This window comes from Silene latifolia, chromosome Y (assembly GCF_048544455.1).
Source record: "Silene latifolia isolate original U9 population chromosome Y, ASM4854445v1, whole genome shotgun sequence".
Taxonomy (NCBI): domain Eukaryota; kingdom Viridiplantae; phylum Streptophyta; class Magnoliopsida; order Caryophyllales; family Caryophyllaceae; genus Silene; species Silene latifolia.
The window spans coordinates 262,748,245-262,820,333 of record NC_133538.1 but is presented as its reverse complement, the minus strand read 5'-3'; the positions used below and the strand labels follow the sequence as shown (position 1 = coordinate 262,820,333).

Here is a 72,089-nt window from a genome sequence, read left to right as displayed (position 1 = left end):
AATTAGACACGTTAGGGTACATCGACATAGCTTTAAAAATCAACTAACAATTCTATAACCTAATTGAACGCATCTCTCTTTTCACTCGATTTCTCGCTAGCATAAGAGTGCGTGATTAGCACCGTCTTATTAACACTCGATGAGTTAAATTAATTAGAGAACTTGACCCAATTTGACCCCTTTAGGCCGTGTAGAATACGCGTTTGCAAGACATCTTTTCGATCGATCAACGTCGTTTCTAACTTGTTTTCTAGCCCGCTTTCGAACTTGTTTCGCAATCAATTGATCTAACTAATGAACCGGACCTAGGACCTAGGGTTGGACGTGGCTTTAGGCCGTGAGGCTTGGCCGTGTCCTTTGGTCTTTCTTGTTTCGTTTGTTTTACATCGTTTGTTCTTTATTGTTTTGTCGCTTGTAATTTATCGTTTGTTCATCGAGTTGTAATTTTCAAGTTAGCTTTCTTTTATCGAGTCAAAACCTCTTTCAAAAACCTTAGTCTTGTTTGGTTAGATGGTTGTGCCCCAATGCAAGTAAGAGCGTAGTAAATCGCATGTTGTTTAAAGCAACATGACCCGATTTATGCTAATGCATGCTTTGGTGTGTGACCCAATGTCTAATCCGATAAGATTAAGTGAAAGCACGCATTACGAGGAGTGACCCAAGGCCGTGAGTCATGTAAGCCGTGGGCCACCCCATTGTGCACGTTCTCCTAGGCCGAATGGCCGTGTCATGTGTCGTGTACGGTTTTGTGTATAGCGTTGTATTTTTGATCGAGTTGTATCTTTAATTTATCGTTGTGTCGGCATGAAATGCCTGGGTTATAATAGGATAGATCCCAACGGCTCCCCCATTCCCCTTAAGCCTTGTTTGTTTTGTATGTTGTTAGATCAATCAACCCACATGCTAAATTACAACTTTGACAAAGTTAGTTTAGTTGCATCTAAATCGACATAGAAACTTCACATGTTAGGGTTTTAAAACGATGTTTGCATATCATATATCGTAGTAGCTATGACCTTGTTTGAAATCCGATACTTGACTTAGTAGAGGCCGTTATTGACGGGCGGGGTTAGGTGTCCTTATGGGCTTCCTAACACGTACCCTCACCCCTTACTCAAGATCTATGGTTTGTGGATCCGTCTAAATACCATTGGATTACAAGAGTCATTCAAATCGAGTGATATAGGGTACAAGTCTTTATCTTTAATCACTCGTAGTCGATTGGCTTTATGCTTTTCGATGAAAGGTGTAAAGTTGACTTGAACGGTTCCATGTTCCCAAAAAACTTGGTGGCGACTCTAATTTGTCTTAATTCGATTCGAAGGAACCTCAAGTCGATTATGCCTAGTGTGGATCCCGCGGACGCAGTTCCCGAGGGCCTTGTCCACAGTTTGGCAACTCTGCTGGGGAAAAGAGGACTAGTTACACTTTGTTTCTAGGGTCTTTTCCTCCGAGGTGAAACTTGAAAAGAAAGTATTGGAAAGTAAAACATTACTCATAGTGCTACGATTCATGCATAAACCCTTAAGGACTTTTCCGGGCCGTCCCAGCGTTTCTTTGTGATGCGTGGGGGGCGACGTCCCACTATGCCAGGAACTCGCACATTGCTTGCTTCCACTCCTCCTCGTCGTGGTTCTTCATGGTGGGGATGCTCTTTTAGGTACTCTACCTAAAGGCCCTTGCTCTATAAGACCCAAAAAGGATGGAGGGCATAGACCTTCTTTTAGAAGACTTGCCGAGACTTAGAGATGTCTAGGAGCATACATCCTTATCACATGAGAATGACAATGTGCAAGGTGTCTTTCCCGAGTCTTTTCAAAATTTCCATATCAATTTCAAAACCGAACTTTTGAACAACTTACTTTCAAAATACCATGGTTTTAAAAACGCGGAATGCTGCCCAAATAGGACTAGGATTTTCGGCCAAAAATAAGCTTTTATAGCCGGCATGCTGCCCATTTCAAATCTCATTTTCAAATCAATTATTCATTTTTTTCAAATTCAATCCAAAATGTTTCTCGAACCTCAACCAAGCATGAAATGCGTCGAGTCGTGTCCGGGTCCTGACCGTGTTAGGCCAGGCGTTTTTCGTTCCAAGAGTCTAGAACACGACCCTGTTGGGTCACCCAAGCTCACCTCTTGGGCTTTGAGTCATGTTGGTCGACCAATTGGTCTAGGATAGTCCACAGAAACGCCCAAGCTAGGCCATTTAGGGCGTTTCACCCGAACCTATGGGCTATGTTAGTCCAATCACGGGTTTAGTCACACCGAGTCCAGTTTAGAATCGAGCTATGACAACTTGAGTCATGTCGTCTTGTCGAGTCTAAAATAAATCGAGGTCTAAATCCAACCGTGAGTCGAACCTTTGGTTAGTCAGTCTCAAGTCGAGTCTTTGTTTGAGTCAAGTTGGTGTCGTGTCCTTAAGTGTGCAGGGGCTCTTACTTTAAATATTGACTCGGTTCGGGGTTTTCTTGTAGAAAGGCCGCCAAAAACCCGACGTCAAGCAATGGAAGATGCTGTTAACAAGCTCACTGAGGCTATGAACCTCATGATGACCCGAATGGATGCAATCGAATCTAAGCTGGGTGAAGATTCCCCTCTATCTACCCCACCTCTGACTGATCTGGAGAAACGGTTCAAGTTCATCGAAGACCGTCTGAAACTCTCCCAGGGGAAGAACATCCACTATGAGAATGCTAGGGCCTATGCCCCAGTTCAGGTTAAGTTACCCACGAACATGGTACTCACTGACATCCCAAAGTTCAAGGGCACCGAAGATCTAGTCCACCATGTTAAGGCCTATAAAGGGTACTTAGCACTGAAGGGAGTACCTGCTGACATGCTCTCTGAAATTTTTGCCCAATCTCTGGATGAACACCCGAAGGCGTGGTTCTATAATCTTGACCTTAAGAACTTCCCCACTTTCGAAGATATTACGGTGGAGTTCTGTAAGCACTATGCTGACAATGTTGAGATTCAAACCAACATAAGGACTTTGGAAGTAATGACACAGAAGGAAAAAGAGGGCTTTACTGAATTCCTCGCAAGATGGCGCGCTGAAAGCGTGAAACTAGCTAAGAAGCCTGATGAAATTGAAATGGTAGATAAGTACGTGAAGAATTTACGACCTGTTTACCGTAATGCTCTGAAATACCAGAATTTTGGTTCTTTCAAAGAATTGATAAGAATCGGGATAAAGGTAGAGGATGATATCCGAATGGCTGAAGCTGAGAAGCCAAAAGGATACCAAGGGGCCTCGTCATCTAAAGCAAAAGCACCAAAGGCCCACTTTGTTGAAACTGTCAATCTCTTAGATGGACAGTCAAAAAGGCCTCCGCGCCAAGCTCCGAGGGTATTCACCGATATCGGGTGCACTTACGCCTACGCTCTCCAAAGGCTCATGGCCCAAGGAAAGTTGAAGCCCATTGGTCCAATCCGGATCCACCTGCTGAACAACAAGGCAAATGGTACAAACCGAATGCCTACTGTGCCTTTCATCAAGGGAAGGGACACGATACTGAAAGGTGCTTTAGACTAAAGCACGAAATTCAAGACATGATTGAGAACGGAACGCTCCCAATCCCGGCCATAAAGCCCAACAACGTCACCAACCCCTTTGGGGACCACACTAACTTTGTCTCTACCGAAGATAGTGTCGATTACTCTCACTTGATTCGCCCATGTCGTGTAAAAGGGGTTTTCATCGGAAGAATATTCGTGGATTGCTCCGAGTTCCTACCAAGCTCGAGAAACGAGATTACATTCGGGGATTTTGTTGTCGATTGCACTCCTTACATACTCCGGAGCGGCAATGAAATCTATGGCGTTTGGGCTGATGACGAAGATGATGTTTACCTCGTCAAAGGTGCGACAATCCCTCACACCCAAGAAGAAATCTTAAAAGTGAGGCAACATGCCCTAGAGTCAAACCATCTGACTAGATCAGGGAGCCCATACCGTGTGGAGAAATCCAAGGATATCCCGAACAAGACACCTCCCAAAGAGCCGGTAGTGGTCGAAGTTCTTGGTGAAGGGTCGACCTCCGAGGCTTCCCTCATCAAGCAACTCCAAAAGACTAAGGCCGACGTGTCTATCTAGCAACTTATCTTGAGCTCTTTCGAACATCGCCAGGCTTTGTTGCAAGCTTTGATGAACATGACCGTATCGTCAAATACTACTCCTGCTGACATGGTCACTCACATCGCCCAGAATCGGCCACAGATTACCAACGCCGTGACATTTTCCGACGAAGATCTACCACCGTTCGGGCCCCGACATAACCTGGCCCTCTATTTTGCTACCGTGTGTCTTAACAAGCATATCCCTATGACCTTGGTTGACGACGGATCAGCTGTCAACGTACTCCCTTTGAAAACAAAGCATATTCGGGCACGGAGAAGAATGACTTCATTCCCACTACACAGACAGTTCGGGCATTCGATGGCACTGTGCGTCGAGTAAGTGGACTTGTCGATCTAGTAGTACAGACGGGGCAAGTGGAAAAGAAAATAAGTTGCCAAGTAATTGACATTTGCTCATCCTTCAACTTATTATTGGGAAGGCCTTGGATCCACGCTACAAGGGCCGTAACATCAACGCTGCATCGAAAAATCAAGGTTCCACTCAACGGTAAAACCATCACTATTGACGCCACGCTAATTACTGTGGCAGGAGGAGACATTACTTCTGAAGTAAGGGTCGAAGCTGCCAATGACGCATGTGGTTTCGAGATTGTCAACATGATCGAGCTGAACTCCGAAGCAAAGAATATGGATCTATACACGGGAAGTCACGCATGCGAGGTGATTCTCAAGACTGGGAAGTACTTCGGTTTCTCTTTATATCCTAGAAAGGAGGGTACATTTGAGTTGAAACCGCCAGTAGCTAAAGGAGTAACTTTCGGGCTTGGATATGAGCCCACTAGGAAAGATCTGCTGGAAAAGAGGGGAAGAACGATCGAAGATCGAGATATTAAAATGGGACCGTATAACCTAACTCTAGACGGTCACTTCGTGAGGGCTGGGGAAGAACTTCCCTGCATGGACTTCCCCGAACATATATTTGACCCAAAGAAGAACCTTATGGTCCCAGGAATCGAAGTATTCCAAGACTGCTACTACATCCCTGAAGATATTCTGACCGTGATGCTAGTAGGGACTAAACCAGATCCAATAAGTGACGAGGGAGCCTTGGGTCTTCTTTTCGGTGAAGAGAGGAAATCACCAATACCAAACGAAGATTTGGTAAGCATGATCCTGAGAAGCGAGCGGTTCGACCCATCTACCCTCATCACCGATGTAGATCCTCTTAGGACCAACATGGGATGGCGGAAAACAATCAAGTGGACTGACAACAAGGGACTTCTTTTCAAGTTGACAACGGGAGAAGGAGAGATGTTCAAGCCAGATGACGTTACCGATTCTGAGTCTGAGTCTGAGTCCGAGTCTGAGTCTGAGATAGGTCCTAAGATTGAGTCTAAGGAGTCAGGTGTTGAAAATACCCCTCCCCTAGCTTTCCCTTCCTCTGCACCCTTTCCTAATGGTGGTATTCCGGGGCCTGTCCCGAATACCCCTATCTCGCCACTGAGCTCTGACCAGTTGGCTCAAATGTTAGCGCATTTCGCGCAATTTCAAATCAATAATAATATGAACCAGTTTGCTTACGACTTGTCTAACTTACATTGTAATTCAAACTTTGAAAATGATTGTTTTAATAATGACATTGAGACTGAGGTCGAGGATGAACAGTTGGTCGAAGAAGAAGAAGAAGAAATGGAACCACCTCTACAGTTGATAAAAGGGTTGGAAGAGTACGAACAGAAAACTTCGATCATCGAAGATACCGAAACCATCAATGTAGGTTCAACCGTAGAACCACAGGAGCTTAAAATAGGAACTACTTTAAGTCCCGCCGAGAGACAAGGGTTCATTGGGTTGTTACATGAGTTCAAAGATGTTTTTGCGTGGTCCTACAAAGACATGCCAGGCATTGATAGAGATTGCGGAGCACAGGATCCCAATCAAGCCGGGATACAAGCCAGTCAAGCAGAAGCTACGCAAAATGCACACAGATTGGTCTTTGAAAGTCAAGGAAGAAATCGACAAGCAACTCAAAGCTGGGTTCATCAAGGTGTCAGAATACTCAGACTGGGTGGCTAACATCGTACCAGTACCAAAGAAAGATGGTAAAGTTCGGGTTTGTGTCGACTTCCAGGATCTAAACAAGGCAAGTCCGAAGGACGATTTCCCATTACCTCACATCGACATCCTGACATCGACATCCTGGTTGACAACACGGCAAATCACGCGTTACTATCCTTTATGGATGGATACGCCGGTTATAATCAGATCAAGATGGCGAAAGAAGACATGCATAAGACTGCGTTCAGAACGCAATGGGGAACCTCTTTGCTGCACGTAATGCCTTTTGGGTTGATAAACGCAGGGGCCACGTACCAGAGGACCGCGACAACGTTGTTACATGATATGATGCACAGGGAAGTCGAGGTTTATGTCGACGACATGATTGTCAAGTCAAAAGAGCGTGATGGCCACCTTGGTACACTACGCAAATTCTTTGAACGATTGCGCAAGTATAACATGAGGTTGAATCCCCAAAAGTGCGCATTCGGAGTCACGTCCGGCAAACTGTTGGGTCACATCGTTAGCCACCGTGGCATCGAGGTGGACCCATCAAAAATAAAGGCCATGATGGAAATGCCTCACCCGAAAACCGAGAAGGAAATTCGAGGTTTCCTAGGAAGAATCCAGTATATAAGCCGGTTCGTGGCAAGGCTAACTATGATATGCGAGCCAATTTTTAAGAAGTTGAAAGTCGGGGAACACATCGTATGGGATGATCACTGTCAAGCTGCGTTCGATAAGATCAAAGAAATACTATCTTCCCCTCCCGTGCTCAGCCCACCAACGGCTGGGTTACCACTTTTGTTGTATCTTACAGTTACGGATACAGCAATGGGGGCAATGCTGGCACAGATAGTCGATAAAGAGGAAAGACCAATTTACTACATTAGTAAAAAGTTCTTGGAGTATGAAATCAAGTATAATCAGCTCGAGAAGACATGTCTGGCTTTAGTATGGGCGACAAAGAAGTTACGACACTACATGCTCAGTCATAGTGTCTGCATCCACTCGAAGATGGACCCAATCAAATACTTGTTTGAAAAACTAGTTCTAAACGGCAGGGTGTCAAGATGGACTTTAATGCTTTCCGAGTTTGATCTTAAATATGTACCGCTAAAAGTGATAAAGGGAAGGGCGGTTGCAGACTTCCTGGCGGATAACCCGATAGAAGAAACTGAGGTTGTAGATACGTGGTCGTTTCCCGACGAAGATATCGTTCACATAGACAATGATACGTGGGACCTCTATTTCGATGGAGCATCGAACTGCAGGGGATACGGGATAGGAGTGCTACTCAATTCACCAGAAGGTGAACATGTTCCCATTTCGATCAAGTTGGACTTTAATGTCACTAATAACGCGGCCGAATACGAAGCGTGCCTACTCGGTTTGCACAGTGCTCTCGAGTTAGGAATCAAAAAGCTTGTAGTATATGAGGACTCGTCGCTAGTGATCAATCAAGTTGCCGGAACGTGGAAAACCCGAAGCGATAGCCTGGCTCCGTACCAAGCGAAAATAGAGGAACTAGAAAAGTTGTTCGCCGATGTCAAATACGTACAACTCCCCAGAGATTAAAACCAGTTTGCTGATGCACTATCAAAGCTAGCTGCTCTGATCAACATACCTGATCACATGGATACTATGCCAATATGTGTCGAACGAAGATCATCACCTGCTTACGTTAATGTAATCGGAGACACAGAAGAAACCGAGGCTGAACCTTGGTATCATGCTATTCTGAAATTTAAACAATCAGGAGAGTATCCACCCGACATGGATAGCCGCGGAAAGCGCGCTATTCGAATGCTAGCCGCTCAGTTCGTTAGAACCAATGATGGACAATTGTACAAGAAGACCGCGCAAAATATCCTTCTGCGATGCATAGACTCACCAACTGCAAAAAGAGTCATGGAAGAAGTCCATAACGGGGAGTTTGGCCCACACATGAATGCCCATATGCTAGTGCGTAAAATCATGAGAATAGGGTATTATTGGACCACGATGGAGACAGATTGTCGCGAATATGTCAGACATTGCCATAATTGCCAAATCTTTGCGAACATACAACATGTGCCACCATCACTGTTGTATACTTTGACATCACCGTGGCCTTTCTCAACATGGGGAATCGACATTATTGGAAAGGTCAACCCATCTGGAGCAGGTGGGCATTGTTTCATGCTAGTCGCCATCGATTACTTCACGAAGTGGGTAGAAGTGAAATCATTCAAAGTGCTACAAGCGAAGCAGGTAGCAAAGTTCATTCAGAATGAAATCATTTGCAGATATGGGGTGCCGCATGAGTTCATTAGCGACCATGGCACTCACTTCCAGGCTGAAACTGCTGTGATACTTGAAAAGTATAAAATCAAGCACCACAAGTCGTCACCTTATCGACCTCAAACAAATGGCGCAATGGAAGCCGCTAATAAGACAATCACTGTGATTCTCAGAAAAATGACCGACAATTATCGCGAATGGCCAGAGAAGATATCGTTCGCACTATGGGGATACAGGACGTCTATTCGCACAGCCACTGAAGCAACTCCGTTCTATTTGACATATGGGATGGAAGCAGTCCAGCCCATCGAATTAGAGGTACCTTCTTTGAGAATTCTGTTAGAAAGTCAGGTTCCGGAGGCTGACTGGCTGCAGGCTAGGTATGATTCTTTGGTCATGCTCGACGAGCGACGGTTAAATGCGCTACACCATGTTCAACTCTATCAGAAAAGAACACAAAGAGCATTTAACAAAAAGGTGAAACCTCGAGGAATAAAGGATGGGGATTTGGTCCGAAAGTCTGTTCGCGCTTTACTACCAATCGACCCAAGGGGAAAATTCAAGCCGAACTGGGCCGGTCCTTACCTAGTAAAGAAAATATTATCGGGAGGCGCAGTCAGACTAACAGATCTAGATGGAAACGACTTTGCAAATCTGACGAATTTGGATCAACTGAAGAAATACTATCCTTAGAACTCATTCTCAATGTCGTGAAATAAAATTTTGAATTGTAGTGCTCGTGAGCGAGTCTAGGCCGCGGAACTTTTGCTTCGCTGCTTTTTGTGCGTTATAAACTGACGTTTGCAGCGCATTTGTTTTGTGGAACTACGAGCTCGGTTTGATTCTGTTGATAACAGATACGTAGGCAGCTCTTTATAAGAGTACAACCGACCGTTCCTTTAATAAAATGAAATTTTATGCAGAAACTGGGAATTTTAATAAATAGTAAGTCTTTTTTTAAATCGGGCGATGGCCATTACAACCTTAAAAAAAAAAAAAAACAGCAAGCAACAAATAATAAGTAATAGTATTAAATAATAGATTGGAGTCGAAGGCTCCTACATCTTCCTCTTCTCTTTGCCTTTTGGGTCACGTGACCGAGGCTCCTGCGGAGGAGGGGTAGTAGCGTCCTGTCTAGCACGCTTCTTAGGAGGGATCATCATTTCCTCCCGAGGGCCCAGCCTATCTTTTACACTCAAGCGAGGGCCAAGTCTTCCTTCCAAGGCTGAGCCCGAGTGTGCCTTTGAATCCAACCGTTTCCACACACTTGTCGCCTGTGAGTCAGTCTTAGGAATTTTCTCGGTTTTAGTTTCGGGTCCAGATGCAGACGAAAGATCGTTAGCGAAGAAGTCGCGACTGCTTCTGCCTTTGTCATAATATCTGATGTCGACAAGATCATCCTTCCGACACGAGTCCTTACCTGATTCAGTCTTCTCTTTAAGCCACTTAGTGTAGGACGGGGATACCCAAGTAGTCTGAGGACGCGCAAATACATACCAAAGACGCCTTTGGTGCCATCTTTCGAGCCAGTCATCACAAATACAGGGATGTAGCTCTCTCGCTCGTCCCAGAACAGCCTCGCACTGGGGAATTACTTGTCTACGGCCCATCTGACGCAAGACGCGGTCGGGGTAAATGTGAATAGACCTTTCCAAACCCAATAATTGCAAACGTCTGGTCTTATCATCTTCCGGAAGGATAGTAAAAGATTTGATGGGAAGCCAAGGCATAAACCAGCAAAGAGGGCGACCTCCTCCTTCAGTCATCTTGTTTCGCCAATAAGCAAGGTCATTTTGATGCTCGTCTTCATACCGCTTAGCACGCATAGTCAGCATACGGGCGAGGTACGAGTTTGGTTCACGCGGCGGGGCAAAGAGCCAAAATCTCTCACAAAGCCATACCTGCAAAAAAAAAAAAAAAAAAAAAAAAAAAAAAAAAAAAACGTGAAAAAAAAAGAAAAAAAAAACGGAAAAAAAAAGAAGAGAGAAGAGAAAAAAAACGAAAAAAAAAAAGAAAAGAGAAGGAAAAAAAACGTGAAAAAAAAAGAAAAAAAAGAAAAAAACAACAAAATCGTGGCAGAATACAGCAAAATCGTGGCAGAATCGTGGCAGAATGCAACAAAATCGTGGCAAAATATAGATAAGTCTTGGCAATATACACAAGAATTTGTGGCAAAACGAAGAGAATCGAAATCAAGAGGATAGATTTTGTTACACGCAATGACGACATCCCGACCATTCAAAGATCGTGGTTTGTTTTCTTAGCATCTAAACCCCTAATGGTTTCAGCAAGAATAATCCAGGAACGATTATGTCCCGTCTCCATCTGAGACACAATAGACATGAGCTTCGCTTGTCCTACGCAAGTTGTCTTGTTCATTCTATCTTCGAAGACATAAAGATGTAACATGATCAATCCAAATGCTCTGCGGCAGTACGCTGGAAGTGAAGTACTATTTCGCAAGATGCAAAATTTCCGATGAATAGCAAGAAGGTTGACTTCGTCACCAGTAACTATATCCTCAGACTCCGTCCTGGAGAGGCCAAGACAGTCTAGATATATTCTACGCCACCCCGAATGAAATTTTGGTATAGCCGGTATGGCCTGAGCATCCCATCCTCCCAGGGCAGAAAACTCTTCCGGTAAAGGGCAGATCTCCCCCTCAGGAAAAGCAAAGACATGGTTACAAGGATCCCAATAGCTAAGGCAGTGTTCTAGCAAAGCGGGTTGAAGGCGGATCTGGCGTAAGGGAAGTAATTGCGCCAGTTGAGCGGTCTTTAATTCGTGTCTCTCTGAGACAGTGAAGTCTGTCTCCCATGCTCGCATAGCACTCACTAGATTATTCATAATGATTTATGTTATTTGCACCAGTTTGGGAAAGCAGAGTAAATTTTGCAGTGCAACTCTTCCTTATATATATAAAGTATAAGGGAAGGAAACACCTAGGGTGACACCCCTAGGGTGGCGTTTTTTTTGGCCGTGTGGGCCTCGGGTCGCGTGCCTCTTAGGCCCGCCCCAGTTCACACCAGTCTTTAGCACGATGCGTCGGGTTTTCGCTCATTCATCGCATTTTTTGGTACCAGAATGGCCAATTTACATTTCTACCCCCAGCAAGTCAATAATTGAATTTAAACTCGTGCACACTTACTGTTTTATTTTCCTTTTTTGTTTTACGGTAGCGGGCTACGCCCACGTTGTCTGCAAGTCATACAGAGTGTCTGTGTCGTATTTCATGCTCACCCATCAAGGTTCGATAAATTTCAAAATTTCAAAATTCCAAAAACTTTTTGCGAATTACGGATAGATGATCCAAGTAGTGGAATGTTTTCGGGTCGATGACCCCAATCTTTCGAAATTCAAAATTTCAAATTCAATTTTTGAAGGGTCGATGGCCCAACATACCAAGTGATGTCAAATTTAAACTTCGGGTCGATGACCCAATTATTCAAAATTTTCAAATTCAATTCTCGGGTCGATGACACGATCTTTCAAATAATCCAATTTTAAGATCGATGATCCAAATATGCTTATGTGATGATTATTGCTTGTACATTTTCTATGTTTCAAATATAGCAGGATATGCTTCAACTGGGGGCTCTAAAGTCTTCGACTTTAGAGCCATTAGAATGGGACTCAAGTCGTTGGCTTCAGAGACCATTATCAAGATGAAAAGGATGACATCCACTCAGAATTCAATTCAATACAAGAGTATGAAATGGAAGAATTTCGTAGCTGAAAGCAAATGATGAAAGCGGCGGCAACCTCCTTGGAAAGTCCCGTCCCATTTGGGCACTGCCAAAGTGAGATGATAAGCTTTGGGCAAGTGTCAACAGATGATGAATTTGGACAAATGCCAGCAGATGATAAACTTTGGGCATGTGTCAGCAGTTGCCGAACTACGACGCGGGTTTGATTCCGTCAGAAACGGATACGTAGGCCCCCGAGGATAAGGCTCAACCCACCATATATGCAATTTATGGGTCGACGACCAATGATTATAATTTGACGTAACGGAAGTAAGAGTTAATCCCCGACGAAGTTTCAGGTATGATCTCTTCTTATGGCTGGCGAGCTTATATACGCAAGTCTAATGGACTATAAACGACCCGCAAAATCCTCAGGTCGAGAGGGACCTGGGGTATACTTTGACTTTCGCCTTGTCCAAGCCTCAGTCAAAGTGGGGGCTCTGTAGATACCCGTATCCGTCAATATTAGAATTTATAGAGAACCCGACAAACACCCGATGATGATAGGACACATGTATTTATTTGGGTTCGTTTTACGATGTAGAATGAGCATTGTCGACGGAGTATTTTATTAATTTAAATGATATTTAAATTAAATGTTTTTTAAAGTGAATTCATTTTATTGCTTTATTTTGAATTTATTTTCTCAAGTTTATTTTATTGAAAATAAAATAAATAATTGATTTGAAAAATCATTTTATGAGTGTATTTGATTTGAAAAATCATTTATTTTAATGTGTTAATCGATTTGAAAAATCGATTTAAAAATCGAAAACTCGTTTTAACCACGCGTTTTGGAGCTCGATTATAGCTCGGTTTTTGAGCCCGTTTTCTTTACGAGTTGGCACGAATCTCGAGTACACTAACCAACCTAAGCCTCTACCCATCCAACCCCAGTTCGAACCCCCTTAACCACGGCCCAAATCCCGTCCCAAACACTCCCCAACAGCCCGCATAAAACACGAGCAGCCCCCCTGTTTTGCGTGCCAAATCCCGAGCCCAAAACCCGCTCCAAATACCACCAAAACCCGTGCCCATTAACCCCAACCCATACCCTAGTATCTTACCCATATTACCCTAGCTTAACCACCAAGAAAACCCCTCTCAAACCCTCACAAAAGCTGCTGGACAGCAGCTATGTGCAAACCGAGCCCGTCTGCCTCTCCCCTCTAAAACCCTACCTTAACTCCTTATAAATACCCCCCCTTCACCATACATTCATTCCTCTAAGTTCTCCATATATACTACCTTCACTTACAAGCTTTACACTCCAGAAACAAACCCTAATTGCCTCCCAAAAACCCTCGACAAAACCGACTCACAAACTGAGAATCAGTTTGTGTGTCCTCTTTGAAACCATTCGTTCTCCCTTCAAACCTCCATCAAAATTCGAGTTTCTTGTTCCAAATTAACCACACAACATCCATCTACATATTAGACAAAGATTTACGAGCCAAATTGCCCTTGAGAGTACACGAATTCCCTCGAAAAACAGAGTGTTATACACTCTGTTTTCGCGGCTTTTCCTGTCTGTCCTGTTCTGTTTGTGCTCGTTTTTCGTGCCCAATAACTCAAAAAGATCAGGGATTGTTTTAATATCTCCGTTCTCCTCTCTTTCTAGTTTTCAAAACATCTTTTAAATCGAATTTTCACAATGAAACGAGAGAGAAATCGTAGTTTGAAAGTTGCTGTCCAGATTTGCAAAAAACGTGTTGTTTGCTTTGTTTCTTCGTCGACGACGGCCTCTCGAGATAAAATCTACCATCGATTACGACCCAAGACGGTGTCAACGATACATGTAGGTTGAGGGTGCATTAAATCCTCCTCTTTCTCCCTTTTATTTCGTTTTTTATGTTTGTTTTCTTATAGTTCGTTTTTGTTTGTTTATCGTTTTTGTTTATCGATTGTTATCATTAACTATGAAACTAGTTTAGTCCGAGTATGAGTTAAAGTACCACCATGAACACCCGCGTTGACTTGAGATGGGAAAGAAACCGCTACATCAGTCGGTCGTAACTCCCGTCTCATTTACATATCCTCGTGTTCAAGGTAGGGCATTAATAAAACGAATTCTAACTTCACTCTTCGCTTTTGACCCCTGTTTTGTTTCGTGTAATTCGACCCACCCTAGGACCATTCACATGTTAGTATGACCTCTGATTGTTAACATATAACTCGTTTAGATGACATTAGATCAATTTAATAACCTAATTAGACACGTTAGGGTACATCGACATAGCTTTAAAAATCAACTAACAATTCTATAACCTAATTGAACGCATCTCTCTTTTCACTCGATTTCTCGCTAGCATAAGAGTGCGTGATTAGCACCGTCTTATTAACACTCGATGAGTTAAATTAATTAGAGAACTTGACCCAATTTGACCCCTTTAGGCCGTGTAGAATACGCGTTTGCAAGACATCTTTTCGATCGATCAACGTCGTTTCTAACTTATTTTCTAGCCCGCTTTCGAACTTGTTTCGCAATCAATCGATCTAACTAATGAACCTGACCTAGGACCTAGAGTTGGACGTGGCTTTAAGCCGTGAGGCTTGGCCGTGTCCTTTGGTCCTTCTTGTTTCGTTTGTTTTACATCGTTTGTTCTTTATTGTTTTGTCGCTTGTAATTTATCGTTTGTTCATCGAGTTGTAATTTTCAAGTTAGCTTTCTTTTATCGAGTCAAAACCTCTTTCAAAAACCTTAGTCTTGTTTGGTTAGATGGTTGTGCCCCAATGCAAGTAAGAGCGTAGTAAATCGCATGTTGTTTAAAGCAACATGGCCCGATTTATGCTAATGCATGCTTTGGTGTGTGACCCAATGTCTAATCCGATAAGATTAAGTGAAAGCACGCATTACGAGGAGTGATCCAAGGCCGTGAGTCATGTAAGCCGTGGGCCACCCCTTTGTGCACGTTTTCCTAGACCGAATGGCCGTGTCATGTGTCGTGTACGGTTTTGTGTATAGCATTGTATTTTAGATCGAGTTGTATCTTTAATTTATCGTTGTGTCGGCATGAAATGCCTGGGTTATAATAGGATAGATCCCAACGGCTCCCCATTCCCCTTAAGCCTTGTTTGTTTTGTATGTTGTTAGATCAATCAACCCACATGCTAAATTACAACTTTGACAAAGTTAGTTTAGTTGCATCTAAATCGACATAGAAACTTCACATGTTAGGGTTTTAAAACGATGTTTGCATATCATATATCGTAGTAGCTATGACCTTGTTTGAAATCCGATACTTGACATAGTAGAGGCCGTTATTGACGGGCGGGGTTAGGTGTCCTTATGGGCTTCCTAACACGTATCGTCACCCCTTACTCAAGATCTATGGTTTGTGGATCCGTCTAAATACCATTGGATTACGAGAGTCATTCAAATCGAGTGATATAGGATACAAGTCTTTATCTTTAATCACTCGTAGTCGATTGGCTTTATGCTTTTCGATCAAAGGTGTAATGTTGACTTGAACGGTTCCAAGTTCCCAAAAAACTTTGTGGCGACTCTAATTTGTCTTAATTCGATTCGAAGGAACCTCGAGTCGATTATGCCTAGTGTGGATCCCGCGGACGCAGTTCCCGAGGGCCTTGTCCACAAGGGGCTAAGATAAATTTGGATAAAAACAGAGTTAAAAGCTAAGCTAGTGAATAAGGGAACCAAATTATAACAACATCCAACTTCTTGCTCAAGATTAAATGATAGAACGGTGCTAATAGTAAGCACGAATCTCACAATTTCCACAATTGATCAACTCCCCATAAAATACAAATATAACATGGGAGCAAAAATCATCAACCCAATAACTTTGAATTATGCGATTTTGATTTGAATTTTTTTTTCGCTATTGCAGGAAGCAGTCGATCGACCAAGTGGGACGGTCGACCGACTGAATCTCTTTTTTTTTTGAATCATTTTTTCTTTCTTTTTTTCTTTCTTTTCTTGTCCTTTTCATCTTTCCAACATCATCTCAAAATGAGCATTAGCTACCAAAAACGAAATAACAATCCCGAGAACATAAACTACTAGCTTGACAAGGGCAGGCTAAATGTAGGATGTAGTAACGGGACAAAAAGGCTATTTTTGGCAGTGTGGAGCTTATGGGCAAAATTAATAAAGGGCGACCTCTTCCACATGTGTCAACTAACCACGAACCCGAATGCATACAGGTATTAAGCAGATTAAGTTCATATTTGTGCATATTGATGTAACATGTCTCAAAAGGAGTAACTACTCACATTCCTAGATAAACCGGTCATGAATGACACCAGTTGTGAGATCTAAACCTCAGAAATATAAGTAGTTTGCCATAAATCTAAGTCAAGTCTAAAGTTCAGCAAGAAATTTAACGAAAACTCGTAGACTATGCAAATGATTTTACTAATAACATGTCAATTAAGCACGGCTTAGGCATAAACAGATGTAAATGCACTGTCATCATTGAAATACTACCGTTCCGACTCGACCTACATGCTAAAATAAACGTGAAATTTTTTGAAATTTTTCAATTTTTATGGATTTTCTGTATATATATAGGAAATGAAATAACAAATGCAAACTTAAATGCAATAAACGTGAAATCGAAATGCAATAAAACATGTGAATGCAACGCAAAACCCTTCCCCAAACCAAATCACACAATGTCCTCATTGTGCAAAATCATGTAATGAAATAAAAGGGAAACGGGAATTTGCGATAAATTAACTAAATAAGAATTGAAGAGGAACTCGGAAACTCACAAGACTTTAAGCGCAGAAGGAAACCTTCCCAAACCAGCGTGAGCTAGGAGGTTTCAGTAGCCAGCAGTGCTACCATAGGTACCTGAAAAGAGACAAAAGTACCGCGCGTAATTCCGAGAAATCAATTTATGAAACGCAAAATTATGTGCAAAATAAGAAAATTGAAGAAAACAGAAATAAATCGGAGAATAAAGTGGAGAAAAGACTCCCTCAACTCCGCAAATCGACCAAACACAGCAGGGGAATGATCGAAAACAGATACAACAACGAACATGGTCGATCGACCATAACATCCAGTCGATCGACCAGGCTGACAGTGGTCAGAAGCTCCTGGTGTCGCAGCTCAGTCGATCGACCAAGATGGCAAGTCGATCGACTGAGAAACCTGCTGTAAGTTTCTAATTTCTTCGAATTAGCTTAATAAATTGAGCCAATAAGGTCTATGAACCTGCAAATACACATAATAATGCGCCCAAAATTGCGCAAAACCCAAAGTAACAGTCTAAAGTCTTTAAATCCTAAGCAAACTTATAAAAGCGAAGTCTCGCGCAAACCAAAGCAATAAAAAGTCTAACAAAAGCAATAAAATGTCCTTTAGAAAAGTCTTAATCAACTAATAGTTGATCAAAAATGGCCACGGAATGGCCCACTTGCTCGGCTTCTGGCTACAAGAAGTAGCCTCTACATTGCTCATCTCCTCAGCAACACTCCTATCAATTCCAATATCCTCAGAACTCAACGGATCAGCATCTCGACCATCTTCTCTATAAATGACCTCGTCTGGCTCATGAAAATCCAAATCGGACTCCGACACCTTGACTGGCTCCTCATCAGGCTCCTCATCAGTGCCATAGCTAAGACATCCTAGACCGCCTCTTTGAACGATTGGCTCCTTCACAGCTGGAGCAACGAACGGCTCTAACTTCCCCAAACCATTTCCTGCAATATCTAAAAGTGAAGAATCTTCCTCCAATTTGCTCCCAATCAGGGGAGGAGGTGTTATAACAGGAGTAGGCATAGGGGCAGGCATATCAGAAAGCACAAAATAAGATTTCTTCTCAGAAATCGTATTACAAGTGACTGGCCACATAGGATCTTTCTTCTTAGCTGTGTTGGCAAAAATAATGGATTGTTTCCCTACTTTAAAGGGCAATGTCCCTAAGCCAACATCTATAACTGCACCAGCAGTGTGCAGAATTGGTCTACCCAAAATGATAGGAATGTGAGCATCCTCGGGTATATCTAGTACAACAAAGTCAACTGGAAAAAAGAACTTTCCTATTTGCACAGGAATATCCTCTAAGACTCCTGTAGGCTGGACCGCAGAACGATCAGCCATCTATACTGTCATGTTAGTGACTGCAAACCTAGTCAATTTTAATTTCTTAGCAAGACTCAAAGGCATAACACTAATACTGGCCCCTAGATCACACGAGGTCTTCTCAATAGAAAAGGTGCCAATATTACATGGGACTGAAAAACTACCTGGGTCTGTTAGCTTATGAGGTGCAATATGAGTCAAATAAGAACATGACTCCTCAGTTAGTGCGACAGATTGCACAGTGTCAAGTGACTTCTTTTTAGACAAAAGCTGCTTCATAAATTGCGTGTAAGCAGGCACTTGATTAACCAATTCTAAGAAAGGAACTTGCACATTCAAACTATGAATAACGTTTTCAAACTTGTTAAACGGTACCTGTTCCTTTGTCGGCACCAATCTCTCTGCATAAGGGGCTGTAAGAAGCAACTTAGCCCTCTCCTCTAGGTCTCTCACACAGGCATCAGTGGACTTAGGCTGAAAATCCACTACCTTGTCCTTGTTGTAGCTCGAACCTTCTTCAGACCGTCTCATGAATGAACCATTAATCGTCATTGGGTCATACTTTGGAACCGGAACGGACCCATCAGCATTTGGATCTTGCCTCAATAATTTCGGAGTTTTCGTACCCCGAAATAAGTGGTCCCTTAAGTTAACTGGCATTGGAGGACGAAAAGGTTCACGATCAGCAGTATCCTCAATCGATCGACCATGTTGGTCAGTCGATCGACTGATATACCTGCTGATCGTATTTTCTTGCTACTGTTCACTATGGCCTTTTTCTTGCTCGGTTCCGCCTTATCTTTTTCAGTGACATCTTCGACCATAGCGGGCCCATCAAGGGTAGACCCACTCATCAAAGTGATAGCATTTAGGGTCTCTTTTTGATCCGGTTGCGACGGTAATTGCCCTGGAGCTCGAGTTGCACTTTTGCTTGCCAGTTGGGCAATTTGACTCTCCTACATTTTTGTAGAAGTCTCTCTAGCTTGAGACTCCTTTTGCAGCAAACCCGACAGATTTTGAACCATGTTTTTCAACTCAGAAATGTCAGAACTTTCAAATTGTTGCTGCTGAGGCACATATGGAGGCTTTTGAAATTGCTGCTGCTTATGAGGGGGCATATAATTCTGCTACTGCTGCGGTGGTGGACCCGGATTAAGGACATTCTGGTTAGTCCACCTCAAATTGGGGTGGACATTAGAGGGATCGGGATAAGTGCCAGTTTGCCTATAATGTTGAAAGGCAGCACATATTTCATTCGAACTGGTACAAAATTCCGAAACATGTCCCTCGGCACCGCATATTTTGCATCTAAAAGGACCGTCTGAAACTGCATTAACTTTATATATACCTCCCTTTTGAGATCCACCAAAATCTATCTTGTCAAATCTCGCAGTAAGGGCTTCTATTGCAGCTACAGCAGGAGATTCGGCCGATCTTCTCTGATTTCCTCTAAAATTCCCATGCTCAGCTTTATGGATGGCAATGTCATCAATGATTTTCCTTTCCTTTGTCTCACCGCTATTTTCTTGAAATCTCCCATTAGCTGCAGCATCTAGGATAGCTCCTTGATCGTCATAAAGACCATTGTAGAATTGGTTGCACAGAAACCATTTCTCAAACCCATGGTATGGAGTGGTTCGCACTAGTCTCTTGAAACGGACCTATGCCTCATGAAAATCTTCATCAGAACACTGTTTAAAACTCGTGATCTGAGCTCTAATCGCATTGGTCTTCGAGGCAGAGAAATATTTCTTGTAAAATGCTAGGGGCAGCAAATAATTCCAATCGCAATAATCCGTTAGCAGCTCGATCCAAATCTCGGTACCATTCCCTTGCAGCATCACGAAACAAGAATATGAACATCGTCTCCTTCACCTGGTCCTGGGTCACACCTGCTGGTGGGGGTATGGAACAGAAGTAGTCAATGAATGTCTCCATATGTTTAGCTGCATCTTCATTTGAAGCTCCCCCAAATTGGTTTCTCTCAACCAAGTTAATATAAGACGGTTTTGGCTCGAATTTCCTTTCCGTCCCGGCTGGCAACACGAATCCCTTATAGAGATTCTCAGCTTTTGGCTCGGAGTGACTGGCTATACTTGCTTCTTCAGCCATATCTGTAGAAGTAACGGTCTCAGCTGAGGAAGTACAAACAGGAGATGAAGGTGGATCCTCCTCAAATAGCTCGTTCTTGTAGTAACTGGACAGAGTAGTCAGCTCTTCCTCTGTCGGCAATACTCTAGATGATCATCTCAACTCGCGCAAAGTCCTTTCGATCTCAGGATCTAACGGTCTCAATTCACCAGCCTGTGACCTGCACATAAGAGGAAACTACAAGTAGAATATGAGAAAAGTTTAAGGAACAGATGTCCCTTAAACTAAGAAAAAGACTAAAATAAAAACAACTAAAATTTAAACAATTGCCTCCCCGGCAATGGCGCCAAACTTTGATACCGTCGTAGAGTACCAAAGATAAATTTATAATCCAAACCACTACTATAGATAGCGGCAGTCAGGGTCGAACCACAGAGAGGCGATGCAATTAATAGTTGTCTAATTTTAGTCTAAAGTAACGGTTTTAAGGGGGTTTGATTTGGATAAATCTATAACTAAAGGTAATAAAATTAAAATTTAAACTTGAACAAATAAAAGGGGTGATTAAAGAAATAAGATGAAAACAAATATTAAAAGGGTGCTAAGATGGTCGGTTCACTGTAGTTTCGGCGGCAATATACTAGGTAAGTCTGAGGTAATCACGTGAGACGGGAAAAATAAGAAGTCCTCTCGGTCCACTCTTAACAGGTAGCATCTTTCGATCTAGCTACGGGTCCCTAATATCACTAGTACCGACTTTCGCCCTGAAAAGTGATTTAAAAATCTAAATTAACTTATCTCTCGATCTTATAAATTAGGCGTCTTTATTAAGTAGTATATTTCCCTCCCCTATCTTTCGATCTTATTGGGTCGGTTAATTCCTAAGCATTTAACTAGTCGCGTGCACTCGATTCGTCAAATATAGCAATTAACTTAACTAAAACGAAACTGATCTCACGTGAGTCGGTCGATCGACCAGGGTAGGCGGTCGATCGACCATGGCGCGACTCAGGTCTACGAATTTCTATGCCGCCTACGCTACAGCTTCCCTACATCCTAGCACGAAGGATTTAGCTACTCATGATCGCGATAAAAACAACAATAAGATTAACAAACAAAGCTACTGAATTCATGATAGAAATAACTAAATATTTAACATAAAACGATAACTCGGCTTTGGGAATTCTATACTAGCAATTCTAATCTATGAATGAACAAAAGAGTAAACTGAAATTATGGAATTAAAAATATCAGTTGAAAGCAGGAAGAAAGATCCAAGAATGAACGGAAATAAATTGTATTGGATGATTAAAAATTCTAAACTAAACTCGATATTGAGCCCTAGATTGTTCCCTAAAATTCGATGATAATGACTTGATGCCTCCTCTGAAAACATCAGGTTACGTTATATAGATAATCTACGTAACTTATTTTTCCTAAAACCTAATTCCATTGGGCTTTCTCGTCTTTTAATTCCCGTCAGATTAACGGCTTGGTTGATCGACCACTGGGACCGGTCGATCGACTGAAATACGCTGTACAAGAGCTTCTGATAGTCGTGCTCTGGTCGATCGATTGAGAGACCCAGTCTATCGACTGCTTCAACATATATTTGGCTCCAAAAGCTTCGTAAATTCATCTTTCAGGCCTCGATACGCGCACCAAGATTACTTCCCGAGTAAAATACTTCATGTCAAATGCAATGCTAAGTACTCGGGAACGGATTAGGCTTGATTTCCGTTGGATTCTTCACATTTCTACAATATTACACAAAAACACAAAAGTAGAGGGAAATAGGGGAAATAGTTGCTTAAACTACACAAATGAGCTCTGAAATGCGTGTAAAATAGGGTGTAAAACATCATATAAATGACACGCATCATTTGGTAAGAAGAAGGATGGGAGTATGCGGTTGTGTATTGATTACAAGGAGCTGAATTATGTAACCATTAAGAATCGGTGCCCTTTACCTCGAATTTATGATTTGTTTGACGAGTTGAGTGGGGCTGGAATATTTTCTAAGATTAATTTGAGGTCGGGATACCATCAATTGTGAATTAAGACTGCATTTAGGACTAGATACTGACACTATGAATTTGTTATTATACTATTTGGGTTAACTAATGCACCGACAGTATTCATGGACTTAATGAACTGTGTGTTTAGTCCCTATTTGGATCAGTTCGTAGTTGTCTTTATCGATGATATCCTGGTGTATTCTAAGGATAAGGAGGAGCATGCGAAGCATTTAAGTATTGTATTGTAGACTTTGAGAAAGAATAATCTTTATGCCAAGTTGAGTAAATGTGAGTATTTGTTGGCGAAGGTTGCGTTTTGGGTCATGTTGTGTCAAAAGATGGAGTGTCGGTAAATCCAAGTAAAATTGAAGCAGTTGCAAAATGGAAGAGGCCGAAAAATGTTGGACATATTCGGAGTTTTCTGGATTTGGCTGGCTATTATAGGAGGTTTGTAAAAGACTTCTCAAAAGTAGCTAAGTCGTTAACTACTTTGATGAGGAAGGAAAATAGATTCAAGTGGGATCAGAGTTGTGAGAAGGCATTCCTAACCTTGAAGAAGTGCCTGACTATAGCTCTTATTCTTGCCTTTCCTGAAAGGAGTGAAAATTTTAAAGTATGCACCGATGCCTCGAGCAATGGTTTGGGGTGTGTATTGATGGAGAATGGGAAGGTAATTGCTTATGCCTCAAGACAATTGAAGCCATATGAGGAGAATTATACCACTCAGGATTTGGAACTGGGAGTCGTCATATTTGCATTAAAATTGTGGTACCATTATCTTTATGGGGATACTTTTAAGGTATTTTCTGATCACAAGAGCTTGAAGTGTATTTATACCAAAAAAGAGTTGAATATGAGACAGAGAAGATGGATCGAGTTAATTGGAGACTACGACATGGAGATAATATATCAGGAAGGGAAGCCAAATGTAGTGGCAGATGCACTAAGTAGGAAGTCTGTCCATGCTTTATGCACTGCTATGTGAAGGGTGAAATTGCATGAAGAAGTGAAGAAAATAGGAATTTGTATGATTCAGCAGGGTGATTCAATTGGGGATTTGACCATAGAGCCCGAGTTATATGCTGAGATCAGGCAGGGAGAAGCAGAAAGACGATCCTAGAATAGCAAAGTGGCGCGCGGCCGTTGGTAGTATCGTGGACACTGGGGTTGTTTCCAAGTACGAGATTCTTTCTGATGACAATCTTAGCTTTGCTGGAAGATGGTGTGTACCTGATAATAATGAATTGAAAGGAAAGATCCTTACTGAAGTTCATTCTACACACTATTCTGTTCATCCTGGAGGAGACAAATTGTATAAAGATTTGAAGAAGACTTTTTGGTGGCCAAAGATGAAGGAGGAGGTAGCTGAGTTTGTTGCGAGATGCTTGGTATGTCAAAGGGTGAAGGGAGAGCACATTAGACCACAAGGTAAAGTTCAATTTTTAGATGTGCCAGAATGGAAGTGGGAGAGCATCTCCATGGGTTTTATTGTTAGCTTGCCGAGGACTCAGAAACGGAATAATATGATATGGGTAATTGTGGATAGATTAACGAAGTCACCACACTTTATTCCATTGAAAGATATGTGGAGTAAGGCGGAGTTGGCTAAGGCTTATATCAAGTATGTGGTGAAGCTTCATGGTGTGCCTAAAGATATTGTTTCTAATTGTGATTCGAGGTTTATATCTAAGTTATGGCAGGAGTTAGAATCATTGATGGGGACTCAGTTGAAGACGAGTACAACATTTCATCCAGTTACAGATGGACAGACTGAGAGGACTATTCAGACACTGGAGGATATGTTGAGAGATTTTGTGATGGAGTTTGGTGGATCATGGGAGGAGAGATTTGATTTGTTTGAGTTGTCTTATAATAATAGTTACCATGCTAGCATTAGCATTACACCTTTTGAGGTATTATATGGAAGGAAGTGCAGGAGTCCAGTCTGTTGGGATGATAAGGCAGATGCAGTAGTGTTGGGACCTGAAATGATTCAGGAAATGGTGGAGCAAGTTCAAGTAATTCGGCAAAAAGATGAGAGCTGCGCAAGATAGACAGAAGAGTTATGCGGATTTGAAGAGGAGTGAGATAGAGTTTGAGGTAGGAGACAAAGTGTTACTAAAAGTGTCTCCTATGAAGGGCGTGATGAGGTTTGGGAAGAGTGGTAAGTTGAGTCAGAAGTTCATTGCACTGTACGAGATCTTACACAGAGTTGGAGAGGTAGCTTATCAATTAGCACAACCTCCAGCTTTGGACAGAGTTCATAATGTATTTCATTTTTCGCAACTGAGAAAGTATGTGAGTGATCCTACTCATGTGTTAGAACCTGAGCATGTAGAGATAGATGAGCAGATGTCCTATGTTGAGATGCCTAAAGAGATATTGGACAAAAAAGTGAGAGAGACTCGGAATGCAGAGGCAACTTTAGTGAAGGTTTTGTGGACTAATCATAATGTGGAGGAAGCTACATGGGAAGTTGAAGCTGCTATGAGGGACAAGTAACCTAATATTTTTGTTTAATTTAGTTGGTTAGGGAGACTAACCCATTTTTTTAGGGGGATATGATGCAACACCTCACATTTTTATTGCATTATTGACGATAAGTTTAATAATTAGAGTGTGTTTTAACAGTTACTAATAAGTTGGGGTTTGGTTTTATTCGGCTATTGTTGAGTCCTTTGAGTGAACTTCGGGACGAAGTTCTATTTAGGGGGGAAGACTGTAATACCCCATATTTTAGTAGCATCTAAAATGGCTTTTAATGAATTCATTATGATATTTATAATTTATAATAAAAATAAGACAGAATAATTGAACAAACAAAATTAAATAATAAATAATTAGGTGACGGATTTGAGGTGGAGTATTTCTGATTATTCATTGTACTGCGTAATTGGATTCTAGCTGCTGAGGTAGGTTATCTACTCAACTTAAATGTGATTTTGTGTTAATTAATAAATTGATGTTATTTGGAATTGGATATTAATTATTGGATGATTGTTGATTATTATTGTTACTGTTAATCCACTGTTGAGTATTTCTTGTTGCATATAACTTTACGGAGTATTTATTGGGCATCTCGGAGTTATTATTGGGTCTCTCGGAGTAATTATTGGGTGTCTCGGAGTTATTATTGGGTGTCTCAGAGTTATGATTTGGTGTCTCGGAGATGTGATTGGGTGCCTCGGAGATGGGATTTGATTATTAAAACGTTGCATATCTTGTTTGCTATTATTATTTTATTGTATTCTTGTTGTTTAGATATTCCTACTCAACCGTTTGTTTGACACTATATTCGTAAAACATCTGTGATGAACCAATTATTGGGGAGCAGATTGACTGTCAGGTACTAAATATTAGCTAACGCGGAGCTTGGGACGTGAGGTGGATGATGATGGACCTTATAGAAGTCTAGCTCGCTTTTAAAGTTTATTAGATACTTCACTTATTTTATTTCCGCTGCGAGAATTGTATTAATTATTTCTATTAAGTCTTTGGTTAATTAAACTGTAATAAGGCTGTTTAACATTTATTTATTCAAAGTATTGTGGTTTGTTTTACTTTGTTATTCACTGCCTCGGGTAATCCGAGATGGTAACAACTTCTTTTATCTAGGAATGCCTAGTTAAGGCCCTTTGATAAATGAGGGTGTTACAACTGAAGAGAATCGGGTTTGGTGGGCTGCTCGAGATGAGGCTTAAAAAGTACCCTGTTGAACATGTACAACTGTTTTATGAAGCTTTTAACGATGGCAGCTATGTGTTTAGCGCTTCTGAAAGAGTTCAGGTTGACTAAGCATGATGTACATGTGTGGACCAAGGCCACCCGTGCCGCGTTCACCCGTGCGTTGTGTTGTTTGAGGCGGCGACACTTCTCCCACAGAATCTTGGTGAAGCAAAGCACGTCATGGGTCGTTATCGATTTAAAAGGCATTGAAACCGGTGAAAGGTTTGAACAAGCCTGCATTTGTGGAGTCGCCACCAATTTTTATGGAAAATTAGAACCGTTTGAATACTTCGCGCCATGTCAAGACACAAAGTAGTGACAAGAACTCTAAGAAATTCGTTACCCTTAGCATTCTATGTCTAGAATGACTCTCGCGATGCCAATGAATACAGATGTTCATTAATATCTGAGTAAGGGGTGAGGGTACGCATTAGGAAGCTCTTTATTTGAACACCTAATCCCGCCCGCTGACACGGCTGTCGCAACCTTAGCAAAAATAAACCAACCGGCTCTAACTAATATAGCAGAGGTAAGTCGGGTATCGTATTCCACAAGGAGGCTATTGTGTCTACTTGTTATTCTAGTCCGTCACGGTAATCAATTGGGGGGTGTTTGAGTTGTTTTCTAAACTAATAACCGAAAAAAAAGGCAAAGAGAGAGACAACGATAAAATTAATAAAGATGAGAGGATGTGATCAAAAATAGAGAGAAATGCTAGGATGTCAGTTCACCATGATATCACACAATTCTGCTAAAGGTAAGGTCAGTCGGTCTGATGTGAGAAGGGTAAAGGAAAGGTCCTACCGGTCCGCTATCTGCCCTAAAATACTACTAGCATAGCTTCCGCCCTCATTAGAGTAGTCTATTGTTCATCACAGGTCTATTCATTCAAATCTTCCGATCTAGGCCTAAAGTTTACCGGGTTAATTGATTTAGAAGCGTGCACTCAACTAAACAATTACAATTATATTGCTATGAAACAATTCGCACATGTAAACCTCCTAATCTAATTATAACATTATTGTTTTACTATCATGGCTCCCCTAATCCTAGCAACAAGGGATTTAGCAACTCATGGAGACGATAAAACAAACAAAGATTAATAGAGCAATAATAAACATTATAAAGAGATGATTAAGAAAAATAACATAAACTAATAACAAAACTAATTAAAAAAGAAATTAAAGGCAAGGATTAAAGGTATGCAAAAGAGAATTAAATTGAATAAAGAGAGTAACAGAGATTACAAAAGTTGAGATCCGGAAATATAGAGCAAAGTAACGTCGAACAAGATTCACACTGAAAAAATGAATGATTAAGAGCAAAGTATGTGATTAATGATAACCTAAACCACGAAACCGGGTCCAAGTCAAGTATGTCGACCATTTGGTCAAAGTCAAACCACGAAACATCTCTATTAGGACACTAGAGACGTTACGATGAACCCATGAACCATGTTTGGTTCAATCACGGGTTAGTCACACCAAGTCGATGTCAAGTCCAAGTTAAGAAGTTAGTTGAGTCGAGTCATAGCCCTTGTTAGGTCTAGGCCCCTCTCCCATGTGACCCCTTACAAGTGAGCCATTTAGCTCGTTTCCTGGGTCTACTTCTGTCTTCGAGTCAAGTTCGAGTCAAAGGTCAAGTCTGTGAGTCGAGTCCTTATTTGTGCAAGGGATTTTGACTCAATTATTGATTGGTTCGGGGTTTTTCTTATAGAAAGGCCACCTCAAACCCGAAAGAAAGCAATGGAAGCCGCCGTCACTAAGCTGTGTGAGACATTGGAATTGATGATAACTCGATTGGGAGCCATTGAGACAAAGATCAATGGGGAAAACGTTGTGACTACCTCACCAGAAATGACTGAATTAGAAAAACGTTACAAGCTCATTGAAGATCAACTGAAGCTCTCTCAGGGGGAGAGCATCCATTATGAGAACTCGAGGACCTATGCCCCGGTTCAAGATGAACTCCCTAAGAACTTTGTACTCACTGACATTCCAAAGTTTAAAGGAACGGAGGACCCTGTCCAACACATTCGATCCTTCAAAGAACACCTTGCCCTGAAAGGTGTACCTGCAAGTATGCTCTATGCCATCTTTGCTCAGTCTTTGAAGGAACTCCCAATGGCCTGGTTTTATAACCTTGAACTGAAAAACTACCCTACGTTTGAGGACATCACCGTAGAGTTTTGCAAACATTATGCTGATAACGCAGAGATCCAAACCACTATGTGGACTCTGGAAGTTATGATTGAAAAAGAAAAGGAAGGGTTCACTGATTTCCTGGCCCGATGGCGCGCAGAGAGCGTGAAGATAGCCAAGAAACCCGAAGCAACAGAAATGGTAGATAAATTTGTGAAGAATCTCCGACCCGTCTACTGTGATGTATTAAAGTATCAAAACTTTAGCTCTTTCAAATAATTGACAAGGTGTGGGGGAAAAATCGAAGATAACCTCCGAGCTGCTGAGATGGAGAAATAGAAGGGGTATATTGGGGCCTCCTTCTATAAATCAAAGGCACATGCTAGTGCCAACCATATTCAAGATATTTGCCTTACGGGAGGAACTTCCAAAAGGCCTCAACAATCTAGTCCAAGAGCATTTAGTGACATAGGGTGTACCTACACATGCGCCTTAGAAAGACTCATGGCCTAGGGGAAATTGTACCCCATTGGCCCAACTCCTGAACCACCGTTGGAACAACGAAATAAATGGTACAAGCCTGACGCATACTGTGCATACCATCAAGGCAAGGGACATGACATGGAAAACTGCTTCTGTCTCAAACATGAAATACAAGATATGATCGAGAGTGAAAAGCTCCCAATCCCGACGGTCAAACCCAACAACGTGACCAACCCATTTGGTGATCACACGAATTCCGTATTTGTCGAAGACAATATTGATATGACCCATTTGATCTGGCCCGTTTGTCGCCTTAAGGGTTACTTTGTAGGGAAGGAGTTCATTATTTGTTCAAAGTACCTTCCAAGTCCGAAAAACGAAGTTTGATTTGGGGATTTCGGTATCGACTGCACGCCATACATTCTCCAGAGTGAGGATGAAATCCATGGAATTTGGGACGATAATGAAGATGATATCTACCTTACCAAAGGAGATATTGTCCCGCGAACCCAAGATGAAATCTTGAAACTAAGGAAGGATGTCCTTGAGTCCAATCATTTGACTCGATCTGGGTGCCCCTACCGAGTTGAGAAGGCGAGCCACACTTCTATTGCCAAGGACGTTCCAGATAAGGGAATCCTCTTCAAGTTGATGACGGGGGAAGGATAAATGTTCAAGCTGGATGATGGTTCCGATTCTGAGTCTGAGTCTGAGTCCGAGTCTGATAAGAGTCATAAGTTTGAGTCTAAGGAGTCAGGTATCGAAGCCACCCCCTCCCAAGTCTTTCTTTTTAATGCACCCCTTTCTAATTCCGGTATCCCGGGGCCTGTCTCGGGTACCTCCATTGACTCGCCACTGACCTCTGATCCGTTGGCTCAAATGTTAGCGCATTTCGCGCAGTTTCAATTTAATAATAATAAGATGAACCAGTTTGCTTACGACTTATTTTATTTACATTGCAATTGAATTTTTGAAAATAATTGTTTTAGTAGTGACATTAAGAATGAGGCCGAAGGCGAGCAGGTTGAAGAAGAAGAAGAGGAGATAGAACCACCTCCACAATTGGTTAGAGAGTTAGAAGAATATGACCAAAGAAACTCAGTGATCGAAGATACCGAAACTATCAATGTAGGAACCACGCTAGAAATTCAGGAGCTTAAGATAGGAACTACCTTTGATCCCGTAGAGAGACAAGGATTTGTTGACCTTCTGGGTGAGTTCAAAGATGTTTTCTCATGGTCTTAGAAAGACATGTCGGCAATTGATAGGGAAATTGTAGAGCACATGATTCCAATGAAACCAGGGTTCAAACCAGTAAAGCAGAAGCTGCGCAGAATGCGTTCGGAGTGGTCTTTAAAGGTTAAGGACGAAATTGATAAACAGTTCAATGCCGGGTTCATCAAGGTGTCAGAGTATTCTGATTGGGTCGCCAATGTAGTGCCAGTACCGAAAAAAGATGGTAAGGTTCGCGTGTACGTGGACTTTTGGGATCTGAACAAAGCTTGTCCGAAGGACGAATTTTTGTTACCTCACATCGATATCTTGGTTGGCAATACCGTAAATCATGCATTACTATCCTTCATGGATGGATATACCTATTACAACCAGATAAAAATGGCCGAGAAGATATGCATAAGACAGCGTTTACGTCACAATGGGGAACCTATTGTTACACAGTAATGCCTTTCGGTTTGATAAATGTCGGGGCAACGTACCAGAGAATAGCAACGATGTTGCTATATTATATGATGCACAAAGACGTTGAAGTTTATGCAGATGACATGATATTCAAGTCAAGGGAACGTAGTGGCCATCTTGAGGCGCTACGAAAATTATTTGAAAGATTGCGAAATTACAACATGAGACTGAATCCGCAGAAGTGTGCTTTCGGGGTCACCTCTGGCAAACTATTGGGTCATATCGTTAGCCACCGTGGCCTCGAACCAAGAAACAAATTCGAGGTTTCCTTGGAAGAGTTCAATACATAAGCCGTTTCGTCGCGAAGTTGACGATGATTTGTGAGCCAATCTTTAAGAAACTAAAGGTCGGAGAACACGTTATGTGGAATGATCAGTGTTAGGCCGCGTTCGATAAAATAAAGGAAGTGTTATCTTCTCCGCCATTTTTTTGCCCACCAGTAGCCGGGCCGCCGTTATCACTGTATTTAACTGTTACCAATACAGCGATGGGGGCTATGTTAGCCCAAACAGTTGACAAAGAAGAATGAGCTATTTAATACATCAGTAAAAAGTTCTTAGACTATGAAGTAAAGTATACACCTCTTGAAAAGACATGTTTAGCCTTATCTAGGCAACGAAGAAATTAAGACATTACATGCTTAGCTACAGTGTGAGTGTCTACTCTAAAATGGATCTGATCAAGTACTTGTTTGAAAAACCAGTGATTAATGGAAGAATGTCGAGATAGACCCTCATGTTATTAGAATTCGATCTCAAGTATGTACCTTTGAAAGTGATGAAGGGCAGGGCAGTTGCCGATTTCCTTGCCTACAATCCAATCGAACAAACAGAATACGTCGACACTTGGTCATTTCCTGACGGAGACGTGATTCACGTCGAGAATGACGTATGGCATTTGTATTTCGATGGAGCATCGAACTACATGGGATATGGAGTGGGAATTCTTCTTATCTTGCCGACAGGCAAACATGTGCCTGTATCCATCAAGATGTATTTCAATGGCACGAACAATGCCGCTGAATATAAAGAATGTTTGCTTGGTCTACGCAGTGCTCTTGACTTGGGTGTAAAGAAGTTGTTACTACATGGAGGCTTGTCCCTTGTGATCAATCAAGTGGGTGGGTCATGGAAAATTAAGAGCCAAAGTTTTGCCCTATATGAAACCGGAATCGAAGAATTGGAAAAGTACTTTTAGGATATTCAATATGTTCACCTCCCGAGAGAGGAAAATCAGTTTGTAGATGCGTTGTCCAGGCTAGCTGCCTTGATCAACATTCCCTACCAGATAGACAGTTGGTCGGACTCACTTGGAGCTTAATTTTCGGTTAATTGTCGTTAGGAGCACCTAGACCAAAACAATATTTATAACTTCACAAAAAACTCTTACTATTAGTAAAGAGGTAAGTAAAGGTCGGATCCCAAGGGACGGGTATTGATATAGGATTTTTGATTGCAAGTAGCGGTGTCTAGGGGTGTCATGATTTGGGTTGAGATAAGAAGATCACTAAACTAAATAGCAATAAAAGTAAACAAGCAATATGATTAAAATGAGATGTAAACAATTGATTAAAAGCACTAGGGTGTCATGGGGTCATAGGGGATTCATGGGAATTGATCATACAAACATATTCTCAAATTATAAGCAAGCAATTATTGTTGTGATGGATCGAGTTGGTTTATATCTTACATTCCTAGGAAGGTTTGGGTCCCGGAGCCAAATCGATTAGATTGTACAACACCTACAAGTCGACTTAATCCTCCCTACTCAACTATATGCATGGTCTAATGAGACTCGAGTTGGTTTATGTCTTACAAGTCTCATTGAAAAGGTAAGTGCTGGGTAAAAAATGCAAGGATTCATAGGCTCGCATTTCATCAAACATAACATGTGCATAAGTTGAGATTACGACAAGCAAGCAAATAAATTATGAAAACATAATAAATTAAGCATGAATCATCCCTCATGTTGGTTTCCCCTAATTACCCATTAACCCTAGTTAAGGAAACTACTCACTCATTGTCAAGTTTAGCATGTTAACAAGGTTGCCAATCATATTAACAAAGCAAAACATGATGAATAAATGAAGATGATTAACAATAATTTAAAAGAGATTAAGAGAATTATACCTACTAATGATTCCAATATAAAGCTAAGAACAATAGAAGTACTTGATGAATGATTGGAAGGTTGTCAATCTCCCAACAATAACCCAATAATCTTCAATTACCCAAAATAAAAGATGAACAAAAGAGAAATTAAGGAAATGAGATTTGTATTAATATTTGATTAGAAGTTGATTACAAGATTAAGAAGAGATTAGAATGATATAAACTACACTAAAGACTGATAAGAAGAACATGATTAATCTAATGGGGTATTTATAGTGGGGATTAGGTACACAAATTAGGGTTTACTAAGGGCTTAAATGACGATTAAGTCATTGAGGAATCGCTCCTCTCAGAAAAAGATGCGGGTCTCCTTTTTGCCGGTCTTCCAAAAATATGCGCATCTTTCATAGAGCAAGAAGAGGATGTGTGGGCCTGTAAGACAATCCGAGCGTCCAAGGGTCGGGACGAGCGGATTCTTCGGTGGCTGGACCGGCGGATTTGATGCTTGGACTAGCGGATTAGGGCATGGTTGGACGGGCGTCCCTATGGCAAAGACGCTCGGTTCGTTGCAGTCTTGGACGGGCATCTTTATGGTTGGCGAACGTCTTTCGTCACAGCCTTCCTTTTCTTCTTTTCTTCCTCTCTTCTTCCAATAATCCTCCGGGATTTAGTCGGGGATGCAAGGATTTCTTAATCATTGCCCATCTACTATAATATGTACAAAGCCCTTCTAGTCTTGTATTCTCTTTGATGTTTGGTCATTAGATTCAATCAATTTAGCTCTATTTTGCCATGAAAATGCAAGGTTTACACTCCTCTCCTACCAAGGAAACAAAACCTTAATGAATATGCAAAACAAAGGACTAAAGATAGTAAATGACCCAAATATGCACTAAAAAGCATCGGAACGAGGCTAATTCGGGGACTAAATATGCTAAAATGATGGTCACATCAAATATCCCCAAACTGAACCTTTGCTCGTCCCGAGTAAAGAGGTGACCAAACTAGGACCCTTATTTAAACTATCCTACTAATATAGCCGACATGAGACAATTAGCGGGTCTCACTCCGCCCCTTCAACTCACAACAAGACAACCATGAGGTAAGATGCCTTCTTGCAAGGCAAAGTGGGTCTTGCCAAAATGGCGATACATGCAAATATTAAAGCACACAAAATCAAGTAATGGATGCGTCTACAAAATAATAGCCACTTTCCTTATCTATGTGACGGAAATTATCTACAAGGGAAGCAATTCAAGGGTACACACTCCTTCATAGATACAATTTCTTCAAACTACTAAGCCTAGAAGGATACCAATAAATCACCTCCATGTTGTGTCAAGCTATGGTACCTTTGTCCTCAATCGTTAAATTCTTTTGTCAAGAATAGACTCCCTATGGTGTTAGAAACACTGGAGGATCGCGGAATTCCTCCTCTTGCCTAAACAAGAAGAAGGGTCGTCCCCTCTCTACCATGCACAAAAGTGGATACGATGGATAAAGGGATCATTTGTATTTGAGTTTCATTTGGGAGTTTGCTTGTTGTTGTTGTTTTTCCCCCCAATTTCTTGTGGCATATAAAATTTGAGAACATTTTCTTTTGCCATTTCTTTTTATGTTTGGCATTTCAATACTTGACAATTTTTCAAGTTTTTGCATTTTCTTTTGAACATTTTCAAAGTCACCCCGTATGTAGTGAGGGTGCTTATATTTGAAGCCTAGGAGTTTTTATTTTTGTTACTCCTCTTTTCTTTTAATGCATTTTTCAAACTTTTTCTTTTCTTTTCTTTTCATTTCTAGAACTCAAACTTTGAATAATTTCTTTTTGTGCCCATTCCCTTTTATGACAAAATGTATGGTAGAACATGGATGAATGATGGTTGCATGGTTTCAAGGGTCACCTTGGAATAAACGGTAGCCAAGGAGTTATCACACCACAAGGTACTCTTGACTAGGCCTTAATCCATGGGTCAAAGGATACTAGAATGACACATCCTAGGGTGTTTTACAAGTATTCTAACAAGTAAAGTCTTAAGAAGAAAAAGCATCTACTAGGGCCTATATACACTTGTCAAGCTTCTCAAGTAGACGGTTTCACAAAATTTTTCTAACATGCAAACTACATGCCATGATGCAACTAACATTTATACATCCTAATGCATATGATTCTACCAACTAGTATGCCAAATAATCTAAATGCAATCCTAAATTCACATTGTTTTTACCGCATCAATCAAAATAAAGCCACGTAGTCATTAACATAAAGAGGAAAAAGGAGATTGGAAAGATCATACCATGCAGTCTTCAATATCCTCATGTCTCGGATGTGGCGTAGTCAATCAATGTGAACAAGGATGAACAAACACAATATATACAAAACAATATATACAAGACTACACTAAAAAGGAAATGAACATGTTTTTGATTTTTTTTCAATTTTTCAGTTTTTTTGGATTTTTGAATAAAAGTCAAGTTAGAATTTCCCATCCCCACACTAGTATGGGCATTGTCCTCAATGACCAATACGATAGGAAATTATGCAAGCATGATGCATGATTTCTAAACTAAATGCAAACTATACTAAGCTACACTACATGATGCATGTGTTTTTGTTATGGCAGAGAGCATAATTTAAATTAGCTCCCGATGCATATGCATGGACTTCCCCAAACCAAAATAGATATTATTTCTAACGTCTTGAATTTCGGAGTAGTTCATGCACATGGAATGCAATGCATGAAACTATAAATTGTCATTTTGGATTTTACAAGTTGGGAACAATAAAAAGAACACATTAATGAAGCCAAGGTGTTAATCCTCCATGTTGCTAGGACTCCACAAACAAATGATAAAAAAAAAATAAAGAAAACAAAAGAAGTAGACAAACCATAAGAGGGGTGAAAGAGTGTAGGAGCCTCCAAGGTTTGCTAATCCTCCATCATATCATCATTATCATCATCTTCTTCCATAGATGTGGAATCATCTCCACTCCCACTTTCACTTCCTTGCTCTTCCTCACTTTCTTCTTCCTCTTCTTGAGCTTCTTCTTCTTGAACATCTTCTTGAACCTCTTCTTCTTCACCTTCTTCATCAACACCATCACCATCAACATTCTCCTCTCCATCCGGTCTTCCACCACTAGAGGTGCTAGGAAACAAAACTTCACTATCCGTCCAACCAAGCAAAGGACATGATGGATTAAGAAGTCCTTGCCGAGCTAGATGTAGGAGGGGTGGATATTGGGTCTTGTAAGCATCCACTCTATCATTGTAAGCTTGCTTGTGCATTTTCCTCATGAGTAGAGTCATGTAATCATTTCCTACCTCGACATCCTTGGGTTTGAACTCTTGATACTCAAATGGGTAGGGTGGTGTGATAATGGAGGAGGAGGGCTCGTCAATCTCGCGTCTTTGTTGTTGAATAATATACTCGGTCTCCTCAGAGAGTGGAAGACAGTAGTTCGGTCGGTGAACACTCAATCGGCAAATCTTTGAAGGCTAGGTGAAGGATCTAGCTTCATTGGTTAACCACCCATATTTGGTGTCAAGAGGATCATGCTTGACCCACTTAAACTTGTGAATCATGGTATCCATGTCAATGAGATGACCTCCTTTAACCGCCACATAAGTGTTGTCTTTGTTGAAATTTGGGTTAAAGTGCTTGGCCAAATGGGTAACTAGTCCTCCATTTACAATGAAAGCGGTGCCCTCTTTACCACAATCGACATTAAGCCATCGTTCAACCAAAAGTCTTAGAGCATTATATGGCTTATTATATTCCCTTCCTATGTTTAAGGCCGACTCAAGAAGAACATAATCGAGCTTGGTAAGATGATTAGTGCCATTTCTTGCTATCAAAGTATTCCCATTGACCTTATGCCACACTACAATGCCCGGATGGTGGAGTAATAGAGCACGACAATCATGAAAGCGCACAAATTTCTTTCCGGAAATTGCCTCCCAAAGAGGAGCGGGGTCATACTTGTCGGGGATCTTTGTATATTTCAGAGTTGTGCTAAGCCCTAAAATCTTACTCAATTCGCCATAAGTGATGCGTCTATCAACATTTGCAAGACGAAACTCGATGTGGGTTCTAGTCTCCACCCTTGTGACTTTCAAGGAACTCAAAAATTCCAAGGTGAGGGAGGGGTATGTCAATTCTTTCATGGTAAACAATTTACCCAATCCCATAGCCTCAAAGAAGGTTTTGGTTTGTTCAAGAACACCCAACTTTGTCAAAGCATCTTCACAAATAAATTATGTAGGCATAATGGTATTCTTAGCAAAGAGAACAAATTTATCCCTATGAGAGTCGGAAGTGAAAATTACCTCCGAAGAATTCGATAATTGCTCAATGACCGGAGTTGTTGATGTTGTAGCTTCCATAGGGAGACCTTGTTGAACCTCCAACCTTGCCTCATGGACGACCAATGCCTTTGACGATTGTTTTGCTTGAAGAGTTTGTTGCCTTTTTTAAAGTGTCTTCTTTGGGGGTGCCTTGTTACCTCCATTAGTTCTTGCCTTTCTTGATTACACCAAAGAAAGATTGAAATCTTCAATTTTTAGTTATGCCCAAATCGATTTAAGATGAAAGAATGTTGCTTTGTATCTTAAAAATCGACTCAAAGGTTGAATATTTTGGTGTTTGAATCAATTTTTGTTGCAAAAGGAGTGATTAATTTTTGTTGTGAGGAAGTTTGGATTTGATTTTGTTGAATTTGGTTGAGGAAATTTGGTTTTGTTGATGTAGAGGATGGGGGTTTTTGGGGTTTTGGGTTTTAGGTAGTGTTTGAATGTAGAAGAAATGAAAATGAATGAGGTAAAGGGTTTAAGAGACCCGTTATATTTGAAATAGCAGCAGGGGACGAGCGGACCAAGGACTGGGACGCTCGGATTCTTCGCGTTTTGTCTCAGGAAAGAACGTCCGAGCGTCTTTTAGCAAAGACGAGCGAATTCTTCAATTTGAGACGAGCGTCTTCCTGGATGGACGCTCTGATTCTGTTACAGGAAGAAGCTTTAAAAATCAACAGCAGAAAGACGAGCGTCTTCTCTATAAGACGAGCGTCCAGAATCAGACGAGCGGATTCTTAATAGGGACGCTCGGATTCTGTGACAGACCAATTTTTTAAATTCTGCAGCTCTGCCAGACGAGCAGATTGCATCTTGGACACTCGGATTCTTTCTTGTCCACACGGATTAAGGTCCATCCGTGGGTACTGCATAACCCGCAACATTTTTATTCTTCAATTCTCGTGTTCTTCATTGTAGCGGCATTACAAAGGCATGAATAGCCTAGGCAATTGCTATCCCCACACTAAGTCAAAGCACTACACATTAATGAAATTATAAGTCCCTCCCTCACTTCTCTCAAAATGATGAATATCTTGATTAAGGCACAAAAATATAAGTCCAAAAATGACATAAATGCAATGTAAAAATTTAAATGCAAGTTAGGGAGTTAGAAAATTTACAAATGGTGGTTTAGGGAGGACTCCACCAAACTCTCATCCAATATGAGATGTCAAGGGGGCATGTTCAAGGTGTTGTTGATGTTACTCAACACCTTGAAGAAGTAGTCGAAAGCTTGTTCATTGTCATGATAAAGGTCCTCAATAGATCTTTGCACTTGTTGTTCTCCGTGATGGTCTTGGTTCATAGCATTACCAATGTAGGGATTGAATATCCCTTTGAACTCATCATCCGAAAGACCGCAAACTTCATCTACTTGATCATTAAATATTTCATGAGTTGATAGAGACAACTCTCCTCCTTTCTTGTTTTGGCCAATGAGGCCATCCTCTTCACTTGTCATGGGTGAGATTTTCAAGCTCTCTTTTTTGCTATTTCCTTGCTCTTTTGATGGAGCATTATCAACTTTCTTTTTCCATTGGATTCCGACTTCTTCTTATCATCCTTCCGGCTATAGTGATCAACCATAAAGCATGGTTCATGCAAACGGGGAGCTCTCATGGTCTTGTCAAGATTGAAAGTTATGGTCTCGTCTCCCACTTCTAGAGTAAGCTCTCCGTGCTTCACATCTATCACCGCACCCGCGGTGTGCAAGAAAGGTCTACCTAGGATGATCGGAATATTGGAGTGTTCTTCCATGTCAATAATGACAAAGTCCACCGGAATGAAGAATTTGCCGATTCTCACGGGAACATCTTCCCATATCCCTAACGGTGTCTTCGTCGATCTATCGGCCATTTGGAGTGTGATGTTAGTACATTTAAGCTCTCCCATCCCTAGCCTTTTACTAACCGAATACGGCATAACACTCACGCTTGCTCCTAGATCACACAAAGCCTTATTTATCGTGGTGTCGCCAATAGTACTAGGTATTGAGAAGCTTCCCGGGTCTTTAAGTTTCGGAGGTTAATTCCCTTGAAGGATTGAACTACTCACCTTGGTGAAGGCGATAGTTTCAAGCTTCCGGATCGACTTCTTTTTCTTAAGGATGTCCTTTATATACTTTGCATAGGCCGGCACGTGATTGATTAATTCCGTAAAAGGAATCGAGACTTCCAAATTCTTCACAATTTCCATGAATTTTCCAAGTTGGTAATCAAACTTAGGCTTAGCTTGACGACTTGGGAATGGAAGTCTAATCATGATGGGCTCTTTCTCCTTGGCCTTTTCTTATCTTTTCTTTGAAACTTCTTCTTTTGTTGGTTCATCTTCCTTAGAGTTTTGCACAACTTCTTCTTTATCACTAGCTTCCACAACTTCATCCTCAACTTGCTTCTTTGGTCCTCCATATCTCGTACCACTCCTCAAGTGAATGGCACTAACTGTTTCATGTCTTGGGGGATTACCTTGAGGTGGTAATTGCCACTTTTGTCTTTGAGAGTTTGAAGATGCTAGTTGGGTCAATTGAGTTTCCAACATTTTTGTGTGGGCTAGGATGTTTTTGATGGTGATGTCCTTTGCTTGGCTATCTTTTTGCATTTGAGTGAAAAATTCTTGTTGATTCTTTTGCATTTGGAGGACCGCTTTTTGAACATCAAAACCTTGGTCATTTTGTTGATTGTATGGAGTTTGATTTTGGTAACCTTGGTTTTGGTTGAAAAAGGGTCTTTGATTTTGGTTTCTCATGGGAGGTGGGTTGTATGTTTGTTGAGGGTTTTGAACATTTTGGCTTTTGTATGAGAGATTTGGGTGGAAATTGGTGTTTTCATTGTAATAGTTGGAATAAGGGTACCACTCTTGTATGCTTGAAAAGCATCCACTTGTTCATTTGTTCCCTTACATTCACTTTGGTCATGTCCTAAAGTTCCTCAATTCTCACATATCCCACTTGGGATTGATGAAGATGCTACCATGGCATTAACATGATGCTTTGGTGATTTTGAGGCTTCTTCAAGTTTAGCCATAGCCTTCTCAGACTTTAAGTTGATGGTATCAATGTGAGCACTAAGTTGAGCACCCAATTGAGTAATAGAGTCCACTTCATGATTTCCTCCTCTAGTAGCCTTGCGAGGTCTACTATATTGTGAATTATGGAACGCCATTTCCTTAATCTTGTTCCAAGTTTGATTATCGTCAACTTCGGTGAACATACCATTTGATCCCATGTTGAGAATGTTTCTTGAGTCTTCATAAAGACCATTCCAAAATTGTTGTACCAAGAACAACTCGCTAAGTCCATGATGAGGACATGAGCGAAAAATTCCTTTGAACCGCTCCCAAGCTTTATACAAAGATTCTTCATCCCTTTGCTTAAAACCCGTAATTTGAGCTCTTAGCATGTTAGTCTTTTCCAGAGGGTAGAATTTTTTGTAGAAAGCTAGAGCCAACTTCTTCCAAGAGTCAATTCCAAGAGTAGCCTTATCAAGGCTTTTCAACCATTGTTTTGCGGTGCTGATTAGAGAAAAAGGACATAAGACCCATCGAATTTGGTCTTGAGTCACACCGGTTTGTGAAATCGCATCACAATAGTCACAAAAAGTTTCCATGTGCGAGTGAGGGTCTTCACTAGGCATCCCCCCAAATTGGCTTCTTTCGACTAATTGGATAAATGCGGATTTAGCAATGAAATTTCCGGTTAAGTGTTGTGGTTTGGGAGTACCATTGTGTAGGTTCTCCTCGGTTGGTACAGAATGTGATGAAAATTAAGGCATTGTGGGTTGATTTTGTGATTAATTTGGTGTTGGGTTCTCCTCACCTTCTCTTGCAAAAGGGTTGATGAACTCAATAGTATTTGGTTGAATATCTATAACCTCACCAATACCTCTCAAAGTACCTCTAGCAAGTCTTCTATTGGTTATCAAAGTCCTTTCAATTTCGAGATCAATGGGTAACAAGTTACCTTGTGATATTCTAGATATGCAAAATATCAAACAACTTGAAAACAATTAGAACAAACCTTGAGGAGTTTTACTTCCCCAAGGCAAAGAAAGACACAACTAATAACAATCTAAGAAAATAAAGTTAACACTGTCCCCGGCAACGGCGGCATTTTTGGTCGGACTCACTTGGAGATTAATTTTCGGTTACATGTCGTTAGGAGCACCTAGACCAAAACAATATTTATAACTTCACAAACAACTCTTAATATTAGTAAAGAGGTAAGTAAAGGTCGGATCCCAAGGGACGGGTATTGATGTAGGATTTTCGATTGCATGTAGCGGTGTCTAGGGGTGTCACGATTTGGGTTGAGATAAGAACATCACTAAACTAAATAGCAATAAAAGTAAAAAAGCAAGATGATTAAAATGAGATGTAAACAATTGATTAAAAGCACTAGGGTGTCATGGGGTCATAGGGGATTCATGGGAATTGATCATACAAACATATTCTCAAATTATAAACAAGAAATTATTGTTGTGATGGATCGAGTTGGTTTATATCTTACAATCACAGGAAGGTTTGGGTCCCGGAGCCGAATCGATTAGATTGTACAACACCTACAAGTGGACTTAATCCTCCCTACTCAACTATATGCATGGTCTAATGAGACTCAAGTTGGTTTATGTCTTACAAGTCTCATTTAAAAGGTAAGTGATGGGTAAAAAATGCAAGGATTCATAGGCTCGCATTACATCAAACATAACATGTGCATAAGTTGAGATCACAACAAGCAAGAAAATAAATTATGTGAAAATATTAGATTAAGCATGAATCATCCTCCCATGTTGGTTTCCCCGAATTACCCATTAACCCTAGTTAAGGAAACTACTCAATCATTGTCAAGTTTAGCATGTTAACAAGGTTGTCAATCATATTAACAAAGCAAAACATGATGAATAAATGAAGATGATTAACAATAATTAAAAAGGGATTAAGAGAGTTATACCTACTAATGATTCCAAAATAAAGCTAAGAATTATAGAAGTACTTGATGAATGATTGGAAGGTTGTCAATCACCCAACAATAACCCAAATAATCTTCAATTACCCAAAATAAAAGATGAATAAAAGAGAAATTAAGGAAATGAGATTTGTATTAATATTTGATTAGAAGTTGATTACAAGATTAAGAAGATATTAGAATGATATAAACTACACTAAAGATTGATAAAAAGAACATGATTAATATAATTAGACTAATGGGGTATTTATTGTGGGGATTAGGTACACAAATTAGGGTTTACTAAGGGCTTAAATGACGATCAAGTCCTTGAAGAATCGCTCCTCTCAGAAAAAGATGCGGGTCTCCTTTTTGCCGGTCTTCCAAAAATATGCGCATCTTTCATGTAGCAAGAAGAGGACGTATGGGCCTGTAAGACAATCCGAGTGTCCAAAGGTCGGGACGAGTGGATTCTTGGGTGGTTGGACGGGCGGATTTGATGCTTGGACGAGCGGATTGGGGCGTGGTTGGACGGGCGTTCCTATGGCAAAGACGCTCGGATCTTTGCAGTCTTGGACGGGCGTCTTTATGGTTGGACGAGCGTCCTTCGTCACAGCCTTCCTTTTCTTCTTTTCTTCCTCTCTTCTTCCAATAATCCTCCGGAATTTAGTCGGGGATGCAATGATTTATTCATCATTGCCCATCTACTATAATATGTACAAAGGCCTTCTAGTCTTGTCTTCTCTTTGATGCTTGGTCATTAGATTCGATCAATTTAGCTCTATTTTGCCATGAAAATGCAAGGTTTGCACTCCTCTCCTACCAAGGAAACAAAACCTCAAAGAATATGCAAAACAAAGGACTAAAGATAGTAAATGACCCAAATATGCACTAAAAAGCATAGGAACGAGACTAATTCGGGGACAAAATATGCTCAAATGATGGTCACATCAACAGTATGCCAATATGTGTCGAATGAAGATCGTCACCTGCCTATGTGAATGCAATCGATGATGCCGAGGAAGGTGAAACCGAACCCTGGTACACAGCCATTTTGAAATTCAAGTAAAGTGGAGAATATCCTCCCGACCTTGAGACGCATGGGTAGCGCGCTCTGCGAATGTTATCCGCCTAATTCATCAGGACCGATGATGGGCAATTGTACCAGAAGACGGCTCAAGGTGTTTTGTTGCGATGCATCGATAAGCCGACATCTGAAAAGGTTATGGAGGAAGTCCATGACGGTGAATGTGGGCCATACATGAATGCCCATATGTTAGTCTGTAAGATTATAAGGCTTGTTTATTATCGGAAAACGACGAAAACAGATTTTTGCAAGTATGTCAGGCACTGTCACAATTGCCAGATATTCGCAAATGTGAAGCATGTGGCACCTTCTATGTTATACACCATGATGTCACCCTGGCCAATTTCAACCCGGGGAATCAACATCATTGGAAAAGTAAACCCATCAGGAACTGGAGGGCACTGTTTTATTCTTGTTGCAATTGGGTACTTCACAAAGTGGGTGGAGGCTAAGTTTTACAAAGTGCTAAAAGCGAAGCAAGTAGCATAGTTCATTCAGAATGACATCATTTGCCGGTACAGAGTACCACATGAGTTCATCAGTGATCATGGAACCCATTTTCAAGCACAGGCTGCAGTTATACTTGAAAAGTATAAAATCAAACATCACAAGTCATCATCATACAGACCACAGACGAATGGTGTGGTAGAGGCTGCTAATAAAACAGTTACAGTCATTTTAAGTAAGATGTCTGACAAATATAGGGAGCGGCCACAAAAGATACCATTCGCATTATGGGGGTATAAAACATCAATCAGAACAGCCACGGGAGCAACCCCATATAACTTGGTATATGGAATGGAAGCGGTTCAACTAGTTGAGCTAGAAGTACCATCCTTAAGGATCCTACTGGAAAGCCAGGTTCCTGATGTAGATTAGGTTCAAGCAAGATATGACTCACTCTTTATGCTTGATGAGCGGTGTTTGAATGTGTTGTATCATGTCCAACTCTATCAGAAGAGGATAGAGAGAGCTTTTAAGAAGAAGGTGAAACCACGAGGGATCAACGAAGGAGACTTAGTTCTCAAGTCAGTCGGAGATTTTTTACTAATTTACCCGAGGGGTAAGTTTAAACCAAATTGGGCATGCCCTTATTTGGTAAAGAAGTTTTTGTCAGAATGCGCTGTTCGATTAACATATTTGTATGGAAATGACTTCAAAAATCCTACGAATTCGGACCAGCTGAAGAAATACTATCCTTGATAGCCTCATTCTCAAATGGTATGAAATAATTTTTGGATTGCAAATATTTTTAGAATAAATTGTGAGTTGTTTATCAACACTGCATTTTATGTGAAAACTACGGACTCGTTTTGATTCTATTGCAAAGCAGATACGTAGGCAACTCTTAGTTAAGAGTACAACTGAAACATGTAAAACAAAAATGAAATTTTTGATGCAGAAAATGGGGATTTTTAATAAATAATAAGTTTTTATTTATTCTAAATTCCGGGCGAAGCCCGTTACAATATTTTATTTCGGGCGAAGCCCATCACACACAACTTAAAAAGAAAAGCACACAAACAGTTATAGTAATAGTAAATAGTAATGTCAAAGACTACTCTTTGCCACCCTCAGCCGGGCCGCACGCCCCACCACGACGAGACGAAGTCTCACCCATCATCACTCGGGCTCTTTTCTTCGGAAGAATCATCGATTCTTCACGAGGGCCCAATCTGTCTTTCACACTAGGTCGAGGACCAAGTCTTTCGGCAAGTGTCAACCCACTTTAACTCCTCGAACCTTACCTCTTCCACACATCTGAAACCAAAGAGTCAGTCCTAGGAGTCGAGTCGGTCTCTCTTTCAGACCTAGATGAAATCAGAGTCGTCCCAGTAATGAATCCTCAGTTCTTCATCACTTTCTCATGATATTTGTAGTCAATGGCTTCATCCTTATAAATCTCCTTTCAGGCCTTGAAAGAAGGCTCAATAGTCCACTGCAAGTAAGAGGGTGATACCCAAGTAGAAGCAAATGGCCAAGTGATATGCCAAATGGTCCTCCGAGTCCAAGATTTCAACCATACGTTGCACCTCGCAAGAGTCACCTCTACAGCATGGCCGTGAGTGGGCTCAACGGCAAGAATACGCTGCTGACGACCGACCTGTCAAAGAACACGGTCCGGGGAGATATGGGTGGACCACTCCAAGCCCAAAAGAGTGATATGTCTAGTTCTATCGGTTTCAGACAAGCCAGTGACTGCAGTAAGGCGGAGCCAAGGTATGGCCCATCTAACATGTAACCGAGCATTGGCAGAAAGCCATTGTCGCCAGAAAGGCTCCTTATTCCTAGTAGCAAACCGACGGTGATGAGAAGTGAAGCTTCTCACCTCATATGTATCCAAAGCTTTCGGTGGATCAACCAACTCGAGTCTTTCACATAGCCAGACCTGTGAAAAAAGGAAGGATCGAGAAAACAGGTCAGACTACGGGAAATGATGTCAAACCCACTGAAAATAAAGGGGGTGGGCAAAAGAAAAAAAAGATGAAGAAGAACGAAAAAAGAACGAAAAAAAAAAAAACAAAAAAACAAAAAAGAAAAGTGCTGCAAAAAAAAGTAAAGAACGGCGAAAAAGACGTACCTGTAAAAGACGGGTTGATCTAGTGTAAGCAAGGTTTGGGTTGGTTTTCCGAGCATCTAGCCCAGCAATAATTTCAGGAAGAATGAGCCAAGCTGGGATCTTGTGATTCTCCATCTGTTCAACAATTCGGATGAACTTCGCTTTACCATAACAAGTTGGTACCTCAATATGCTCTTCAAAAGCATAAAGATGAAGCATAATCAATCCAAAAGCCCTGTGACGGAACGCCGTAGGTATCAATGGGTCATCAACACGACCAAATTTCTGAGAAATGGCGAGTAAGTTTACTCGCTCCCGATCAACAAAGGCACGCGCCTCATCACGTGACAAACCAAGGAACTCACGATACGTGTTAGCCCATCCTTTCTGAAAGTTGGGAACAACATGAGTTAGCCCAATCCTCCAACCTCTTAGAACAGCAATTTCTTCTGGAAGGGGGCAAATCACTCCTTCAGGAAAGGCAAAAACATGATGGATAGGGTCCCAGAATTTTAAGCACTCATAAAAAAAAAACAATTTCAGGTAGGACCTGCCTCAGCGGGACTAGTCGTTGCAATCACGTATCAGAAAGTTTTTGAAATTCCAATCCTTTGAAATCAGAGGCCCAACATGTCATGGCTTTTCAAAGAGAATTCATGTTTAACAAGAAGTTTTCTATGAAGAAAAGAATAAGAAGTTATGGTTTGCCTCTTATTATGATCTCCTTATATAGGAAAATAAGGAGAGAGTTTTTAGCTAGAGTTTAGGAAACCTTTGCTTGCCGTGCAAGGCAAGCCGGATATGTCTTGGGACGCGGGCCTCTGGGCTTCCCCCATCAACTCGTTTTAATTTTTGCACCAAAGCTTATTTTCGCGGGTTTTAGTTAGGATTCGCGGGCCAAAATGGCTAATCTACATTTCTATCCCCCAGCAAGTCAATATTAGAATTAAAAAACCGTACACACTTACAGATATTTTTTTATGTTTTATGGGCTATGTCTTATCCATGTTTATTTACAGGTCAGTCACCCGACTCATAATTTCGAAACATGTCTACCCGTTATATACAAAGCTCATCCGAATTTCGGAATCCACTAATTTAATAGCTTTTTTCAAAAATGTTGATTCCGGGCAAGGCCCATTTTCAAATAAAATGTCAGTTCGGGAGAAGCCCATATTCGAATGAAATGATAGTTCCTCGCGAAACCCATTTTCAAATGTCAGTTTCGGACGAAGTCCATATTTGAATGAAATAATTCCGGGCGAAGCCCATTTTTAAAATGAAATGTCAATCCCGGGCGAAGCCCATTTTCATATGTCAAATCGGGTTGAAAACCCAACTCAATGTTTAATACGGGCCTCCGGCCTACTCATGTCGTTTCTATTGACTTCCGAAAGTTCGGGAAAGCATTATGTGATTTCTGTTATGATGTATGTCCTTGTTTAAGCAGGTACGCTTCAACTAGGCGCCCTAAAGTTAGAAGCGTTAGATCCCATGCAACATGGGAACTCTGTCACCGACTGGCTCCAAAGCCCAGCACCTTTACATGACGATCAACGGAGAAGCCTCCACCAAGTAAAGTAATCCACGTCGGGTTACAAAGATAAAAATATTCCCCAGCGGAATGCAACCTGTGTTTTTACAACAACGTTGCTCAAATGTTGGGCACCAACGATGAAGAATCACAGCTCCAGTAAGCTAAAGCACATGCAACTCGAAATGTATGGACATCATGGGAGAGGTATCTCCAAAGTATGACGGCGTTTCAGGTATAATCTCTTCTTATGGCTAGCGAGCTTATATACGCAAGTCTAGTGGACTATAAATGACCCGCGGAATCCTCGGGTCGAGAGGAACCTGAGGTATACTTTGACTATCGCCTTGTCCAAGCCTCAGTCAAAATGGGGGCTCTGTAGATACCCGTATCTGTCGATATTGGAATTTACAGAAATCCCGACAAAACACCCGATGATGATGGGACACATGTTTACTTACATCGCTCGTTAGGGAATTCCGTTTTGTGATGCGAGACGAGGGCTTATTTGACAGTTTTATAGTTTAAAAGAAATTTAAATTATTTCGAAATAAATGAAATAAATTTCATTGGTTTTGTATTTTTCAAGTTTATTTAAAATTTAAAGTTTTTATAATTTATTTCAAAAATAACTTATTTTAAAGTATTATTTTAAATTCATTTGAAAAATGAGATATGTGACGATTTTACGACTCATCGTTTTATATTTAATTTGAAAAATTAGATTTAAAAGCGATTTTAAACGATGTTTTTTGAGACGGTTTTAAGCTCGATTTTAGAATAACTTTGAGCACGAGAATCTAGGAGTAGCTTTGGTATGTCCCACCCCCCATTGGTCACGAGTTCGAACCCGGCCATACACACCTCCCTCCTTCCTTTTTACGCCTTCACACCTGTTCAAACAAACCCACAACCCACGACCCATACACCCTCGACATACGAGCCCAAAACCACTACCTAGCCAACCTACGACCAATCACTACCTAGCCCCATACCTCACCACCACCAAACATAAACCCGTGCCCAGAACCAAACCAAAACCCGAGCTCATCAAACCCAACCCGAGCACCCTGTTTTTTGCACGGCAAAACAGGGGCTTTATGAGCCCAATTTCGAGCCCCCATCCAACTCATCTCCTTCACTAATTTCTCTAGCTTATTCACCAAGTAATAGAAGATATTTTCCCCCATCTAAATAGCTCACACAATCCCTCAAAACTGAAACACAATATTCCCCCATTATCCTTTCCAAAACCGACTTATCTCCCTCTATACTCCATATATTTGACCACATTCATTTTCCCCTTCTTCAAGAAAGATACTACCAGCTAACAACCGAACCCCAGAAGCACCCCCCCATTTCATTTCCTATATAAGCAAGCACACACACACACACGAAGGGGACGGACAAACACAATACGACATACACGGTTTTTGCATTTGAAACCCTAGCCTTTGCCTCTCAAACCTCACGTAAAAAGTAACCCTAAACTCCTCTCATATCCAGAAACAAAGCACAGAGTTCACACAAGTTATTAGTGTAGGGCAATATCCATATAAGACCCTTTAAATTTAGGACTATAACGTAAATTTAACATGTGAAATATGGTCATAAACGAAATACAATGAAAAACGATTAAGCGCAAGGATTAACCTTCGGTCCTAGTGCAATTCGGCAATGAGAGATCAAAGTAGACCTCCTCCTAATTGTTGCACCCAAGAACGTCTGAGAATATGCCCTTGTGCTAGAAATGTGTTCTCTAATTGCCTTGCAATATTGAGAGAACTTGATGTGAGTTTTTACCAGATGTGAGATCTAGGTTTCAGAGAGAAATGATCTCCAAAACCCTAATTTTGTTGTAAAAATGAATTAGGTTTCAAAAGGAGAGAAGGCTCTCCTTTTGTTGCCTCGGTCCGCGGGTCACTAGAGGAGGGAGTGGGCTTTCCACTTTCTCCTCATTTAACGCGTGATCCGACTCGTCTCGCTAAAATGTATATAACGCGGTTTTTATTATAAATCGTCATCGGTTATCGGCTATTAAAATATCAACTAATAACACGGGTTAGTTGAAGTATTAATACATGTCCGACAAAGACGATATTGTATAATTAATTTATTCAATATACATTAATCGAATATAAATCGTTTACATTCAATTTACGAATTAACTGCTTAATTCGGCTTAGCCCATTTTATTTAATCCGAATTAAATAAAATATCTCAACATCACGTTTGACTAATTACTAGTCAATAACTCTCGACTAACTGGTTAGTCAAAATTGGCATCAACATGATCTGTATTTTCATCTTGTCACATCTCTCAAACGTATCCTATAGGTGTGACTTTTAGGGACCAGTTGATCACCGCCATCTGTATGACAATAACGTCAAACTTATCTAGCAAGCCAACCGTTATTGATAAACTTGGATCAACTGATAATAATACCAAAAGTATGCCCTTTGATCCTTTTAGAGATTTATAAGTCCTTGCACTAACTGTTAAGGACACCAGCCCCAACAAGCTCCCACTTGTCCGTACAAGTGTATGTGCAATGACGTTATCCGCACTAACTGGAGGACACAGCCCCAACAAACTCCCACTTGTCCGTACAAGTGTATGTGCGATAACCGATTCTCATATTCATTTAAAATTTCTCCCACTCAATGTAAAACAATTTGCAGATCCGGATCCGCAAAGGTCGTATTCTACAATCGATCTGTATCAAGAGTGGTTTCCCCGACTAGAGAGTAACTTAACTGATAAAACGAATCCGTATCCGAGCATGGCCATGCATTTCGATTCTGACTCCTCGAGTGGCCCTGAGAAATATCGAGTAACTGATAAAGGCTGAATATTTCCTTCAACTCGACTCCTTCCGATCTAAGCACAAAGATGAAATGACCCGTAAAAAATCTACTTGGCCCCCTGTTACGGATGACCGTGAGAAAGAAACCAAAGTCACCCAAAATCTGCCGTAGTCTCAAGAGACAGTCGATAGTCAAAAGAATCGACTCTTAGGATCACCATGGAGGTCCTATCCACGACCGGGCACCGAATGTTATAAAACATTTAGGACTCCACGTCGATGTCACAATGGTGTCCTACGAGATATCCGTATAACTCGCCTCTGTGATTGGTCAGTCAACCGTTTGACTTATGGCTTGTTGAACCCACCATCAACCAACGTCACAAAATAATTGCCAGAGTTATCAGCTCATATGGGCAATTAAGGACCAAAAATATAATGTTTGTTCAGTTCACTTTGTGGTGTTCAAAATTGTCGTACAAATTCCACATGAAAAACAAAATATATAAATATCAAAACGATGATGTCGTATAGAGTACATAAGGGAATGAATCTAATCCATAAAAGAGTACTACAACTTAGGAACACGTTTAATTCCCATGGAATTAACGTGCCCTTCATGCTTATCTTGTCGTAATGGTTTAGTGAGAGGATCTGCTATGTTATCATCTGTAGCAATCTTTTCTATCACTACTTCCTTTTGCTCCACGTAATCTCGGATTAGATGAGCTTTCCGTTGCACCTTTGCCCCCTGTGGACCTTTTACTAATATTATTCTTGAGTGTAGGACCCTCTTGCAGGACTACCCGCATTTGAAGCTTGTATTTGAGAAGAGATCGGCCAACCGGGTCGCCGACGCCATTGCCCACTTTTCCATTAGGGACTCTAGTGTTTTGTCGGGTTGTTTTGAGTGGGATCACCCCCCTCCTTTTGTTATGGAACTCTGTACTTTAGACTCCGTTTTGGCCTGCGTGCCTCTTTCCCCTGACCCGCCCCCGTGATGTACTTCTTAACTCTGTTTGCTTATTTATTTATATAATGCTCCCTTCGTCCAAAAAAAAAAAAAAGATGAGCTTTCCGTTGTACATGTCTAGACTTGTTGCTAGACTTTGGCTCCTTAGCTTGGAAGATGGCACCCCTATTGTCGCAATAGATGGTGATCGGGTCATTCGAACTAGGCACTATAGATAGTCCATATAAGAATTGACACATCCATATCGCTTCCTTTGTAGCTTCAGACGCGGCATAGTACTCGGACTTAGTCGTAGAATCTGCTGTAACAGTTTGTTTGGAACTCTTCCAGCTGACTGCAGCGCCATTAAGAGTAAAAACGAATCCAGACTGAGATTTCGAGTCATCTCGATCCGTTTGGAAGCTAGCATCTGCGTAACCGGTTGCGCATAGCTTTTGAGGGCCTCCATAAGTCAATGCCCAATCTTTAGTCCTCCGTAGGTACTTAAGAATGTTCTTGACAGCTAGCCAATCTGATTCACCTGGATGCTGTTGGAATCGACTTGTCATACTCAATGCATATGCCACGTCCGGACGTGTGCATATCATGGCATACATGATTGATCCTATAGCCGAGGCATAAGGAATCCGTGTCATGCGCTCTTTCTCTTCCGGTGTCTCTCGGTGCCCGAGACTTGCTCAAATGCACCCCCGGAGCCATAGGAAGAAACCCCTTTTTGGAGTTAGTCATGCTGAATCTCTCTAGGACTTTGTCTATGTAAGACTCCCCGGCCGAGAGATAACATCCGACGTGATCTATCTCGATAGATACGGATGCCCAAAATTCTTTGTGCCTCACCCAGATCTTTCATCTGGAAATGGTTTTTCAACCATACTTTCACCGAAGTTAAGAGAGGTATGTCATTCCCAATCAGGAGTATGTCGTCAACATACAATATTAGGAAGACAATCTTGCTCCCACTCGACTTGATATAAAGACATGGTTCCTCGACTGATCGAATGAATCCATTTTCTTTTATCACTTGGTCGAAGCGATGATTCCAACTCCGAGATGCTTGCTTAAGTCCATAAATGGAACGCTTAAGCTTGCACACTTTCTTAGGATGTTGTGGATCGATGAAACCTTCGGGTTGTACCATGTACAACTCTTCCTCCAAAAAGCCGTTTAAGAAGGCGGTTTTCACGTCCATTTGCCAAATTTCATAGTCATGAAAAGCGGCAATCGCTAAGATAATCCGAATGGAACGCAGCATGACTACGGGTGCAAAAATCTCATCGTAGTGCAAACCTGGCACTTGTGTGAAACCTTTAGAAACTAGTCGTGCTTTATAGATATCTTGTTGACCTTCCACATAATGCTTTATCTTGTAAAGCCATTTGCATTGAAGGGGACGAACCTTGGCAGGTAAGTCAACAAGATCCCATACGTTGTTCTCATACATGGAGTCCATCTCGGATTGCATGGCCTCAAGCCATAGCTTTGAGTCAGAACTGGTCATGGCACCTTTATAGGTTGCGGGTTCACTACTCGTTAAGAGTAGAATGTCATCTATGTCATGTTCCTCGACCATACCTATGTATCTGTCCGGAGGAATAGAGACTCTTCCCGACCTCCTAGGTTCCTCAGAATATTCACTGCAGGGATTGAAGGAATTGGTTCCTCCAATATTTGCTTGGTGTTTGGTTCTGGAATCTCCGACAGGTCGAAGGTTCTATCACTCTTTGCATTCTCGAGAAATTCCTTCTCTAAGAATGTCGCACTAGCCGCAACAAAAACACGCTGTTCGGTTGGCGAATAGAAGTAATGACCAAGTGTTCCTTTAGGATAACCTATAAAGTATGTCTTGACCGATCGCAGGCCGAGCTTATCCTCGTGTCTCCACTTGACATAAGCCTCGCAGCCCCAAACCCGTATAAAGGACAAGTTAGGGACCGTTCCCTTCCATAGTTCATATGGAGTCTTGTCAACAGCTTTAGACGGACTTCGGTTAAGTATTAGAGTGGCTGACAAAAGAGCATAACCCCACAATGAGTCAGGCAACACGGTGTGACTCATCATGGATTGAACCATATCAAGTAGAGTTCGATTTCTCCGTTCGGACACACCATTCAACTGAGGTGTTCCAGGTGGAGTTAACTGTAAGGCAATCCCACAGTCTTTAAGGTGTTGATCAAACTCGTGAGAAAGATACTCGCCACCACGATCTGAACGTAGTGTTTTAATCTTTCTACCCAAAGAGGTTCTCAGTACCCTATTCGGTATTCTTTGAATTTCTCAAAGGATTCACTTTTGTGCTTCATTAAGTAGACATAGCCATATCTACTTAAATCGTCCGTGAAAGTGATGAAATACCTATAGCCTTCTCGTGCGGTAATTGACATAGGTCCACATACATCCGTGTGTATGAGTCCTAATAGGTAAGCAGCGCGCATTCCAACACCTTTGAAGGAAATTCGAGTCATCTTACCGATGAGACATGATTCACACGTGCCAAATGATTGAAAATCAAAGGCCGAGATAGCTCCATTCTTGATGAGCTGTTTTACGCGTTTCTCATTAATGTGTCCCATACGGCAGTGCCATAGATACGTTTGATCTTTGTCACCAACCTTTAACCTTTTATTCATTACATGTAATATTTCGGTGGTCTGATCTAAAACATAAATTCCGTTCATGGAGACTGCCTTGCCATAAATCATATCGTGTAATGAGAAAATGCAAGTATTATTCTCTATTACAAATGAAAATCCAAGTTTGTCAAGTGCAGAAACTGAAATAATGTTTTTCGAAAGACTGGGTACATAATAGCAGTTATATAAAAATAACTCAAATCCGCTAGGAAGCTGGATCACGTATGTTCCCCACGAGACGGCAGCCACTCGTGCTCCATTCCCGACACGCAGGTCCACCTCACCCTTTACGAGGGGTTCGATGTTTCGGAGCCCCTGCACATGATTACACAGATGAGAACCACAACCAGTATCAAGTACCCAAGTTCCGTAACTTGCGTGGTTAATCTCAATCATATGAATAAAAGTAGAAGAGGATGAAGACATACCAACAGGTTTAACGCGACCTGCCTTTAAGTCCTCATGATAAACAGGACATGTACGCCTCCAATGCCCAGTCTTGTGGCAATGATGGCATTCCATGTTTTCATTCTTGCTCTTTGTCGCGCCTGATGAGGCGACTCACCAGGCCCACTCTAACCTGAACCCGACTTCTTAAACTTCGGTTTGCCTACTGCTAGGCTGGCGAACTTTGCCCTTACCCTTGCCCTTGTTTGACATAACGAGAACATCCTGTTTCATGCTCCCACTGAACTTCATGTCCTTCTCGGTCTGTACGAGAAGGGAGTGCAGTTCATGGGGGCTTTTCTTCAAATCATTCATATAGTAATTCGCTCTAAAGAGCGCAAAACCATCGTGGAGTGAATGAAGCATGCGGTCAATCACAATGTTCTCGCTGATCTTACAATCAAGCGTCTCCAGCTTCTCGACATTCTCAATCATGCTGAGAATGTGTGGGCTAACTAGTTGGCCCTTCTGGAGTCTCGCATCAAAGAAGCGAGTGGTATGCTCATAGGTCACGATTCTCGGTGCTTTCGAGAATTCCTTAGTGAGCGTGGTGAAAATCTTGTTTGCACCATGGGCTATGAAGCGTTTCTGCAAATTGGGTTCCATTGCAAAAATGAGTACGTTTTTAATCGCACCCGCTTCCATACAGAAATCGTTAAACTTGGCGATCTCATTAGCTCTAGCCGTGGGACCTGGGTTTGGCGGGATGGGCTCAATTAGATATTTGAGCTTTCCGTCGCCAGCGGCATTCGTAATGCGGCCTCCCATCCGCGAAGTTTGATCCATCATTCTTCGATCGAGTAGACCGATTCATCCGATTCATGAAGATCCGGCCGGACTCACGGTCCAATGTGGCACTTGGCATTGGGTCGTTAGTAGGACCAGCCATTTCGTTATAGCAGTTTAATTGATCGTGTTTTACACTGAAAAAGAAAGAAAAAACAAAACCGAAATAAGCAACTCATCGAGGTGATTTAAGTCTATTTAAAATTCATTTTAGACTCATTGCACTTGCATAATTGATCTCCCTCAAGAATAATACAACTGATCCCAAGACTCAATTTCCGTAAATTGATAAGCCAACTATTTAGCTAATTCTTCCGTAAGAACTCTTGGTCGATAGATTTCCGTAAATCCTATCTATAGTCCACCATAATCACAGGATCGTACGAGTGACCATAGTGTTGTGATAAAATAGGTCAATCGGTTCCAACTTACCTGACGTAGAAGGGGTCATATTATGCCTACCGACGAAGAAGGGACTCATTGGAGTTTGACCTATAAAGACCGTTCTCAATTTTGTTTATACGAGGAAGATCCCATCAACTTAATTTTAATTCATTTTAAGTGAACAAATAACTAGCGTCTGCGTGAATGAATTAATTTAGGTGATGGCTTAAAATCGTGTGACATATGAATGTCATAGAAAACTAACGCGTGACCTCTATATGAGTCAGTTTTCATGCAATTATTAGGTGGTTTGGTATTAGGCGGAATATGATGCAAATTATCGTTACGAAAAATAAATAAAAGAATGCAATACGCAAATAAAATTCCTAGTGTGGCCTATCCTAGTAAAAAGAACATGATACAACTTTGGAATCCACCGTTGGACCCGAAAAGCTTGTCTTGATGTTCCATCTTTGACCTTGCAAATGAGTGAACATCCGATCTCCATCTTTGGTCTTCTCAAAATTACAATTTAAAATTTACAAATATAAACCTATTTACATTCTAAATACAAAAAAAAACTGTAATTACAAGTGAAAAATCCAAAACGGAGATACGAGATCTCAAAATACAACCAAGACCGTGTTCCATCATTACGGTAACACGTTCTACTAAGGCCACACTAAGTTACAACTGTTTGTAAAATAAATAAATACGTAATAAAAGTATTCAAAAACATTCAAAATTAAGGATAAATAAAATGCATCAACTAAAACAAATTTATTCGTGACATAATTCCGTAATTATGTTAAATTTATCCAAACCACCTTTTTAACGATTAAAATTTATGTGATAAAACCGCTTCTATCAGTTTATTTTAATCTATTACAATCCGTTACTTTAAATACGCTTTAAAATAACTCAATGGTACGTGTGTGAACCGTTTCACAATCATAGCGAGTGTACAATATCCGTATAAAGTACATATTAAGGCCAAAAGAAAATTTAAAACAAAAAGAATAAATTTTCAAAGCCGCTGAACAAAAAAATCCCTCGATCCAGGGACAAAAGTGCTCGATCGAGGAACAAAGGGCTCGATCGATCGAATCGCTAGTCGATCGAGAGGTATGCTAATCGAAAGTACTCGATCGACAAGTCGAGGTCGATCGAGGGCTTTTATCAAAAACTGCTCGATCGAGTACGAGGACTTCTCGATCGAACAAAGGGGGGTTTTAAACAGGTCGATCGAGTAATCGCAATTACTCGATCGAGCAAAACAACAAGGAAGGGCTCTCGATCGAGTAGAAACATGCTCGATCGAGGGCAAAAACATTCTGAAAACATGAAACCCTCGTGAAAACAGTTTTGACGAAACAAAAACATCTCAATTTTGATCAAAACCGCATCAAAACAAATTTACAATCTGACAAAACTTGACATATTGTTATAATCTCCGTATAAAATAACAATGTGCAAAAGAACAAAACGAAAAAGAAACAAAAACAACCGTGTAATACAAGTGACGGCACGGTTTTCGAGACAAAAACAATCGTTTCAAAATCGTTTTATGAAAAATCACAATGAAAATTTACGTGGCCTCGCTCTGATACCACTTGTAGGGCAATATCCGTATAAGACCCTTTAAATTTATGACTATAACGTAAATTTAACATGTGAAATATGGTCATAAACGAAATACAATGAAAAACGATTAAGCGCAAGGATTAACCTTCGGTCCTAGTGCAATTCGGCAATGAGAGATCAAAGTAGACCTCCTCCTAATTGTTGCACCCAAGAACGTCTGAGAATATGACCTTGTGCTAGAAATGTGTTCTCTAATTGCCTTGCAATATTGAGAGAACTTGATGTGAGTTTTTACCGATGTGAGATCTAGGTTTCGTAGAGAAATGATCTCCAAAACCCTAATTTTGTTGTAAAAATGAATTAGGTTTCAAAAGGAGAGAAGGCTCTCCTTTTGTTGCCTCGATCCGCGGGTCACTAGAGGAGGGAGTGGGCTTTCCACTTTCTCCTCATTTAACTCGTGATCCGACTCGTCTCGCTAAAATGTATATGACGCGTTTTTATTATAAATCGTCATCGGTTATCGGCTATTAAAATATCAACTAATAACACGGGTTAGTTGAAGTATTAATACATGTCCGACAAAGACGATATTGTATAATTAATTTATTCAATATACATTAATCGAATATAAATCGTTTACATTCAATTTACGAATTAATCGCTTAATTCGCTTAGCCCATTTTATTTAATCCGTATTAAATAAAATATCTCAACATCACGTTTGACTAATTACTAGTCAATAACTCGGACTAACTGGTTAGTCAAAATTGGCATCAACATGACTGTATTTTCATACTGTCACATCTCTCAAACGTATCCTATAGGTGTGACTTTTAGGGACCAGTTGATCACCGCCATCTGTATGACAATAACGTCAAACTTATCTAGCAAGCCAACCGTTATTGATAAACGTGGATCAACTGATAATAATACCAAAAGTATGCCCTTTGATCCTTTTAGAGATTTATAAGTCCTTGCACTAACTGTTAAGGACACCAGCCCCAACAATTAGGCGCACATTAGAGCATCGATTTGCTCTCTTTTTTTGTGTTTTCTCGCTTTCTGGACAGCTCCTGTTATCATCAGTTTTGAGTCATTTTAAATTCGTTTTTAGTCTGATTTTTTGCTAAAAATAAAATCTTCATAGTTTAAGGATTACAGAAAATCTTTTGGATTTAAAATTGAGTAAGAAACGAGGTCACAATCTTCATTTAAAAATCGCTGCACGAAGTGCCTTATTACGCGAGAAATTGTTTTATTTTTCGAAATTTGTTTTGTTAAATTGTTTTGATATTCGATTTTAAATCGTCAAACATGTGCCTTCTAAGAAAAACTTGAATACGGGATCCCGAGTGGTGTCCAAGTCTACATGTAAGTTGAGGGTGCACAAAATCACGACTCAATCTCTCCGTTTTGCTCGTGTTAGTACACGGCCTTAAGGCCTTTTTGTTTGTTTTTTTATTGTCTTTTAATTATCGCCCCGTGTTAGTTAATATGTTTCATAATTATGATGCTAATGATTTTTAATCGCTGTTTACAATAAATGGCATATTAATCATATGTTTGTTTTTCAATTTATGACGATAATCTGTTTAATTAGAATAATTGCATGTTTAAATTATAAAATGAATCAACTTGCTTCTTTAAATTGATTAAAATGAAATTCTAATTAGTTTATTCGCATTCACATGTTTTAATGAGTCGTTTTATTTTAGCTATGAAATTGTTAGAATTAAATCGCATGTTTAGTTGGTTTTATTTCAATTTATTATGTATACATGTTTGTTTATATCATTTATCGTTGTTAAATCATAAGTTGGCCAAATTAATTTGTAGAATGCATGTTAAATGAATTAGATATTCATAGGTCATACATAAACCCGACATAGGATGGTTAAATGAGTTTCTTTAAAGAATTTAATTGAATTCATCTCTTCTTTCAACAATTTCTCGCTAGTTGAATCGCGCATGCTTAGCATCCGATCCATGACATTTGATGACTAGAATAGTCCATATCAACTACCCATGTTTGGCCATGTATGGTCCCGTGTTTGCCTCGATATTTATGCCCAAGTTTGGATTTGTTCATTTTGTCTAATTATTGCGATTTATTTCAATTGTTGTCGTAATTTAATCCTTGTAATTGTTGTAATTCATTTCAAGCAATGTAGTTTGTATTTTAAGTATGGGTCTAGTTAGTCCTTTATTTCAAGTCAAAATGATTTTACAAAACCTTTGCTTTAGTTAGTTAAATTGAAGTATTTAACTAATTAAATCGAAACGAGTGCGCAAAACGATGATGAGGCCAAGGACGATGTCCATGTGAGCCGTGGCCTCACCGTTGGCATGAATTTCAAAGCGCCTAGAATGGGCGAGTATGTCGTGTGTCATGTTTCGCAATTTTATTTAGATTGAGTTGTATCTTTAATTCAATTGTTTCCAAATTGAGTCGACGAGAATCATCTGGGTTGTAATAGGTAGTACCCCAATTGTTTCCCTTCCCTCAAGCTATGTTTGTGAATGCTTGTTAGCATAGCCCAAATCAACCTCACATGGTAAATCACTTGGATAAAGTAGATTAGATGCATTAAACGATTAGAAACCAAGCTCACATGTTAGGTTCAAAATGGTGTTTTGCACTCTCATATAACAATTGTAGTCTTATCCAATTAGCAATCATAGTCCCAAGTAGAGGCCGTTATTGCAACGGGCGGGGGTGGGTGTTTTATTAACGAACTTCCCATCACGTACTCTCAACAACGAATTCAAATCTCATTTTCAAAAGTGGTTCCCAAATTTCCTTAAATTTGGTGGCGACTCCAAACGATTTTCAACCCCGTGGATAATACCTCATTTTCCCACATTCACACCCCCGATGATGATAGGACACATGTTTACTTACACCGCTCATTAATGGATTCTGTTTTGTGATGCGGGATGGGTATTATTTGACGGTGTATAATTTAAATGAAATTTAAGTTATTTGTCTTGAATTTGAAATAAATGAAATTTATTTCATTAGTTTTTGTTTTTTCGAATTTATTTGAATTTAAAACCTTTTTATAATTTATTTGAAAAATAAATTAATCTATTGTTTTTATTTTAATTTAAATTGAAAGAAAATTTGTGTGACGGTTTTTATTTATCGCTTTTATTTGATTTGAAAAAATTAGCGTTAAAACGGTTTTTTAACCCGTCTTGTATGCAATTTTGAGCTCACTTCTTGCTCAATTTGGACTAGATTTTCAAGGAGTTTTCAACCCAATTTCTACCCCTCATATCCTATGTTCGAACCCCCTTCAACCCATCCTAAGCCCCTCGCAAAACACGTCCAAATTCAAGATGAAAACAGGCCTGACACAATCACATTGCCCCTGTTTTCAGCAGCCCAAAACTAACACCAAACACCCCAAACCCAGCTCCTATCTGCCCTATCTCGCTCACCACACTTAGCCCATGACCCTAGCCTATGTCCTAACCATAACCATGTCCAAACCATGCCCAAAAACTTACCCAAAACCCCACCCAAGAGCCCGTGTTTTCGCATGTCAAAACAGGGTGCGAAACTCGCAACAAACCCGCAACCATCAACCTCTGCTCATGCCCATATCCTTACCCACGCTTCCCTAGCTTAATCCCCAAGCAAAGGGAGATATTTTCCCCATCTTAACCAGATCACCATATCCCCTCAAATCCGAAACTTTATCTCCACAATATCATTTCCAAAACCACCTCAATCTCTTTCCAACTCTATATTATGTCTCCATACACTAACTCCCTCCCCAAACAAGCTATTTTGAGACTTACCACCTTCTAAAAACTGAGCTTTTAGAACCCTAGAGCACCCCTTTATCACTTGATCAAATTATGTCATAAACCCTTTCTTTTTAGGCTTGGGGTGTACTCGTACTTCCCTGGCTTTGCACCCATGAGGGCAGCAGACTTGGCTAGGGAGTACCTTGTTGTGAGGGACCAGATCGTTTGCAGGAAGAAGAGTCAACAGTCTTCTTACGACACCCATAGGATGGGTGTCAATGCCCTGCAGCTTGACAGTGTAACCATTTCTTCTTTGTCTATTTAATTCGTTTAATACTTTAGTTATACTTCGCCTTTAGTTATGACCCTTGTGACTATACTTTAGTGGATACCGAGACCCTGGGAGGCTTACACTGATGAACCAGCCTTTGTGGCTGACGTTGTTAGGCCTAGGATCTCGAGTAGGCTACTTATTACGATTCTCGTGGGGCCTGTTTGGTACCTGGGTGAGCGCTTGGCTCAGTAGTGGCTTCGTGACACCTTCACGGCTCCCATCGATCCTTCGCGGACGATGGTTAGGGAGCCTTTGAAGGCTGAGAGGACGACTGATCTTGCTGAAGCGAGTGATGACGTCCTCTTCCTTCCCCACCTGGGGTACTAGGAGTTAGTATAAAGGAGGTTGGTGTACTGGCCGATCGTGGTAAGCATTTCCTACCTTTCTGTTTTCTCAAAATAATGGTTTTCTTAAAAATGGCGTGAGAGATGATGACCTCTTGAATCTTGGCAGGAGATCGATGTGTCGGGCGTCGAGCCCCTAGTTTTTCCCGAGAGGCTAGAGTACGCGGGCCTAGCTATTACGACAGTGTTCATGGAGAACCCGTCCTTTCCTAAGTCGGTGATAGAGGCTGGACTCGAGGAGTCGCATCATGACATTAGGAGGGTAACCCACAAGTTTGGACTTCATTTTTTATCTCTTTTAATAACATGTAAGAACATGATAATGATCTCATTTGAAAATGAAAATATAGGTGGTGCCATCGAGGCACGAGGAGATGTGGAGGATGGCAAACCGGCTGCGAGCGACAGCTGCTGAGGCACTTTCGGGCAGTTCTGGTGGACAGGTATGAACCTTTCCTTTCGTCGACAAAGATTTGAATTGCATAGATACTTGTATTTCTTCATTCATTTCTCCTTATTTTGTTTTATAGCGAGAGCGCGAGTTGGGATGTGAGTTGGAGCAGTCACGAGAGGAGATGGCCTTCCTGGTGAGAGAGTTGGAGGTACGAGATGCTGACATCACCACCTTATAGGCAAGAGTGGTCGACTTGGAAAGGCGCCTAGCTGAGCGTCGTGGCTAGGCTTTGTTTTTTACATGTTATATTTTGTTGCTTTTCTTTCGAGCACGAGCTCGAGTCTTGATATACATATTTACATTTTGGTATGTATATAAAGGTCTGCATGCCTTTTGCTACTATTGGGTATAGATATTTATTGTACTTGCAGGTTAGTTGGGAAACAGGTTTGGCATGTCGACTAGTTACGTCGTTATGCAACCGAAATTCGCTTAGAATAACGCAAGCAAAATAAGCAAATAGTTTATAATCATGAGAAATGAAACAAAAAAAGGCCTAGATAGCTAAAATGACAGTTCGACATGTCAAAAATATTTTTTTTAAAAGAAGCCCCAAAGTATGCGATAGTGACAAATAAAGTGACTCGACGCAAGATCGAAAGACGGGAGTGCTTACCCCTTAAAAAAAGAATAATAAAATAAAATGGGTGAGTATAAAAAAGAAAAAAAGACTCAAAATGTGATAAAATGACTTGACGCACAATCGGAAGATGGGAGTGAAGTGCTTCCCCTAAAAAAGACAAAAGAAAAAAGAAAAAAATGAAAATGGGTAAGTATGTTTGTTGACGAAATGTGAAATGATAATGCCGCCTCGAAATGCGAACCCGTGTCGAAACGGAATTCCCTAGTAGAATAGAATTTGGAATAATGGAATTATGCTAAAGATACCAAAAAGCACCAAAAAGCACGAAAATTATTAATTAAATCCCTATAGGAATAGGAAATATTAACTAAAACAGGATTAGGAAAGATTCTCTGCGTAAAACTGCAAAAAACAGGCCTAAGGAAGAGGCGCAACAAGAGCTGCGATTCTTCCCTTGAGACCGTCTCTACCCGAGCAGCCGAATAGTATAAATAGAGGCATCGGGTTAGCTTCTATTCTCACAATTCTCTCCTCTATAATTCCGTAGCATAGAATTAGACATCAAATAATTGTAGAAAGAATATTCTTGTAAAAAAAATGGATGCCTTTGAATCTCGACTCAGAGAATGGACGAATGAGTTTTCGAATGTGTAGAAAAAAGACATGACCGCCTTCAATATTGGATCGATCATTAGCCTTAAGCAAGTGAAAGTGGTAAGACCCTTCTTAGATGCTTGTATTGAGTACTGGAACCCTGATTTACATGTCTTTGCCTTTCCTGGAGGCGAAATTTGCCCTTTTATGGAGGAATTTGCAGCAGTTTGTGGATGGGACACAGAGAACCTTCCAGTTTTGCCCCCTATAGCTCCCAAGGGTGTACAAATAAATTTACGGACCTGCTAGGACTGACTAAAGCTGAAGTAGATCGCCTTGTGACCTCTAAAGGTATAGGAATATTTGACCTATTAGACCGATTCATAGACAGGGAAGACCCCATTATTTCTTATGCTGCGAGGCATAGAGCATTCGGGTTTTCTCTTCTACACGCCTTTATCTTGAAAGGCCACATCGACACTAAGATGTGGGGAGACCCTCGCTTCCTCGGGATAATTAAACAAATGGAGCTGCGCAAGAGCCTAGCTTGCTTGGTGTTATGAGAGACCATCCTAGGACTGGACAACAAAAAGGCAAACTTCGAGCTACCCTACCTTGAAAGTCCCATCGTTTTGCAGGTAAAACGACTTTGCTTTTCTTTTTTATATTTATTCGGCCATCTTTTTTTTTCTTTTTTTTGCGTCATTTTTTTTTCCCGACGTGGCCTGTTTGTGACACTCCCATACCCCCCCAAGTGCCTTACGAGGACCACTTAGGTATAAGAACGTCACCATCTCGGTTACCCAAGGCAATGATAATCATAAGACAATGAAGAAACATAATTTAAAAGTAGAAACGGTTTAAGAGATTACATGTTCAAATCCCAAAACTGTTAACTGAAATACATCAATTCCAGAGCTGTCTACTAATAAAACTGTCACAACTAAAAGACATCGTCTGACACAGCGGAAGACTCTTCTAACTGCCACGTGATGACTCATACCATCTATCCCATTTGCGTCAAATCATACCTGCTCAATAACTGCTCACCATCCCCCAATGGATCAGCACAGTTTTTAAAACAATTAAACGGGGTCAGTACTAATTACACGATACAAACCACAGTTTAACAAATGCCAAACAGCTCAATCAACACATTAGCCTCCAGTCTCCATAATCAATATCCACACAACTGACTACACACTAAAGTGTGTAATCCTACCAGAGTACCCATCGCAACAAGTACTCCACACCGCCAGTGGGGGACCGCAGCCGTACCCACCGAATCCCCGCTCATCAACCACTGAGCGAATAACCCAAGTTTCGTTACTGTGCACATCCCTCCTGTGGCGGGTTCCACAGGAGGCGAACCAAGGGCGTGAAGCCACTCCTGCAAGTGACTCCACTCAGCTAAGAACGCGCCCCGAATATCACAGACAGTTATACAACAACAACAACAATCAACGATATAAACCAACAACCGTCACAATCACCAGCAATATAATTAATCAATAATCACAATACAACCACCACACACATCATGTAATTAATACCGAGTAGGGAAACCCTACCTGGAAACCAATCACGAAATCAGACGATCTAAGCAGCTACTCAGAATCTCTCCTCAATAAAGCCTCCTCCTATACACACATACATATAATCACTACCTTAACCATATAATCATAAAAACCCCCAAATCCCCAAATTAGGGTTTAACCAACATTAACCAAATGCTATAGAAATAATATGTGGAACTTACCCACAACGCAAGGATCACAACGGTATAAAGAACACTGAAGACCGACACATCTAGCTCCGGGATTTGCTAATAATGCGATGCGATGAAGCAACGTAACTTAGATCTTCTCCTTTTTGTGCTTTTAGGTTTGTAAAAGTGTTTTAGGAAAAAGATGACGAAACATTATAAATTAATCCGCATTATTAACAAACCCGTCGCAAATCACTCGATAACCGACTTACTCGATCGAGTACCAGGCTTACTCGATCGAGTACCCTAGAGGCAGACTACTATTTTGCATAAAATCCAACTTACTCGACAGAGTAAGCCCTACTCGATAGAGTACCCCAAGACACATAATACCGTAGTATTACATTCTTCCCTCCTTAAAAAGAACTTCGTCCCCGAAGTTCAAACCACAGCCAAAACAAAGGCACAAAAAAATCCTTCCGACACAACAACATGAACGAAACTTAACATAAAACTCCAAAACATACTTTCCAAACCAACACAACCTGACTCAAAACAACACTATGCGACTTAAAACCAACATAAGAACATGTAAAAACTCTATGCGGCCATCTCCTACCCCCCTAACAGAAACAAGGTTACGTCCCCGTAACCATACATACCTGAGCAAAAAGAGACGGGTACCGCTCCCTCATAGCCTCTTCCGCCTCCCATGTAGCCTCCTCAACCTCATGGTTAGACCAAAGAACCTTAAGCAACACTGTCCAACCATGTCTAGTTTTCCTAATCTTTCGATCAAGAATCTGCTTAGGCACCTCAAGATAAGACAAGGACTCATCCAGCTCTATGTTCTCTACCTCTTACACATGTGATAGATCACTAACATACTTTCGCAGCTGAGTAACATGAAACACATTATGCACTCTATCCAAAGCAGACGGTAAAGCCAATCGATAAGCAACCTCACCCACACGATCTAAGATCTCCTACGGTCCTATGAACTTCTAGCTTAGCTTCCCTTTCTTACCAAACCTCATCACCCCACGCATAGGAGACACTTTCAAAAGAACCTTGTCCCCAACCTGAAACTCTATATCCCGGCGATGTAGATCAGCATAACTCTTTTGTCGATCCTGGGCTGCTCTCATCCTCTGTCTAATCAGCTTAATCTGTTCCACCATATCATGTACCATCTCTGGTCCTAAAACCACTGCCTCAGCACTATCGTCCCAACAAATCGGACTCCTACATCTCCTCCCATATAAAATCTCAAATGGCGCCATGCCAATACTGGTGTGATAGCTGTTGTTGTAAGAAAACTCAATCAGATCTAACCTCTGTTCCCAGCTACCACCCAAATCCATAACACAAGCTCGCAACATATCCTCTAGAGTCTTAATGGTCCTCTCCGTCTGGTCATCTGTCGCAGGATGAAATGTTGTACTCATCTTTAAGGTAGTTCCCAAAGACTAGTGCAACTCTTTCCAAAACCGTGAGATGAATCTCTAATCTCTATCAGATACTATGTCCTTAGGCACCCCATGCAGTCGAACCACGTTCTTTCGATAAGTCATAGCTAACTGTGTCTTAGTCCATGTATCTTTCATTGGCACAAAATGAGCTGACTTGGTTAATCGATCCACTATAACCCATATCATGTTATTACCCTGTTGACTCTTCGGTAAACCCACGATAAAATCCATAGAAATGGATTCCCACTTCCACTCAGGTACCTCAAAAGACTGAATCTTACCTTGTGGTCGTTGCTACTCCCATTTCACTTTATAACATGTCAAACAACGAGCCACGAACTCAGCTGTTTCTTTCTTCATCCCAGGCCACCAGAAAGTCTTCTTCAAATCTTTGTATAGCTTGTCACCGCCTGGATGTACTGAGTATGGTGTGCAATGAGCCTCTGTCATGATCATCTTTTTCAACTCCTCATCATTAGGGACACATCACCTCCCATCTGTATGAATAGAGAATCTAGACACTGTCCCTTTTTCTACTCCAGCTCTCTACTTCACAATCTTGGGATCCAACGCCTGTTTACTGCGAATTTCCTCATAAAGGTCTGACTGCACTGTCAAATCTCACATAGCATCCCCTTTCTAGATCATATGTATCCCGAACTTCCCCACCTCATCTCTCAATCTCATCAAAGATATTGTTGTGCATAAAGAATGCACACTCTTCCTGCTCAAAGCATCTGCAACCACATTGGCTTTCCCCTCATGGTACATGATGTCCATGTCATAATCACCAATCAACTCCATCCACCTCCTCTGTCTCATATTCAACTCCTTTTGAGTGAAGATGTACTTGAGACTCTTGTGATCTGAAAATACCTTAAAGGTCGCCCCATAGAGATAATGCCTCCAAATCTTAAGAGCAAACACAACTGCACCCAACTCTAGATCATGTGTAGGGTAGTTCTCCTCATACGACTTCAATTGCCTAGAAGCATAGGCAATCACTTTCCCATTCTGCATCAGCACACAACCTAACCCATTCTTTGAGGCACCTGTATACACCTCAAAGTTCTCAGTCCCTTTAGGCAATGCCAAGATTGGAGTTGTGGCCAAACGCTCCTTTAATGTTTGGAACGCCGTCTCACAACTGTCATCCCAACGAAACCTGCTCTTTTTCCTCATCAAAGCTGTCAGTGGTCTAGCTATCTTGGAGAAATCTTTCGCGAACCGTCGATAATATCCTGCTAAACCCAAGGAACTCCTTATCTCAGCCACATTCTTTGGTGCTTCCCACTTGATAACTGCTTCAATCTTTGCATGATCCACATCATCCCCTTTCTTTGAAATCACATGCCCTAGAAAAGTAACCTCCTCTAACCAGAACTCACACTTGGACAACTTGGCATACAACTCATGATCTCTCAAGGTATGCAACACAATCCTCAAATGCTCCTCATGCTCCTCTTTAGTCATAGAAAAGACTAAGATGTCATCTATAAAAACCACCACAAACTTATCCAAGAACTGACTGAAGACCCGGTTCATCAAATCCATAAACACAGCAGGTGCATTAGATAACCCAAACGGCATCACCACATACTCATAATGACCATATCTCGACGTGAAAGTTGTCTTTGGTATATCCTCTTCCCTAATCTTCACCTGATGGTATCTCGACCTCAAATCAATCTTGTTCTTTACTGTTACTCTGTTCAGCTCCCTATAATCGATGTACAACCTCAAGGTCCCATCTTTCTTCTTCACAAACAAAACTGGTGCTCCCCACGGTGATACACTAGGTCTAATGTATCCCTTTCTCAATCAGATCATCTAACTGCTTCCTTAACTCTTCCAATTCCTTAGGACCCATACGATACGATGCCTTAGATATTGCCCCCATCCCCGGTTTCAGCTCAACACTGAAATCTATCTCCCTCTTTGGTGGTAACCCCGGAATCTCCTCTGGAAAGACATCTGGAAACACTCCCACCACTGGTATCTGCTCAACTGTCGGACTCTTCACTCTATGATCCCTCACATGGCACAATATCAACGGACACCCCTTCCTCAGATAGGACTTCAAGGTCACTTCTGCAATCAACTTAACTTTGGGTTTGACAACAAACCCACGATAAGACACACTAATCCCTTTAGGACCTCTCAAAGAAACTCTCTTTTGATGGCAATCTATCTTAGCCTTGTAAATCCATCCCGACGATCATCTCAAAACCATCTAAAGGAAACTCAAACAAGTCTACTGGTAAAACAACTTGCCCAACTATCATGGACACACCTCTATACAACCTCCCATAAGATACAGACTCCCCCGAGGGTATAAAAACTTCCTCTCTTACAGACTCATACTCACTCAAACCCAACCTTTTAACATGACTCGATGATATAAACGACTGTGACGCTCCCGAATCAAACAAAACAAAGATATAAACTCCATTAACAAGAAATGTACCGGTGATAACGTGAGCATCATCCTCAGTTGCTTTCTTTTCCATCATAAACAGCTTGCCACTGGTCTTCTGCCCACCTCCCTGGACAGTACTAGCTGAGGTAGTCGGTTTAGCACCCGACCCTTGGTTGTTGTTGGTGTTTGTAGCCGGTTTCTGATAAGAATTACCGCCATTGCGGTTAGCCTCACCGTTGTTGCTCTGACCTCCCCTGTTGTTCCATGACACAGCCGGCCTGTTACTAGCATAACTCTGTGTAGGACCCTATGAGAAACTCCTATGTGACGGCCTCTGGAAACCCTCACTCATCGCACTGGTGCACTCATGTCTCTTGTGGCCTACACCGCCACAGTTATAACAGGTCATACCCCAACTACCACCACCACTACCACGGCCACGCCCATATGAAGCCCCAGCACTAAATCCCGAGCCCGATGAATATGCTCTCACCTAATGATGGTTACTCTTCTTGTAGCTGGACTGACCACCACCACCACCCTCACTCTCAACTTTCCTCTTCTCAGCACCCCGTTCTTTGGTCATCTCAACCAACCTCTCAGCCATCCCAGCTCGCTCATAGACTTCATTTACATCTGTAAGGACTCCCACCGGTAGCTTCTCCATAATCTTGGGGGTCAACCCTTTCTTAAACCTCAAAGCTAAGTTCTCCTCACTCAGCCCCATGTCCTCAGCATATCTGGACTTCTCATTAAACTTGCGGTAGTAATCAGCTACCGTCATATCGGATGTCATCTTAAAGTCATCAAACTCTTCCCTCAGCTTACTCCTCACATGTTCCGGCACAAACTCATGTCTCATAGATTTCCTGAACTCATCCCAAGGTATTGCAGGTAGCCCTTGCTTCATATACATCTCCCTAGCACCCACCTTAACCTTATTCCACCACTCACCGGCCGCTTCCCTCAAGAAGAACGCAGCTTGTTCCACTTTCAACTCCTCTGGGCACTGACCTAACTCAAGGATATTCTCCATCTCTATGTGTCAATTATCCAGCAGAATTGGCGCCCCAGTCCCCTTATACTCCTTAGGGTTGAACCTAGCTATGTGAATGCTGATTTTGGAGTGATCAACATCCTTATCCTTCCCCACTCTTTTCAAAGCTTCCGTAAGAGCATTCTGGTGCTCCAACATCTTTACTATGTCATCCATGGTCATACTCTCAGCTCTAGCATACAAGGCGGTTCTTTTCGGCGGCATCTTGTAACTATATAAGAAAAGGTAGACATAAACACTAATACCATAACCCAACTATATTTACGACCTGTATAAAACCCACTCGATCGAGCTCCTCAACCCACTTGATCGAGTTGAGGCCACTCGATCGAATTACCCCTCCTACTCGATCGAGTGCCTCGACTCCAGAATCTGACCAGAAACGTTTCTAACACATACTCGATCGAGCCTATTACCCACTCGATCGAGCTGACCCCACTCGATCGAGTGCCCCTACCTACTCGATCGAGCGCCCAAAATCTCGCTTCTGCCCAGAAAACGTAAACTACCCAGTCGATCGAGTCAGACCCACTCGATCGAGCCATGCAGACTCGTAAACACTACCCGCATGTTCATCTTACTTTCCTAACATTATATATACAACTTTTATGCTACCAAGATAACAACAACAACAATATATATATATAAATATATATATATATATATATATATATATATATATATATGCAACTCTTTATATATTCAACAAAACAACTCTACTTCCGTATTTCTAACATGCTAAATTATAGAACAAACAACATGCTTTATTCATCCAACATACAAATCACATACTCATCATTCCTTTTTCTTTATTCCACGCCCCTATCCTCCACATTCATGCATCCACCGATTCACATCACATGTTACTATATACATTCTCAAACAAGAAGATAACACATACGATCCCGACACGTACCCCATGTGACCGGTTCAAAATTGTAGGGCGAGTTCGCGAGTTTAGGACGTCTCCCAAGCCTTTGCATTAGCTCTCAAAACTTCTACCCCAGATTCATTATAATTTGACTCCCTATGTTCATTAGGTTCATTGGTTACATGTTTCAGGATCGTCGCTCTGATACCACTTTGTGACACCCCCATACTCCAAGTGCCTTACCAGGACCACTTAGGTATAGGAACGTCACCACCTCGGTTACCCGAGGCAATGATAATCATAAGACAATGAAGAAACATAATTTAAAAGTAGAAACGGTTTAAGCGATTACATGTTCAAATCCCAAAATTGTTAACTGAAATACATCAATTCCAAAACTGTCTACTAATAAAACTGTCACAACTAAAAGACATTGTCTTACACAGCGGAAGACTTTTCTAACTGCCACATGATGACTCATCCCAGCTATCCCATATGCGTCAAATCATACCTGCTCAATAACTGCTCACCATCCCCGAATGGATCACCACAATTTTTAAAACAATTAAACGCGGCCAGTACTAATTACACGATACAAACCACAGTGAAACAAATGCCAAACAACTCAATCAACACATTAGCCTCTAGTTTCCATAATCAATCACCACATAACTAACTACACACTAAAGTGTGTAGTCCTGCCAGAGTACCCATCGCAAAAAGTACTCCACACCGCCAGTGGGGGACCGCAGCCGTACCCACCAAATCCCTGCTCATCAACCACTCAACGAATAACCCAAGTGTCATTACTGTGCACATCCCTCCTGTGGCGGGTTCCACAAGCGGCGAACCAAGGGCGTGAAGCCACTCCCGCAAGTGACTCCACTCAGCCAGGACGCGCCCCAAATATCACAGACAGTTATACAACAACAACAATAATCAACGATATAAACCAACAACCGTCACAATCACCAGCAATATAATTAATCAATAATCACAATACAACTATCACACACATCATGTAATTAATACCGAGTAGGGAAACCCTACCTAGAAAGCAATCACGAAATCAGACGATCTAAGCAGCTACTCAGAATCTCTCCTCAATAAAGCCTCCTCCTATACACACATACATATAATCACTAGCTTAACCATATACTCATAAAAACCCCCAAATCCCCAAATTAGGGTTTAACCAACATTAACCAAATGCTATAGAAATGACATGTAGAACTTACCCACGACGCAAGGATCACAACAATATAAAGAACAATGAAAACCGACACCTCTAGCTCCGGGATTTGCTAATAATGCGATCCGATGAAGCAACGTAACTTAGATCTTCTCCTTTTTGTGCTTTTAGGTCTGTAAAAGTGTTTTAGGAAAAAGATGAAACATTATATATTAATCCGCATTATTAACAAACCCGTTGCAAATCACCCGATAACCGACTTACTCAATCGAGTAAGTCACTTACTCGATCGAGTGACCCTTACTCGATCGAGTGCCAGGCTTAGTCGATCGAGTACCCTACAGACAGACTACTGTTTTGCATAAAATCCAACTTACTCGACAGAGTAAGCCCTACTCGATAGAGTACCCCACAAGACACATAAAACCGTAGTATTACACTGTTTATGATGGTTCCTTTCTTTATTTTGTAGATCTGGCTCATGGAAATGATTTGTTTTATCGAGCCCCCACTTGATGTGTCCGGATATCGCTCTCGATGAATTGCAATGAGGACAAGGTTGTACATGGTGGATTTCACTCGAGTTTGCAACTATTGGGAAAATAAACTGAAGAGTGGAGGAGGGCCCCTAATTAGATGGATCGTTCCATGGTGGCATCTTACAGCATTGACATGAGTGTCAACCCTTGATCTTACGTGTTCCGTCCACATTCCTAGCATGGAGTTCATG

The 72,089-nt window shown here is 41.1% G+C and overlaps 2 protein-coding genes and 1 non-coding gene across 3 annotated transcripts; all 3 read left to right on the top strand.

Moving 5' to 3' along the window:
• Positions 1-24,370: 24,370 nt before the first annotated feature.
• LOC141630566 (uncharacterized) lies at positions 24,371-24,838 on the top strand. Its single transcript, XM_074443358.1, has one exon. The coding sequence runs from the start codon at positions 24,371-24,373 to the stop codon at positions 24,836-24,838; it is 468 nt and encodes a 155-aa protein (XP_074299459.1).
• Positions 24,839-31,161: 6,323 nt separating this feature from the next.
• Positions 31,162-43,749, top strand: LOC141630565 (uncharacterized). The gene is made up of 4 exons (XM_074443357.1): positions 31,162-31,571; positions 42,765-42,824; positions 42,927-43,295; positions 43,392-43,749. Exons 1-4 carry the CDS (start codon positions 31,162-31,164, stop codon positions 43,747-43,749), a joined length of 1,197 nt encoding a protein of 398 aa, XP_074299458.1.
• LOC141637066 (small nucleolar RNA R71) lies at positions 40,136-40,242 on the top strand. The gene has a single exon (XR_012541629.1). It is a non-coding gene; the product is annotated as a small nucleolar RNA R71 (small nucleolar RNA).
• Positions 43,750-72,089: the final 28,340 nt, after the last annotated feature.

Coding starts and splice junctions, on each gene's coding strand:
- LOC141630566 (XM_074443358.1), top strand. CDS start 24,371: ATGAGAGCTGCGCAAGATAGACAGAAGAGTTATGCGGATTTGAAGAGG.
- LOC141630565 (XM_074443357.1), top strand. CDS start 31,162: ATGAAGGGCAGGGCAGTTGCCGATTTCCTTGCCTACAATCCAATCGAA. Junction 42,825..42,926: donor GAAGGTGAAACCGAACCCTG/GTACACAGCCAT, acceptor CTAATTCATCAG/GACCGATGATGGGCAATTGT. Junction 43,296..43,391: donor TTTATTCTTGTTGCAATTGG/GTACTTCACAAA, acceptor TTGCCGGTACAG/AGTACCACATGAGTTCATCA.